Genomic DNA, 72,089 nt, shown 5'->3' with positions numbered 1-72,089 from the left:
AAAAATGAATGAAAATCATTTATTAATAAAAGTAATTTTCTTCTAAATGAATTGTGTAGATACTGAAACATACCTTGATAAAAAATGTTCTGCAATGATGTATACGGCGTTTAAAATAATTCGAAAGTAACTTCTATTTACTTATATTTACTGATATACTTATCAATTGATTATGGTAAGTTTATGTTGCCTCTTAAAAGGAAAGCTAACACTTCAATCAGATCGATTCCACACAATAAATATATGCTAGTCATATAAACTATGATATTCTGTTACATAATTATACATAAATCCATCAAATATTTTTTCATGATTGGAAATGATAAAGCACGTCCTAAATCTTACAATACAGCAGTCGCAGAGGAGAATTTGCCTTCGAATCACCCTGTACAAAGCTTAACTGCTCTAGTTGTTTCTCTATAGAACACCTGACGTTCATTTTACGTGAACCGTTCGGCTAAGGTAAGTAAGTACAGCTAGCAAAATCAAAGAAAGTATAGATCGAAAATGATTTAATATTAAGGTTAATTAAGATAAAAGATACCTTTCTAGTACCAATTATTTCTCGCTAGGTGGATTTTGATATATGTTTCAGATTACCATTACACATTTTCCTCCAATAATTAACATAGTTATATCTTCTCATTCATGAAAGGTTTCAAACTGAGAAAGTTTGCAATATTTATGTTAACAAAAAGTAATGATGCTTAGTGATGATGCTTGATGCTTATTTTCTTAGATTCTTTGTTCAATACATAAGTGGACAGTCAAAGTTGTTGAACAGTTTGTAGGTTTTCATTAAGCTGTTTTATTATTTATTGTATTATTGATAAATTATTTTACATGTTCTTTAACATATGTTTATGTTTGATTTATAGTCATGTCGTTTGAGTGTCTGTCAGTGAATAATTAAGTATGAATGCATTTATTAACAGAATGTTTAAATATGTAATTGTATCTTTCTAACATTGACAGGTGACTTAATTTCAAGGATAATACTTTTTTTTTAGTTCCTTTACTTTTAATTGAAAATAAGAATACATGTGTTACCTTCGGTAAATAAAGCTATTGCTATTATTATTATTATTATTATTATTATTATTATTATTATTATTATTATTATTATTGTTATTATTATTATTATTATTATTATTATTATTATTATTATTGAAGCAAGTTACCATACATTAAGTTTCAGCTTGAAAGGGGAAACATATATTCAGGTCGTATTCTGCAATACATACGGGTACAATTATTATTAATGGTAGTTCAACATTATTTAGATGCCATTGAAGTAAATAATCATACTTAGGAATGGGAAACATAAGTCTAGGTCTTATTTTGCAATACATACGGGTACAATGACGGTAGTTCGATATTCTTTAGATTCCATTGATGAAAATAATCATACTAAGGGTCCAGCTAGATTATTAAATAAACTCTGAACTACAGAAATGTTATGTAATACCATACTTCTTGATTTGTTTGTTAACCAGCTTCTGTACACAAACTAGCTTTAAGTTAACGATCCATACATGCAATTATCTGTTGTTAAAAATAATTTTATTGTGTTTTGAATAAAAGTAATGAAATATGTAAATGTGTTGAAAGAACAGAAACGTAACATAGTCCTATTGATATTATCTTTAAGTGACAAAGAATTACATTACCGAAATAATGCACGTTTTAGGATTTCGTTCAGTGACGTTTTAATCCTAACTTTATGCTTCTAAAGAGAACTTACATTTGGATTATTAGCTGCTATGCTTTTCTTGTTATAGAGAATAATAAACACTCACACGTTGTTGATATATTTTAAAGGCCAATTGTATAAGCGCAGGAATTTGAGAGAGGCTAAAGGAAAATGTGGTATGCTGGAATGCATATGTAGCATTTCAGCCAGATACAGTTGTTCATGAACAGTAGTATAACTATGTGCATTTCAAATAACCGTTTCAAGTTTTTCAACTTAAAGATGGTAGCTTGTGTGTTTTTTTCTTATAACTAAAAAGTGTGTTCATAGTATGAATGTCTTGGAAAAATAATAAAGTATAACCTGAAGTACAACCGTTAACACAGTTGAATTTTAAAGAGGATGAAAGCGAGTCTCCGTTTTATCTAAGTAAATTAACAATGAACTCAGCAGGGACATTTGGAAACTGTGATGCCGGCAATTTGCTTTCTTATCGCTCATTTTAAACCATACGAGAGAATGGCGTGACTGGCACATCATAAATCACTCGTGTGGCATCACCATACATTCGTAATTGGTTAATGTGACAGGTGCTAATTTTGCACGTGTAATTTATTGGTTAAACGAGAACGCTTTATTTACAGCGCGCCGGTAATCAAAGACTAGCAAATACCGTTTTGACTGTATCTACTGTTTGCAGGCAATGTGTAGCATCATGCAAACGCCGGCCTTTTGTTTGCTGTCATTGTAATTTGTTTGCCTGATTTAAGCGTAAAACTATTTGTTCCTATTATCCTCAAAGCATCAACTTAAATACGGTTTGCGTTAATTAACACATACTTTTTAAATGTACACACAATTTAAATTGATCGATAATGTTAAGTCCAGTACTCATACTATTTGTTATCAGAAAGGATATTTTTATTCCGTGTAAATTTTTATACTTTGGCATAAAATTTGTCATTTTGTGCATAAATGTTGCGTCAAAGCGCAAGACAATACCTGTCACAACGTTTAAAGGGATAAATTGCTTTGCATGTACTTTTGTTTGTATAAATGTTTAAAGTGACCGTATACTATTTTCACAACATTTGAACTTCCCTGCATTGTTCAATCAAATTAACAATGAAACAAACGGAAATTATTTTTGATAATTCCTTCAAATGAGTGCCATTAATGAATTATCTACACTTTTATCTGCATACATATTTATATGACTTGAAATCATTAAACGGCATTTTCAGATTATCTGGTATTATTTAATTCCTGTACATTGAAACATATGACACTCACGCATATCAATGTTTGTTTTCGGATAACATGAATAAAACGGCAAAATAATTATTTGAAGGTGTAGAATCAAACAAACATCTCGCTTTCAAAACTGTGTTGCGTAACATGAGCTTGAACACCTTTCCCTCTCAGACTGTGCAACATTGACACATAACACCAACTTTTAGATTGCAAATATAATCATGTGTGGATCAACTCATTTCCTTACTTTTTTATCAATTACATTATTATTGCACTCAGCAAGTCTTATAATATGCTTCACAAAAAATGCAAACCAAATCCTAATTAAACCAAGGTCTGTTTCTCATCTTATCAAAACAATATGGATTCTGTTCGGCTAAAACATATAGCGCCACCTGTCTTGACAGTGTTTATACTGGCACTTAATAACTTATTAATTGGCACGATGTGATAGTAAGATTCAATGAATAACAGGAATTTTAATGCATTAAGGTTTACTTACAGGGATTGTATCTAAAAGATACTAGAATGATGTCAATTAACTACACAAATTAATAAAATTATGATTAATGATAGTGGTGATAATAGCAAATATGACGTAGCACAATCACAAATACAACACATTGAATATATGTTTATTGACAGTCATCATTAAAAAATATCAACTCTCAAAATATAAGCTTGTTAAAAAGTAAATGTTCTGGCTTTCTGAGATGGCATCACTTATTATGTTCACAACTAAAGTGAGCTCGAGTACAATCAGAACAAATGGACCTTCCGGGATACTCATTATTGAAATGATTTACATTCTCAAATATTCTCAACAAGTGAAACAAGAGAGCAAGAACAGCTAATTTGATTTCAACAACATTAGTTTATTGTTTTTCCTTGGTCTGGAAAATCATGTTAACATCGTTCTACAATAAGCGGCACAATTATTACAGCACATTTCCTTAACATGTCGATGCTCTTTGAAAGCTGGTGATATTAAATCACTTAATGCAACGTGGTTGTTCGGCATAAATTGTGATGAAATTACATGATATGTCTTGATCTGTTTTCAGAATTTAAATACATTCAGACGTTAACAAAACAAATTAAACGCATGTGGGAAAATCAAGTGCATGTAAATGAAAGTTGCAATTATATGGTTATGGTTGTTTCAAATATATTTGGCAGTGCCTTGTATTAAGGTCGGCAGAGATTTCAATTTCCAACTGATTAATAATTAATTAATTATCGTCAGTGCTAACAGTCACGGTTTGAAGCAGTTTCTTCTGAAGTGGCAGTTTGACAGAAGTTGTAGGCATAGATGCAGAGCAAAGGGGTGTAGACACTGTACGAAGTGGTACAAAGACAAACATTATCTTCGTGGAAAGGGTAAAGTCATCTTCATGAGTGCTGTATATTTAAGAAAACGTTATATCATGGTCACAGCTGAATTTCAGCGAGTACATAAATCTAGAAAGAGTTTGACCTGACTCAGATTCAAAAGCTTAATCTTTTCTCGTAGCACTACAGCGGCGGTTGTCCTCATATGGAAATTAGCAACAAATCTCCTTATTCTATCAAGTAGACGGGATACAGCATTGACTTCAACTCCCTTTTGTACAGCCAACTTTAAAGTAAGGGCTTAACATCCTATGTGGGGTTCGCATCCTATTAGTTTGGCTGCAGCCGGCATTGTCTGTCACTAAGGGAGGATAAGCTAGTAGTCCCCAATCTTTGATAGTATATTTGTTAACTGTTGACACATTTTCGGCAGAGTGACTCAAAGGCATTGCTCTTGTCTGAAGCACAAAACTTTAAGGCACTAATCATCAGTAATATGGCAAGAAGGTATAGTTACATAAGCCTCAGTGACTCTACTGGTCCGAACATCTGTGGTTAAAGCCACTATGGTGTGAAGCTGACAGAATATCAAGAACTTAAGCATTTACTCTTTCATACATGTCCGGTATAACAGTTTGAGAAAAGTACGTCCCGGATGATAGTATATAATTTGGGTCTTATGTGTTCACAAGATCACAAATCTTCTTTGTTAACGACACTAAATGGACGAAGATCTTTAACCACGAATCTAGCACTTTTTTTTGTTACAGTCTTTGTCCTGTCAGAATTCGATTTGTATTATTTTTGCTTCTTTTAAAAAAAATTCAAAAAGTTTATACTGATCTGATCCCGTAACATTTTCAACTACAAAGCTTGTCTCTTGTTTTCTTATGAGGCTGAAAAGTCCCCAAACAGCGCTTATCCCTGTTGAATTAGGAATAAACTCATATTCTGCGTCGTCTGCCATCGCAACTAGACGCTTTACTTGCGTATTTTATCGATGTAATATTTAAAGAGACACCGGGTCACAATGTGTAGGTTACACCGGTCTTCTTTCTATTTCATTTTCGGAAACAAAATTGAGTCCACGGCGTTGATATATATATATATATATATATATATATATATATATATATATATATATATATATATATATATATATTTATATATATATATATATATATATTTGATAAACAGGAATTAGCTCTTGATGTTAATAAATTTATATACTAAAACTCCGGTAAGGGCTAACTTTCCTGCCGTACGATATTTGTTTTGTCTGTATTACAACATACCGATATAATGGTAAACACTAGCTCCGACTTACTTTGGACCATTTTTAATTTGATGAAATGAATGAAATTACCAGAAGGAGAAATTTTTACAATATTTATATCTTCTTGACAAGTTTGATAAACTTTGCAGATGCTTAGAATTCTTGTACAATTGTAAGATTTTTGAAAAACCTCAATGTTTGCTCTAGTTGTATAATACTCACCATATTTAAGAAATATACATACTTATGCTTTTGGCTTGTTTCTCTATTTGATGTCTAGGAAACCGTCTTAAATGGTGTTTGCAACAATTTGGAATATCACATTAAGAGGCAAAAAAATAAAAAAAAATATTCTATCTACGGAATGTATCATAAGACAAGATATCCTTATTGGAACATAAATGTTTACCTAATCCCTTGATAAGGGTTCGTCTTGTAAGTATATTTAAAAAGGCAATATAATTCCCATTTATATACAGACACTCACATTAAGTAGGAATATCGGATGAGACGTTTTGGTTAATCATTGTGATTTAATATGAATACAATACATTCTAAGCCGTTGCTAGGAGTGGGTTGCTAATGTATACTATTATCAAATTTAATCAACAGTGAAACTAATACTGTTATTCTAAATAATTATGAGGAGTTGTTCTATTTAGTAAGAGATATTTTTTTGATTACAGTTTTAACTATTTTTCAACCAGGACCTATGATAATTTCAAGGATTATGTTTCAGTAAATGAGGTAGGGTGTGTTCTGATGTAAGACAATATGGTTATACATATAAACTTGATTGTATGTTAATATTATTTAATGATTTTATTCAGAAGCAGATCTTGATGACGATGATGTGTCATGTTGCTCAATCTGTGGTCTGACTTTTCTGTTTTGAAAGGACGATATCAAACCCGAAGGCACCAGTACCGTTCTGGTACAGCAGACGACATTGCAACGAAATCACAAACTGTTTCTGTACGAGACAGCACAATGACGTAACAATATAGTTACTGCATTACTATGGAATTTTGTAAATGAGTGATTTTCACTGATCATTTCTCATTGTATAAAATAACACAAAGCTGGCCCAAATTTCTCGAAACTTCTTAAGCTTAACAGGCTTAAGTTGCTTATTTCAATTGGCCAAAATAAAAACTAAAAATAGATTTTGAAAAATGGTTTCTTCTAATAAGCATACAGATTTTTCTTATATAATTTATAAAAACTCTTAAAGACGTTAATGTAACGCATATTATAGAATAACAAAAGTAGTGAGTTTAGCTTAATCCTGTTATAAGGGACTTATAGTAAGAAGTTTCGAGAAATTAGGGCCAGGATATTAAATGAATCATACATATATATCCATTAATGTCAAAACATATCTTAATTTCCTTTTTCCAATTGTCATCTCTACAAAGGTAGTCCTTGCATTTGTGTACATCGAAGCAAGCAACCTCAATGAATATGCATGTGTGTGTGTTGGTGCAAATATGGGTTTCGGAACAGATGTAAGGGCCTATACAATCCCCAAACGCCATAGCAATGCTTAAGTTAGATACAAATGATAAGATCAAAATAAAGAAATTGCACGCACATTCCGACGTTATTTGCTGTGGACAGAACGAGTCACAGTAGTTATTCATTATCGCTACTGTCAATTTAATAGATGTCCAATTAAACAACAGAGATAATTAAAGCTCTCTTTTTTAAATAGATCAAAGAAGATTATTTACATGTCAACACAGTTATTTCCAAATTAAAAGTGAAATGTTTACCTAACAACATAGTATCTAGTGGTGACATGTTATTTATGAACGTACCAAAATAATGTTTCACATTCAGCATACCTCTATACATTGTCGTTAAGCAGTTGCAGCTTACTGAAATATATTGTAGGAATCTTTTCCGCATGAAAAAAAGAATCCAGCTCATGTATTGCGAAATAGAAAAGCAAAGCGCGCTCATAAACAAGTAATCGTGAGTTTTAAATTCATTTTGTAGCGTGTTAAAATATCACCAAAATTGTCATGCAATGTTCATGAGATTATAATGTCTTGAGAATTAGGATGTGTAAAAGCTTGCCAACAAGGAACGCTGTAAATTCCCAGTCAAATATTTATCAGAAAAAAAGCGTAGAAGATCAGTTATAATGAATATTTAGTCATTTGCTTATTGAACAATAATTTAAATTTCAGTCCTATTTGATTTTATATATTTCTTACTACAATAAAACTCTGTTTATGACAAAAACATTCGAAAATGAATTGTATTTGCAGAAGTTGTGGCACACCTTCAAGGTTTTGTTGTTAACTGACAAGTTCCTTTTGGAGTAAATTGGTCAATATCGCAACTAAATCCATGTTCAGATGATTGTGAAGGTTGTATCCGATTCGATGGTTGTGATTTCGTAAATGCATAAATATTACGTTATTTTGCATTCTGTAAGCACAGAGTTATTTTGAGAATTAAGTTACCGTCATGACTGGTACACTGACAATGTACCATTATTCATAAATGATGTACAAATACTATTGATTCTGTTACATAAACACTACATATGTTTAAATTCAGAAATATTTATAAACTTATATTGACAAAACAATTATGACTCATTGTTTGTACTAATAGATCACAAATACAATACTGCCTAATGTAAGTAACGAAAAAAGGGAATTGTTTGATTATTTGTTTTTGTGTTATGCATACGGGTACATATACAGTAGTTTAATATTTTTCAGATTGCAATTGAACTACATAATCATGCTAAGGTTACAGCGAGATTGTTTAATAAACTATTGACTACGCTAAAGTTATTGATGTTATTAAAACCAAGTTTCTTTATGTATGTAAGCCAGTTTCTGTTTACAAACTCACAATTTTGACGTGTTATTCTTTTGGTTAAATATTTTTGTCGTGTCTTTTTTACAGCGTGTCTGAAGGTGTTGAATGCGCAAAAAATAATAACTGTTTTTAACGTAAAATTGTACTAGTATTATTCTTGTAAGGTGGCGTTTTGTGTCTTTCAGTGACATTTAGGCTTTTACCCTGTGACTCTAAACAATATTATTCTTTGGATTCTGGACTACTGGAGTTTTATTGTATCATTGAATACTAACAATCAAGCGTTACGCAATAAGGAAAAGCACAATAAGCAAGCAAATATTTGAATACATTATATTACCTATACGTTCTATGAAACGATAAATGGAAAAGCGTTAGTGCACGAAGCGATTTTAAATATCTAAGATCAGATATCAACATACCCTTCTCTTAATAGCAAACGTCTTCTCCAGAGAGACCTGCCCAAAGAAACCGATAACGAAATATACAGCCCGTTTTTTCAATCATACTTGTCTGGTATTCAGTCGAGAGTTATATCTCGTGCGGAACGCTTTTTCTTTCAGAACATTTATAAACATACGAATATTATTCCCTTGCTTGTCTTGTGATTTATAAGTGAATTTACGTATTGTTCATTCGTTTTTCTTACCATGCTTTCTCGTTCGCTGTCAATTTGTATTGAAGAGAATGGCTACTTTGGGTAAGTTTTGAAGAAGCAGTAACAAACATTCAGCAGAAGTTTTAATGAAATAATTTTAAAGGCCATATGTATAAGCACATGAGTTGTAGAGAGGTTGATTGATGATATAAAGTGTTGAAATTCGTCTTGACATGATCAAGTCTCTTTACAGGTAACATTGTAGCCAAATACAGTCGTTCACGTATATGTATATGACTACAGGCATTTAAGGTGAACAATTTCTTCAACTGAAAGATGGAAGTGTATGTGCTTTTTTTTTCTACGAAATATAAACGGGCTTTATATTATAAACGGATTATCATGATAATAAAGTATGCACTGAAGTACACTGGTTTACACAGTTAAATGTGAAAGAGGCTGCATGTTATACTTCCTTTTTTTTAATCACTTTAAAGTGATTAACCATGAACTCAGCGGGACATTTAAAAGTGCGGTGCAGACCGCTTTTCTGGCGTTTACGTCACAGGAAGGTTTCGTTTAAAACAATTTCCTAGCATGGACTCCTATCCCCTTTTAGATAACTTTAAGTGTATTATTCAGAATGGTACAAAATGCTGATATCAGTTTGTTTTTATGTATTTGTCTTAACATTAGAGTACAGTGGTAAAGCTTTTTATCAATATCAGTTTTATTGGAGAAAATAAAACAGGATTATTTAATATCGTACCTTAACATGTATGTGTTATATATGGCTGAATAAATATAATCCAAATATTCAAGCAAAATGTTCCATAAATGTTTTTATTAAGGCAATGTCTGAGAACACTTAGAAGTCTTGTTCTTGTTCTAAAATGTCATCAACAGATCTGAACTGATTATTTATGTTGTTTTTTTTATAATAGGGAACAAATATACAGTCTTTTTTTAATTAATGTGCAGAAATACACACACACATATATATATATATATATATATATATATATATACATACATATATATATATATATATATATATATATATATATATATATAGTTTTAAAACCTCTAAAATATTGGGGCCCTGTTGATATTTACACCCGAATTATTGGGTCCACGGTGTATTTATTGGGGCATACCTCAATATTGGGTCAAAGACCCAACATATAAGGACCCAACATAATTGTTTGTTTTAAATGTATCTGCAGGGTCAAATACGTGATTGCAACCTGTATTCCTAAACACATTTATTGGGTCGCAATTTCACTGTTGGGTCGCCAAATATACACGCACCGTGTTTCGTGTATATTTGTATATTATATTATATATTTTGACCCAATATTGCAATATATTGGGACATCACAATAAAGTGGAAAAGCTATCGTTATTGGTATATGTTATACTTATTTTTTTCCATACACAGTAACAACAAACCTTAACGTAGCAATATAACACCTTAACCGTTTAGTTGATGTACTATTATATAGATGATGACATCATTTTCTATAAATAATTCAATTTTTTTTTTTTTGCTTGTGAATAGCTTTGAAAATATGATGTAAAATGGAGAATTTGCTCCTTAGGAGCAAAGTTTCCATGTTTCATCGTGTTTTTAAATATCACATTCTACATTCTCTAGATGCGTTAGAATGTGTCTCTATCAGTTATTGGGTAGATGTGAACATTAACATGTAACTCAAAATAATTTAATTCATAGAATAACTCCTATGTCAGCCAGTATAGATCCCAGGAAAACAAATCAGGCATTCTAGTGCAAGAAAACTTTCTAAATATTACTTTCTATGAAGTTTAATGCTCCTTCCCTAAAAATCTGTTTCTTAAATGCTAAATAATGGTTTATTTTTTTATTTCTTTCCTGTACATCATCGTATCACTTCATAAGCATACAACTTGAATCCAAATGAGACGCCGAGTAATTGGACGTCCCATTCGGATCCAAGCTGGTTGACATTCTGATATGAGTTAACAATCAACATACAATAGGGGAGTGGGTACACTGACGAGCAATGAAAATGCAACAAGTATTTTTGAGTGTAACTACAAAACGTGCATTTTCGTAGACAACAGACCAAGACATATTTCATATTAGTTACCTATGCTACTCCCTGAAATGGGTTTTGTTTTCTGAAATCAACCATGACTGACTACGGCCGGACTTCTGGCGTATTCAACGTCCGCGACGCGCACGCTTTCTTAGCGACGTTTTTAAAATTCGTTTTTACTTTTATTGCACGTGTGCGTTGATTTACTTTATGAAAATCACCTGAAATAGCAAATCTCTAAGAAATAGGCAATGACACGATAAAACAATCGAAAAGTCAGTCTTCAAATTGAACGGTATAACGTCACGGGCTCCGTTTCAGACTGTCCATGACAAGGTACACAGCGTGCAACGCCGTCAAGACAGAATGTCTACCAACGTTAACGTAATCGATTCCTTGCAGCCCAATCGACGACAGAAGACTTGGTCAGGACACGGTGGTAAACCAAAACATTGGAAACTGTGTCAAGAAGACTTAGGGACTACGGTGGAAGTTGTCATCGGCTTTGCAAATTGTCGTGTTGCGCCGTAGCCATCGTATTGAAGTTACAGTCAGCTTGACACAGGCGTGGTAACTGTGTTGCTCTGGGTACCACATCTTGCACACCCGTCTCTCAGGCAATGCCTTGTTTAAATTTTCTTTTTCTGCAGGCATTAAATCTTAACACTTTGCTAGATGAAATGACGACCTTAAGAGATGTGTATATGTTTGCATTCAAAAGATATTGAAGCATATATTCTTTGTTGCGTTTTCATTGCTCGTCAGTGTATAATCCGAAAGCAGACGAAGACAACCAAAAATAACACATAGGCAAAGCAAGTTTGTCGTCACTAAGTATTATCTAACAACTGTCAACAAGTGTGTATGTGTTTAAATTTTCCAAACACTGCTGTCTGGTTGTGAAAGATGTTTGTAAAGCACTGACAAATCCTGACGAGTCCTGACTAGCAATTGTGTATAATTAATCAGAGCTTAAGATAAGGTGTGTATTGCATGTTCTAAAATATCCATTTCTCAATCTATTCCTATGTTTGACCACTTATTAGAATCGCAACCGGATGGTTGGATTCCTAGAACAGGGGGAATGTCTAATATATGGGCATCGCAGATACGGCCACAGTACCACTTCCGGGTTTAATCAGCGTGTTTCCTGGTAGTATCGTGTCAGTGTTACGAAAGCTTTCCATTTTATTAAATCATATTTTAAAGTATTTCAAAACTGGATAAAAATATCTCGAGAACATTTCAAGGATACACCCACTCTTATCCAGAAGCAGTTTTAGCCACTTGTGCCTATTTTATAACAACATGCTGTCGCATTTATAATTCCACAAAGATGTAACGCCCTCGCATTTTTGAAGGAGTAACATTTTTGTGGACTTAAGGTGACGATGTGACATCATGTGAAAATTTCATTAGCACCTTTCTCAACCATTTACCTGTTTATCACGTGTTTTCACGCCCTTGCAAACAGAGTAGACCCAGATCAGGCAGCTCCTAAAGATCTGGGTCTGCTCTGCTTGTTTCACTCAGGGGTGACAAAATTCCAGAATTCCGGATTTTGGGCAAGTGTCCAAAAAAAATAAAAAAAATGTTTTGGACACTTGCCCACTCATTCTCAATATGTTTCTAAAACACATTAAGAATTAGTGGGCAAGTGTCAAAAACAAATTATGTTTTTTTCTCAGCTCAAATACAGTTTTCACATAAGCTTGAGTCGGAAATTGTTTATGAAATTTGGACCAGGTCTCTTATTCTTGCATGCTCAGACTTCACCCTTCCTCCACACAAGCACAGTGCACCTATTGAAACCTTTGAAACTTAAAGTGGTTGAAAATTTAAATGAAATTAGAGTATGTGCTCCTATAGAGCAAAATGCTCCATTTCCCATGATATTTTTAAAGGTATTCAGACCATCATTTTTTTCAAGTTCATTTTGTGCTCTTTTTTTTTAACTTCATTTTCTATAAATTTGTAAACAATACACATTTATAGAAAATGAAGTGATGATCTAAAATTAATGTATGAAGTAAATAGGACTGCAACGGTTCACCGAAGTTCGGTTATTTTCGATTCTTTTTTCTCGGTTCGATTTTCGGTTTGGCGCCGCAAAATTTCGGTTCGGTGCGTCAATTTACGGCCATGACGGCCCATTAGACTATACCGCTTATTTGGACCAATCAGCTTGCCGATAATATTCTGCCTACCGTTGTTAGGTAAAAATGTCTGAATTGTGCGATCCACTGGCTGCTTTAAAATCGGCACTTTGGAAGCATTTCGGCTTCTTCAAGAAGGCTTGCAGCATAACTTGATAGTTGATACAGTTGACAGATGTATATATTAGTCTTATTAGATGAATATTGGCAAGTAAATGAGTTGTTTTAAAGTGTTTCTATAATTATCTTGTGTTCCCTATTTCCGAACCGAATAATCGATAACCGAGAGGGTAATAATCGAAACTGAACCGAACCGAGAAGTACCTGTATTGTTGCAGGCCTAGGAGTAAAGTGTTAAGACTTTGGAATAGTCTTGTGTGAATGGAGAAAACGTTCGAACAGAAGCTGATAATCATTATCAGCTTCTACCAAAATGGTTATTTCATTCATTTGATTGAAAAGTCCCAACTGTGAACTGAATACATAACACTTGACAGTTCAAAAGGTAGCAGGAGATTGCATTTTGAGTCTTGATTTCCATTTAAACCCAGGAGCTTTCGGGGGCTTTGCCCCCTGGCACCCCTGTTCACTAAACAATGTAGTTTGAACTTCAGACCAAGGCTTGTAAGACAATTAACTCTCAAACCAGGACTGGTGGGACATTTTAATCTTAGACCTGGACTAATGAGGCAGCAGGCAGTGCAGTGCTGACCAGATGGAAACAGTTGACCCAACAATGTTATATATATTACTTGCAAAACCCTTAGAATTGTTGGGTCATAAATTTTCTCGCAAAACCTGCTGAAAGTGATGATATATAGTAGACAAAATTGGCTAGGGGCCCAAAAAGAGTCCCTTTAAGCCAAAACAAAAGTGACAGTTAATATGGTTCCGAATTAACCAACAATGTTGCCTAGATGCCCCTTAAGGTTACCTTTAGAGCTAAGAAAGCTACAAGCTGTAATGGAGATCAGTGATCCAACAACATATTATACATGAATACCTGTTGGGTCATAAATTGTTTTCATACAAGTCCTGTTCCCATAGAGACCATGACCATTGAGACAGTTTACTCACAGGCCAAGACTAGTGAGACAGTTTAATCTCAGACCAAGACTAGTGAAGTATCAGGCAGTGCTAACCAAATGGAATTGACACAACAATGTAATATATACTACTTACAAAACCCTAAGAACTGTTGGGTCATTAATTTTTTTGCAAAACCTGATGAAAATGATCATATATAGTAGACAAAATTGGATAGGAACTCTTTTGAATCCCTTTAAGCCAAAACAAAAGTGACAGTTTTGGTCAGACCTCGGGCCAAAAACTTGCTCAGGATGTTTTTCTTGATGATGTCTTGATCGAGTTCAGTCATGGATGGGGCAAGGTCAAAAAATAGGTCAGTAGGTCAAATCTTCGAAAAATCCTGTTTACCCTGTAGGAGCCCCATTTTTTGCCCAATCTTCCTGAAAATCAGTCAGAATATTTGTTTGATGATATCTCAATCGAGTTTGACCATGGGTTGGGCCAGGTCAAAAAGTAGGTCAGTAGGTCAAATCTTTGAAAAATCCTATTTAGGCTTTAAGGGCCACATTTTTTACCCAATCTTCCTGAAACTAGCTCAGGATTATTTCTTGATAATATCTTGATCAAGTTCAATCAAGGGTGGGGCCAGGTCATAAAGTAGGTCAGTAAGTTAAATCTTAAAAAATCACAAACCTTCACCTTTGACATTAGTGCGTAAATGGGCACTCCCAACCCCTATTGCATGCACAATTGTGAAAAAGTGCCTTCATGCTAGACCCAGTCCTTTTGGGGCATGTGTCATGTGACTGTGACAGCTCTTGTTAATCATTTCTTTTTATATGCCCAAAGAAACTTTGGTTGTATTTTGTTATGGCGCATCTTCCGCTTGTCCATCCCTCTGTCTGTTTGTCTGTCAGCCATTCTTGTCCGCTCAATAACTTTAATACTATTCAGCTTAGGGCAACCATGGATTAAAAATTTATGACCCAACAATTCTTAGGGTTTTGCAAGTTATATATATATATTACATTGTTGGGTTAATTTTTTTATGACCCAACAATTATTCAGAGTTCTCATGGAATATATAAAAAAATGTATAATACATTGTCTTTTTGTCTGTTAGCCATTCTTGTCCGCTCAATAACTTTAATACTATTCAGCTTAGGGCAACCATGGATTAAAAAATTATGACCCAACAATTCTTGGAGTTTTGCAAGTTATATATATATTACATTGTTGGGTCAATTGTTTTATGACCCAACAATTATTCAGAGTTCTCATGGAATATATAAAAAAATGTATAATACATTGTTGGGTCACCAATCTCAAATACTACCAGTAGCTATCTTTAATTTGAAGGTTATGTTATCGGGCACCAAGGCAACACTTAATTAGGGACCAAATCAATGTCAATGTCACAGTTATCTGATATATAGAATGCCTGTGCACTCAAACATTTCTGCTCAATACCGTAACTTGAATAACTCGATCAATAGGTCATCGCCACCGTGATCTTTAATCTAGTCAGTACCATTAATTGAAACGCATTCAGCTAAGGACTACCTTATGTGGTGTTATAGATGATCATGGTCTGTAGTTGATGCTTATTTTTATACCCCCAGAAACCAAGTTCGAGAAGGGGTATATAGGAGTTGGCATTGTCGTTGTTGTCGTCATTGTCATGGTTGGTGTAGGCATGAAAAACTTTAACCTTGGCTATAACTTCTTTGTTCTTGAAGCTACTGCAATGAAACTTCACACAGCTGTTTACAATCACAAGGGCTTTAATCTGACCAAGAGCCATAACTCTGTGATGCTTTGTTGTCAGAATTATGTTTATGGTCTTGGGAAATAATAGACGAGAGTTGACCTCCATGCACGGGACTTATAGTTTTGAATTGTCTCTTCAAGACGATTATTGAGTAATAGCCCATAATAACAAAACCTGGTTGTGTCAGGAGCTGGGGCAGAAGTACTGATGGTTCTAGGGTTTTTGTGTCACCTGCTGTAGGCAGAAGGTGACACTAAACGATCACTTCTCTGGCGTCTGTCTTAGTCCGTCTGTCCAGCCGTCTGTCCGTCCATCTGTCTGTCCGTCACACTTTTCATGTCACGCGTTTTAGCTCACCTGAGCAAAGCTCAGGATGAGCTACTGTGATCGCTCGAGGCATCCAATAAATCGACTATTATTCTTTTGATATAATTAGAAATAATATAAATGATAATATAAATATAAGAAATGAACGCCTACTCGCTACATTTCAACGGGTATATGAATACAACAGGTCGCATGCATAGTTAATGTAAACCCCTTCGGGGTTTACGAACTCTGCACGCGACCTGTTGTATTCATATACCCGAGAACAGACGCGAGAAGGCGTTCATTTCTTAATTGAAATTAAGTTTTAAATTTTATTCATAATTACACCTGTAATAGCCTATAGGACTTATTCTTTTTGGCTGAAATCTGTTAAGGTTTTGGGGTTAGTGTTGTAATGCACTGTTGCTCCATGAAATAATATTTGCCCTAGGAAGCTTATAAGTGACGTCGTTTGAAAAAATGGGACCAATTGCGGGACAAAAAATGCAAACTTAGATCAGACGCCGCTCATTCTGCGCGACGTCTGATCAAAGTCTGCACTTTTTGTCACCCATAGACGTGTAGAGAAAACATTTTCTCTCTCTGTGTGTGAAGATTAAACTAAAAAATAACGACACATGTGTGAAAACAGCTGATATATAATGTCACCATGTTTTCCGCAATTGGTCCCATTTTCTCAGACGACGTCACATATTTGAAAAAGAAGTGCCCTGTATGCTGAACATAGATTCTGCATAGATACTGTTTCAAACAATTGATAATTTTAGTCAAATTTCACAGGATTTGAACTGAGTCATTTTTAGTTTAAATCTGATTGATAGTTGAAATATTTGCTGTAGGGAGCTTATATTTGAAATGGAGATGCAATGGAAGGCTGAATATAGATACTTCATAATTAAAGATGATGAAAATATGTTTTATCCAAATTTTAACCCTTTACCTGTTTAATGTTCATGTAAAAAAAACTCTGCCTACTATGCATATATTATTAGATCATTTTCATAGTTTGTGAATTATACTTGTAATTTGTAGAACAATATCCAGACTACAATATTTTATGTTGCAAACAGAGCAGTGTAGTGGACATGATATTTATTATCATATGTTAATATAATAAACACCATGTCCACTACAGACCATAGTTATCTCCCCTTGATGTGTTAAAGTAGGCAAAATAAGCCCTGTCCGGGATTCTTCTTTGTTATTATTCAACAAATCTTTATCAAACTTTCAGAAATTAATGGCCATGTTGTAAACTTTCGCCTCTGTGAATTTGGTACGGGTCACATGACCCTGACCAGAGTTATCTCCCCTTGATGTGTTAAAGTAGGCAAAATTAGCTTTGTCCGGCCTAACTCCAGGGCAAAAAACCTAGACATGGAGGGGATGTACTTATTTCAAACAGTTAGCTCTAGGCGAGCTTTGCTCTTTGTTACTTTTTGTTGTATAAATGGTACAACATGTATTTTTATGCCCCCTCTCTTAAAAAAAGGGGGGGGGGCATATAGATTTGCCTTTGTCCGTCCGTCTGTCTGTCTGTCTGTCTGTCATTCCGTCTGTCTGTACGTTCCGAAAAGTTTGTGTCGCGTGTATCTCAAAAACCGATAGTAGTTCAGACTTGAAACTTCATGGATGTAATACTCTGGGTGGGAACTTGCGCACCTGGGTATTTTCATCCGGCCAAATTTGATATTTACGGAGTTATGGGCCTTGATTTTGTGAAAAAATGGCATTTTTAGTTTGTGTCATCTGTAACTCTAAAAGCCTTTGTAGTGCAGACTTGAACTTCATGGATGTATTACTCAGGGTGTGAACTTGTGCACCTGGGTATTTTCATCCGGCCAAAATTTATATTTACGGAGTTTTGGGCCTTGATTTAGTGAAAAAACGGCATTTTTAGTTTGTGTCATCCGTAACTCTAAAAGTATTTGTAGTACAGACTTGAAATTTCATGGATGTATTATTCAGGGTATGAACTTGTGCACCTGGGTATTTATCCGGCCAAAATTTATATTTACGGAGTTATGGGCCTTGATTTAGTGAAAAAGCGGCATTTTTAGTTTGTGTCGTCCATAACTCTAAAAGCGTTTGTAGTAGTGACTTAAAACTGCATGGATGTATTATTTAGGGTGTCAATTTGTGCACCTGAGTATTTTTAGCCAGCTAAAATGTATTTTTACGGAGTTATGGGCCTTGATTTAGTGAAAAATCTGCATTTTTGACAAAGCACTAGTGGGGGCATCTGTGTCCTATGGACACGTTTTCTAGTTCATAAAAGAGTTCTTTAAGAATAAAAGTTAAAATGAAATTTTAGCTTTGTCTGATTTATTCCCAAATCATTTGAATTTTATGTATTATTAACTTGGAGGTGTGTTTCTTGAGGCTAGGAAATCCAGTCCCTACCTAGGTTTACAGACCGCTTAAAACTAGCACCTAGGTTTGGAAAGGTTGGGGAATAATCTTTCGTAGGCAAGCAAGGTCATTTTGCTAAAAGCTAGATCGTTTCTTTTTAAGCAAGATTAAAATCTACCTCTGACTTCCTCTTACTTTCAGAGTCTAGCTGAAGGAAACGCACATCTGATGACTTTAAAAAGTAGGACCCATGCAAACATTTTTGGACTGATTTTTCAACGAAAAAAAATCGTCTATTAAAATAGTGATGTCCGGGCGGGCGGGCGTCCGCACAGGACCACCTTTTGGTAAAAGTGCTATAATTATTTTATCCTTCAATGGATTGCTTCCATATTTGGACAGTTGCTTCATTGGATAGTCCCTTTCATGTGACATTGACCTTGACCTACTTTTTGCCCCGGAAAATCCGTCCATAATGCGTTTCTCGATTTTATTTTTTTAGCTCACCTGAGCACAGCTCGGGGTGAGCTTTTGTGAACGAGCGTGGTCAACAATTTGCTAATAACCTAATAACCACTTTATAGGCCAGAATTTAGAACCTTGTGTCGCCAAACTTGCTCATAATGTTTTCTATTGATAATATCTCGACCGGAAGCTTTTTTTTCTTCACTATTAGATCTATTTAGACAAATAATTGATATTTTGTTCCATGTTTAGGTCAATTATTTCAGGGTGACATGGCTTACGAGCATGTGCAAATAAACAAACTAGCTATAGCTTAGGTGGCCGAACTTACGTACTTCAAGGGGCTAGCTCACGTAAGAAGACTTTAAAAATTCCAATCATAGTCACACGGCCTGTAAACGTGGGCGCCACCTCTTTTTATGCCCCCAGAATCTGTGAATCGGGGGCATATAGGTTTTGCCCTGTCTGTCTGTTTGTCTGTCTGTGTCACGAAAACTTAACCTTGGCTATAACTTTTCAACCATTGGTCATAGAGCTTTCATACTTGGCATGTGTCTTCCTTGTGACAAGAGCTTTCCAGCTGTGCAAGATTTGTAACTCTGTCTGCAATATTTAAGGAGTTATGCCCCTTTAACCGAAAACTTAACCTTGGCTATAACTTTTCAACCATTGATCATAGAGCTTTAATACTTGGCATGTGTCTTCCTTGTGACGAGCTTTCCAGCTGTGCAAGGTTTGTAACTCTGTTTGCAATTTTGATGGAGTTATGCTCCTTTGAAATTTTGAGTTTTTTTACAAAAGTGCCGCCTGGGGGGCATTCGTGTTTCACAAACACATTTTTCTTGTTTTTAGATGCATTGAAAATGCCCCTATGCAACTTCACAGATACCAAGACATATTTCCACAATTTCCTAGATTGAAGCAGTTTGGATTAAGCAGACGATAATTTTATCGGCGGGTTCAGGGTTAAACTATCGTAAGCAAAATTATGTGTGGCCGCAGCCTCTTAATATAGCGACAAAAACATTTGACGTCATCTGCGAAAAGGACCTTATTGCGGAACAAACCATGACGTACGTCATAAAGCAGCTGCTTTCACACGTTTATGTTGATATTTATAGTTTATACTGCACACAGAGTGATAAAATGTTTTTCTACTAGACTATACAGTCCTATGTGACAAAAAGTGCAGGCTTTGATCAGCCGCCGGGCAGAACGAGGCGTCTGGTCAAATCTTGCACATTGTGTCCTTCCATAAGGTCCTTTTCCCACACAACGTCATTTTTCAGCCGTTTTAGATCTGCAGTCCTGTGCTTTTCAGCTTATTGTAGAGCTAAGCCATTAAAATGTTTAGTGTCCTGAAAAAAAATGAAACTGCGTAGACGGTCAGTGTGACACGTGCTCGCTTAGCCCATTCAGCCCTAGCGACGAGTTTCAGCGTCCTTTGCAAAAACGTGTAAACCAGATCAGAGGGCTCCTGATGGAGCCCTCTGATCAGGGTTTCACTTTTTGTAAAAAAATTAGATTTATTCATATTTTTTTCTCAAAAAAATCCCCCAAAATCTCAGACTGAATTTGTCTTTATAGATCGCATGGAAAAGTCCATTTTAAGGCTAATGCTCAAGGAACTATCTGCACTTTTGTTTTAACGCACTTATGCCTAAAGTCGACAAAAGTAGACATAGGCAAATGGTGTAGACCCAGATAAGCGGACTATGTTTGCTCAACCTGAAATTTCCAAAAAAATCAAAAATCTTAACACTTTGGAAAGTTTGTCCTTATTGTATCAAAATAGACTGTTCCGTGGAATAAATTGGAAAATCCCACTATTAATTCAGGCATGAATAGTAGTGATGTACTGATTAATCAGAAAGTCAACGAATCGTTGACGAGTAGCCCTCTGACTTGACGATGACGGCCGCAAATATTCGTTGACGAAATTTGCCCAAACCCGAAAATGCTTCATTAGTACTGTAGAAGGCATGCGTCTTTGCCTTCGAAAAAATACTGCACTTTTATCACTAGTTTTTAATTGAAAGAAAGTATTTTTCTATAAGTTCTCTATATCCTCCTATATACCCCCAACTTTTGTGTCGGGGGATAACAATACTGTATCAAGCATCAAAGAGTATTATAGTAGTCATTTAACCTTTACAACATTAGTTCTAATGAAGTTTTGCAACTTTTCTCACAAACATTAATACTGTCCCTTTTAGTTGACTTTAATCGATTAATCGTCAACTTTGACCACTGATTAATCGACGAACTTTTTGGGGGCTGATTACAATCACTAATGAATAGGTTAAGTGATTACCGAATTATTTTTTTAAAATGGTTCTTTCATATTTTACCTCATTCTAACTGAAAGTTCACGATTATACTAGCAAATGTTACTACCGCTGTTATGATATATCACTATACCGGTATATCGAGGGGTTGCTGCCAGAAGCACATAGCTCCTTCTGGCAGTAATCCCTCGATATCATTCGATGTAATTTACACAGGTTCTTAAGACCTCCAAACTGTGTGCAAGAATAGCGGTCCATTCAAGACCTAGGGACTGTTACAGAGGGACTTCGAAATTTCCTTAACATTGAGTTAATGTTTCGTTAATGTTTGCTGGTAAATAATGGTTACAGTAGTGAACTTGATTAAATTGACAACTCTTCCGGTTCCGGTTTGGTATTACTGATTGAATTATGGGATGTGTCAATTCTTATGCAAAATAGTTTGGATGCTGGGACTCTCACAGCTGGCGGTGTCTCACAAAGTTTCCATCTGTAGGTATTTGCAACGCTCAAATACATGTATAATGGCCACAAAATGTTTGAAAACGCTGGATTTTCTTAGTTTGTTAAAGCTTTTAATGGCATCATTGATTAAAAGGTTAAATACTGTGGTACACGTATTAAGGTTAGGTGTTGATAATAATGACAAAAAAGTTATGTTTATTGTTTAGCGATTTATTAACACAACGAGCTTCATTAATACTAACCCTATCCAATACAGTAACAATTATTAACGTATAAAACATGATAAAAAGTATACATAATTCGAATTATCTGCACTGATTAACCCAATCATCCAAATTGGTAGAGCTGTTACGAGTATCCGAGTACTCGGATATCCGTGAATCAGGCCTAAAAATCGTGTACGGATATTCGTCATTGCCGAGATCGGTGGATCGCAATCTTTTGCACATTATATAAGTTATACAAAGTATAACGTTTTTGTTCATTATCTTGCCATTTTAAACTGTTCATTTCTGAACAGAAAGTAAAGAATCAATCTATAGGTAGCAACGAACCTTTGTCATTATATAAGATTCGATGATATTCTTGTATGAATTTTCAAAACACAAAAACATGTTTTGAAATTAAATCTTAAATCAGAATGACAATGAACAAGAAATTAATTATAATTTTATGGATATAAAATAATAAATAAATAAATCGGGCTTATTGGTTGACAGGACTGATACACACACGCTTTGTAAAATAAATAATTTGCCAGCATTAACGTTTGACTTAAATGATTCGTATGTGAGCTATTCACTAGGAGAAAGAAACTACTGAGTAAGAACAGTCATAAGGGTATTGCTAGTATTTGCTATCTTTCCATTGCTGTGTTGTTATTATTATGTCTCCCCTTCTCTGAAAGGGGGAGACATATTGTATTTGTAGTTATTCTTATTCTTATTCTTATTATTCTTAGTCTTCTGGGAATTTTTTTGTCCGAGGCAGAACTCGGAAACTACTTGAAGGAATTGATTGAAACTTGGAACATAGCTAGATGGCGATGTGAAGTTGTGCCCCTTGCAAGAGTTATAACTCTAGACCATTTTTGCAGAGTTATCTCCCCTTTTTCAATTTTTTAATGGTGTACTTTGTCCAGAGCAGAACTCAGAAGCTACTTGAAGGAATTGATGGAAACTTGGAATATAAATAGATGGCGATCTGCAGTTGTGCATCCTGCAAGAGTTATAACTCTAGGCCACTTTGTTGCAAAGTTATCTCCCCTTGTTCAATAGTTAAATAGTGTAAACTTTGTCCAGAGCATACTATGACAACTACTGGATGGAATTTTATAAAACTTCATACAATTGTAAAGCTCAATGAGAGGAAATGCATTATTCAGGGGCCATAACTCTTAATTACATAATCACAGAGTTATGTCCCTTTGTTACTTTTTCTTATCTAGTTCTTCTTCTTATTCTTCTGGGAATTTTTGGTCCGGAGCAGAACTCGGAAACTACTTGAAGGAATTGATTGAAACTTGGAACATAGATAGATGGCGATGTGAAGTTGTGCACCTTGCAAGAGTTATAACTCTAGGCCATTTTGTTGCAGAGTTATCTCCCCTTTTTCAATATTTTTATAGTGTACTTTGTCCAGAGCATAACTGAGAAACTACTTTAAGGAATTGATTGAAACTTGCAACATAGATGACGATGTAAAGTTGTGCATCCTGCAAGAGTTATAACTCTAAGCCAATTTGTTGCAGAGTTATCTCCCCTTGTTCAATAGTTAAATAGTGTAAACTTTGTCCAGAGCATACTATGACAATTACTGGATGGAATTTTATAAAACTTCATAGAATGGTAAAGCTCAATGAGAGGAAATGCATCATGCAGGGGCCATAACTCTACTTTACCTAATTACACAGTTATTTCCCTTTGCTACTTTTTCTTATTTGGAGCATACCATGAAAAGTATTGGATGTAATTTGATAAAACTTCATAGAATGATAAAGTTCAATGAGAGGGATTGCTTTGTACAGGAACCATTACTCTAATTTACTTCATGACAAAGTTGTCTCCCATTCTTTAGGTCAAACATATGCTAGGGGAGACATCTGTTTTCGACGCTATGCTCGAAAACAACACCCATCTAGTTTTCAAACTGAATTTCGATGAACAGATGATGAAAGCTATAACACAAATATCAAAATAGATATTATTTTACAACACAAATTTAAAGAAAATGATTTTCGTAAGGTGTTTATGTGGTCGTTAATTAATGCTGATGATTCGTGGTTCGATCTGTGAATCGTCATCTCTGACTCGTGGATCGAATCGGATCGCCACTTGACCGGCGATCCACAGCCCTACAAATTGGACAATCATTATGTAATAATTAAAATTGATAATAGAACTATCACTAAAATATTTTGATGCTCTTTTCTGACAATATTGTCAATATTGTCAAACATTCTATTTTATCTAGAAGTCGGAGGCAAAATTACCTATTTATATTTCAAAGTGATATAAACCTTCAAAGCAAATAAATAGGATCCTGATGAAACAACTACAGATGCTGTCTCGACGGGGTCCAAACTATTTACATATCAAATTGGTTACAGGGTTGATTGTTCATACTTCTTTATATCCAGAAGTTCTTTTTACAATATTCAGTTAAAAAAAACTAATGTCTTGCTGTCAGTTTTTGATTGCCTCCAACTGTCCCCACTTTCAGGAAACGACTTAAGCCTCTTGGTGGGCCAATTTGGAAATTGGTTCCTGATCCAATTTTGTTAACAGATCTGATCATCATGTCTACTAGAAGTAAGACATGTTATATCTAAATCCATACATTTTGAAATTTTAAATTCATTCAGCCCTAGTGTCAAAGATAAGCGTGGAATCATACCGATTCGACCCAATAGCTTAATGCATTTTATATATTATATATAACATATTGGGTCTAAAGCCCCAGTAAAATGATGGGTCTGACCCAAGAAGTTGGTGACACTAAAAAGGTACCTATGTCTCAAGATTTTCTGATGTATATTGATATACATAGCATTCCAACAGTCAATCTATACTGTATATAGGACAGTGACGCCTGTATCACTATTATATCTAGTAGGTCCCAATAAATATGGATAGGATTATAGTCCCAATAAGTTGGCGAGTTTAAGTATATATATATATATATATATATATATATATATATATATATATATATTTCATCATAAGATTAACATATACTATTAGCATGCTTACCGTTTGTTTATGGAGATCTATCAGTGAACAAATAAGATTGGTTTTCCACTGTTTAAACAGTGTAAAAAAATGTTTTCAAAAGTCCTTCCTTGAATATCGTAAATGACAATTTGCTTTCTTATCGCTCATTATAAAACATATAAGAGAACTGTGTGACTGGCACATCATAAATCACTCAAGTGGCATCAACACACATTTGTAATTGGTAAATATGACAGGTGCTAATTATGCATGTGTAGTTTATTGTTTAAACCAGAATGATTTATTGACAACGCACCGGCAATCAAAGACTAGCAAATACTATTTTGACTTTATCTACGGTTCGTAGGCAATGTGTAGCACCAAGCAAACGTCCGCCTTTGATTTCCTGCCATTGTAATTTTTTTGCCTGATTTAATCGTGAAACTTATTGGTTTCCTATACCTGAAAATCATCCACCAAAATACATATTTTGTTAACAGCTATTTTATACGAACAAACAAATTAAACTGATCGAGGACTTTTAGTCAAGTACACATTCTAATAGTAATCAGATATAAAATGTTTTTTTCTGTGTAAACGTCAATTTTGTGGCATAAAATTGGTATGTACGAATTTTGTATAAACATTTACTCCAAGAACAATACAATACCTCTAAATCGCCCAAAACGTAAAACTATTAAAAAAAGGAAAACATTGCTCGGCATGATTTTCTGTTTAAGTTGTGTTAAATGACTGTGTGCCATTTTCACAAAGTTTGAATTCTCCGGCAAAGTTAATGAGATTAACAATAAACGTTTTTTTTTTTTGGTTTGGAGTTACAACAATGTATACCTACCAATTTTTCAGCGCACATGCTCTATGCTTTTGCTCCTATACAGATAAGACAAATGAACTGCATCAGTTCAATTTGTATTAATTACTTCCAGTGCATTCAATCAGGTGAAAAACACAGATGTCAACGTATGGTTTAGGATAACATGGATCAAAATATCACAAACATATAGTGTTCGATTTAAAAACGTTATTAAGGAAATGTATAAGTAAAACACACATCTCGCCTTCAAAACTGTGTTACGTAACATTCTATCGAACCTTCTTGGCTCTAAACTTGGCAACCTTGACAGACATGAAACAGGAACATGTGTTGTTTTTCTCCTTGTTAATGGATAGAAAAAATAAACAATTGCTACTCTCAAAATGTAAGCTTGTTGAAAAAATGGCAAGGCTTTCACACAAATTGCATCGCATAATACATGAAATGAAATCGCGTGTACGGAAAAGAAATGAACATACCGAGGGACTTCATTTTACAAATGATTTACATAACCCAATTTTTATCACAAGTGAAAAGAAATTGCATGAATAAGTAATTTATTTTAGCCCGCATTAATTTTAATTTTCTCCTTAGGCTATTAAAACATGTTCAACTTAGTTCTACAATTAGCAGCTCTGTATTGAAATAATTAATTGCCTTACAGTTTTGATGGTCTTTGATCGATTATTCCGTAATTACGGTAATTCACTGATGTCAACATTTTTCAGCACTAAATTGGTCCTTTGCCTTAGTTAAATATAAAAATAACGTTAAATAGGCATTGGATTTTTAATGTGTTGGCGTTATACGTCTTGCAAACAGTGTAGAAGAACACGACTTGTCTATTTGAAGAATATTTATGGTCGGTCAATGATCATTGGCTCTGTAATTCATATTAAGACACATGTGTATAAACATGCGAATAAGAAGTATTTGACAGTGTCTGACTGGGAAGATATACATTTTTTACTTGAAGAATAAACAAACAAAAAACTAGCAGAATCAAGAAAATTGTTTAACTATTCATATTCTCTTGACATGTTTGATTAACCTTTTTAACGCTTAGACAACCTGTTTTTTATAGGATGGATGAGAAACTCCATACCAACATAAAAAATACTAGTAATACTAATATACTTCATCCTGAACGTTTACCTTAATCGTTTAATACTCTCCATATTCAAGAAATATAATTTTCTTGGCTTGTTGCTCTATTTAATATGTGGGTTTTCATTTCAAATGGTGTTCGCAACAAATTGGTAGACTACATTATAATGCATAATACAAAAACCAATAGCATATTCCATCTACGGAATGGAAAATCAGACGAGATATCATTATTGGAACATAAGTGTTTACTTAATTCCTCTGTAAAGGTTCGTTCTATAATTATATTTAAAGAAGCAATATGATGTCCATTTATATACAGACACACACATTAGGTAGGAATATCAGATGAGATGTTTTATATTTGTTTGAGCAATTTGGTAAATAAGTGAGATTTAATATGAATATAACATCGTAGAAGCCGTTCCTTGAGAGTGTTGCTAATGCATACTATTATCTATTTCAATAAACAGTGAAATCAATACTGCTATTTCAATTTATCATGAATATTGTTTACTCTATATAGCTATAGTTAATTTCTCAATTACAATTTTACATATTTTACAACAATGATCTTAGATAATTTCCAAGATTATTTTTCATTTAATGAGGCAGGATGTGTTCTTCAAGAAAAAAATGTATATAAATATAAACTTATTTGTATGCTAATATGGTCTAATGATGGTATTCATGTACTGATTTTGATCACGAAAAAGTGTTGTATTGCTTAATTGGTGGTATGAAATTTCCAGATGTGTTATGTTAGGACGACAACAAGCACGAATGCACCAATACATTGTTGTTACAGCCAGACATTTTGTAACAAATGCAAAATCATGTTTCGACAGCAAAATGACGTTACAGTAAAGTTATTGCTATAATTTGAATTGTTGTTAATAAGTTTTTATCACTGACCAATTCTCATTTAATATGTCTGAATAGCAAGGATATAAAATGAATACATCATATAAAAATTATTTCATAAATGTCAGAAAAACAATATATAAGTAATAATATAGTTCTGCAACTAGCTTCTTGACACCGTTCCTTTAGTATTTTTGTAACTGTTTATTTAGCCTTTTAAAACCATATTATCCGTACATTGACTTAATAAAAAATGAAAGATTCTAAGTATTTTAATAAATAGAGGTCAATAAAAAACAAGGGATATCAATGAGCTTGAGGTAGACCAAATACAGGAATCAGAGTTTGGGGACAAATATTACTACCGATGCAATTCCTGTACCAAGTTTTAAGGTACGTTCCAATAAAATTGCACAAACATTTTCGGAACCATGTACGTGTTACGTTTTGTCATGAAATACTCTTTCGTCACAGACAAGAAGAGGTTAAAGCCATGTCGTGTTAAATATAAGCTCTGATATAACAGCATTCGCTCGAAACACTCGACACAAACGTATAAAATTAATTAACTTAGTTTTGCGCGAAACAGAATACTTTGTGGTTAGTTCTGCTTCGCCAAACATGATGATGCATCATTGTACTGAACTCTACCTTATGTAGAGATAAAATTGATATATCTAATTGTGTAAAACTCGTTTAGGTTATTGTACACACCTTCCGTCATTTAATTCTGTGGACAGAACGATTCACAGCAGTTTAAAATCATTGCTGCTGTCAATTTGATAGATGTCCAATTAATCAACAGAGATAATTACAGCTCCCTATCAGGCGAAATTATTCACATGCCAAGAAAACAACTTTTAAATAAATATAGTATATGGTTTGCCTAATGAAATGGTAACTGGTTTGAACATGGTATTGTAGACCATATCAAAGTTATGTTGCACATTAAGATAGCATGGATGTCAAAAGTTTACCAGGCGAACATAATGTTCCGTTAGTCAGTTGCAACTTACCAAATATTGATTTAAGAAATCGTTTCCGATTAATAGAAGGCAAAGCTGATATATTGCGATCAAGAAAAGCTCAGCGCTGTCAAGGACACCTATTTGTGAGTTTTTAATTAATTAGGCAGCTCTTTAGAAGTGTAATCTAGCATTATTTGGGCTTAATGTTAGCTCGCAGAAAATAAACAGCCATATATATAAAAGTATACACTACACAAACATGTTTAACTAATAATCATTTTTTAAGGTTATTTCATATAACCGTTCCTTTATGCTTGTGTGTACTGCATCTGATAGCATTAGTATGTTAATGACAAAAACAACCAGAATTGATTGTTTTTCTTTCTGTATATTAACTGCAAATAAATCTTCATTCAATATCAATTTCGTTATTCAATTTTAAACCAATTGCTGTATTCAAACTAGCTTTAAATTTCAAAACACACGTGTTAAAATTCCTTATTAAAGATTATTTGTCGTGTCTCTTAAGTACAAGTAATGGCATGCGTTCAGGTGTTAAAAGCGCAAAAAACTTGCATGTTGTTCGACGGAGAACAATACTTGAAAAAATAGTAAGAAATTGTGTTAAACGTAGAACTGGTACTAGTGTCCTTCTCTGGTGACATAGAATTACTTAAGAAATACACTTAGTCATTTCATTGTGCTTCTAAACAGGATTTACATTTGGATTCATGACTACTTGGCTTCTATTGCATTATGGAATATTAATCAACACGTCACACAATAAAGTAAAACACTGTATTCAAACGAATATTCGAATAGAAAGCATAACGTATAGGTACAATGGAAAAATTAAAGGACACTTGTAAATTGCACGAAACGCCTTGAAATATACTTACTCAGATATCAAAATACCCTTCTCATATCAGCAAAACGTCTTCTCCAGAAAGGTTTGGTTTAGAAACCGATAACAAAATATAACGCCCGTTTTTCCAATCATACTTATATGGTAATCAGCCGATACGTTTTTCTCGTTCGGAACGCTTATTCATTCAGAACATTTATAGGGAATAAGAATATGTTCGGCTTGCTTTTGTTGTGGTTGATAAGTAAAATTAAAAGTTTTCATTATCGTGTTTTCTTGTAAACTTTCGATTTGATTTAAGATAATCGCCGTTTTGCAAAACCAGTAACAAGCATATAACTAAAGTGTAAATACCAAATTATAAGCACAAGAGTTCGATAGAGGCTGCTGATTGTTGATATTGTGTGTTGTAATTCAAGTTGTTTACATGATGCTTTACTGATGGTCTGTTAATTAGCAAGTTACATTTGTTTACGTAAAGGCATATAACTATCGGTATAAAAAGGTTTCCATATACATTTCTCGATCTGAAGGCTGGTATAGTTTTCTATTAAAACTGAAAATACTGTTTACGAAATAGATAGATTATTATAATAACCAAAACAAATTATGAACTGAAATTCAATCGCTACCATCAATTGAATTTGAAAGAGTCTGCATGCGATATTTCATATTATGTAATCACTTTAGAGTGATTAAACCTTTATCTCAGAGGGACATTTTGAATTTCTGATGCTGGGCGTCCCTTTGGCCTTTTACTTTTAAGATATTTTTGTGTAAAGAGTCCAAATTCCTTTTAAACAATTTTTAACTGTAATTGTTCGGAATTGTAAACCAAAATGCTGATCGCAGTTTTTTTTTATAAATATCTGTATATATATATATATATATATATATATATATATATATATATATATATATATATATATATATATATAAATATATATATATGCGGAACAGTTTTAAAGCTGCACTCTCACAAATTGAACGTTTTGACAACTTTTATTTTTGTATTGGAACGAACCAATTTTGGGGAAACTCCATGGAAACCAGCGATATAAGACAGCTGACAAGAAATTAGATCGCAGATGTTATATTTCAAAACATTTTTTTATGTATTTTTTTAAACCGATAGTAACGTTGAAAAACAGCACATCTGTCTGAGTGGAGCTTAAAAGATTCTGGACGATATCAGTTTTATCAGTTTTATAACATGGCTGATTACACATATTCCATTATTATTCCCCATAATGTTTTAATACACTTAGTAGTATTCACTTGTTCAGAAGTGCCATCAACAATGAGGAAGTGTGTTTATATATAGATATTTGCTCTCAAGCAGCTGTGGACTGATTATTTATTTTGGTTTTCAATCGGAAATTTTCACCATATGAAAAACATCTATTATTATCATATATGTCACGCTTACCATTGAATTATGAAGATTTTTTTCAGAAAAATAACGTTGATATTTCACCGTTTCAAAAAGTGTAAATATATTCTATATAATTGCCATTTGTATCTTAATGTAAATGATTTTTAGACGATTTGATACATACTAGTATGTTTATATCAATTAAGTTGTTTGCAAACGTCATGATAATATTCATTTATGTTAAAAAAACACATATTTCCGCGAATCAAAAATAGAAGGAATGCCAATTTGCTTTCGTATCGTTCATTATACACCATACGAGGGAACGGCTCAAATGGAATATCATAAACCACTCGCGTGACATCAACACACATTCGTAATTGGTTAATAAGACAGGTGCTAATTTCGCACGTAAGATTTATGCTTTAAACGAGAACGCTTTATTGACTGCGCAATGGTAATCAAAGAGTAGCAAATACCGTTTTGACTTTATCTTCGATTTGCAGGCAATGTTTAGCTTCAAACAAACACCCGCCTTTGGTATGCTTCAAATTATGTTTTTGCCTGTTTTTATTGTGCAACTTCTGGGTTTTAATATTTGCAAAACATTCACACGGATACGGTATGTGTAATTTAACATCTGTTTTTAAGTGTACACAGACTTTGAATTGATGGATGATCTTAAGTCCAGTACATGCACGAATCATATGCTTTTGCTTGTCATCAATTTTAAAAAAGACTACATTTTCAGTTCAAACGGTATTTATTTAGTTATTCATGTACATTGAAACAGATGCAACAAACACATGCCAACGTAAGTTTAAAGAAAACATGACTAAAAAGATCACATAAATGTCCTGATCGAAAAAAAGAACTAAAGTAATGAAAAGTATAGAATACACCAAACATCTTGCCATCAAAATTGTGTTGCGTAACATCGGAATGAATCTTTTTCCCTCTACAATATAGCAACCTTGACACGTTACAACTATTTTCAGATTACAAATGTTAACATCTGTGTATCAATTCAATTCCTTATTTTTTTATTCTCACGTAAACTATTCTTGCACTCACTAATATGTTTCAATATTCTTTATGGATAATGCAAACACTATAATAGTCAAAACAAGATATTTTCAGGTAGTTCCGCCTTTAATTAAGTCAGTATAGTTTCTGGTTCAGCTAAACCACATACCTTGACAGCGTTCACCATAGCACTTATCAACTTATTAATTGGCGCGTGCAAGTACTGTGGAAGGCCATTCAAGCCATACATGTACCCTGAATATAATTATATGGCAGAAGACAATCAGATCGAAAACTTAGTTAAAGGGAAAGTTGCGTTTTCCCTTTTCATTTTGCGGTTTGTTAATTCCTTTAATCTAGTTATGTCTGTATAAGATCAAATCGTTCATCACCACTGTATCATGCCAGAAATGGTAACATTCTACATAAACAAACTTAGTATTTTTTTTAAGACGAATTCCTCTTTACAAAGATTGCACTTAACGACTTTTGTCTCTAACAAACATTCTTACACTAGTATCGAAGCGTTTATGATTGTTCGTATTTAAGATAACAGAAGTACTTTTAGAAACAAACGTACGATGACCGTTCAATACCATAGCTTATCTATGTCAAGTGAAAGTACCAATTCCCATAATAACACACTACGTGAACTGCAGTACAATCGTTAACCCAGTTGAATTTGAAAGAAGCTGTAATTGGTATCTTTGGTATAAAATTGATTTAACCATGAACACGGCGGAACATTCTAACGCTTATTTAGAGGCAGCTTGTACAAATTTTTGAAATTGGGATTTTTTTTCAAAGTTTAGATTTTAACCTTCAATATTAGTAAACAATGCAAACGAAGGGAACGTTGATCGATTGTTGGTGAAAACAGCTTTAAAGCTTCAGTTTTTTTTAGATCTTAAGCTGGATTAAAAAGCCTTACTGCGACCATTAAAAAGTCCATATACTGATCCCATTAAGCGATGTATTACAACAATGTTCCTAAATGCTATCGATAATGTCGATATGTATTAGTTTTACGGACAACTTATTTGTTCTTAAGTCGCGCCAACCTTGTTATATATGTTGAGTGTTGTATGTCACGAAGGATAGACACAACACTGTCTACAATTCGTGTTTGGAAGACAGTGTTGTTTGCCAGTCGTGTTCAAGCTGTTTTGTCGTCAAATTATAGTTTCCAAGTTAATTATCGCTTTTATAAACTCTTCGAGTAGGATTTATGTATTAAAAGAGCAGAGTTTGTTTATTGACCAATGGACATATATATTGCTGTTCAAACAAGTTCTGCTGTAAATTAATTTATTATTGGTAACACTGTTCTGTTCATTGTGTTATTGATATCTCAATCACCGTATTGTTATACAATACAAATGAAATTTACATGAATATTTTATGTATGAGCGTGTAAATGTTTTAGTAAACAACGCGATGTATATGCAATATGCCCATGAGTTTGTAAAGAACGATTATAGCCCAACACACATTCATCAAATAAATGTGAATAGGCGATTAGTCCATTCGGAATGTCTGTAAGAAATGACAATACATTTCCCCAAGGTGTCAGTTTCAAGAAACATGATTAAAAACTTGAACTTTTAAAGCCTAATCTTTTTTTAAAATAGCGAATTCACAACACCAACAAGTAACAGATTGGAAATTAGAATGCGATTCCTCAGTTTAATAATACAGCAGTCGTTGAGGAGATATTGCTTTAGAATAACCTTTTTGAATAATTAGATTACAAGCAGAACTCAAAAATCTAAGGTTAGTAGGTGCAGATGGCAAAATCAATAAAGGTGTAGATAGAAAGTGGTTTGATATTATGAGAAATGAAAATAATATCCTTCTTGTTCCTGTCAAGTGGATTTTGCTATGTTTTGCTGATAACCATTACACATTTTTTACAATAATAAACATGGAAACACTTTCTCATTCATTATTATCTTCAAACTGTGAATGTTTTCAATATTTCTGCTTATATAAAGTAATGATTTTTTAAATATTCATTATTTTGTATAAATGAAGATGGTACATCTTTGAAGGTAATGTAATTTGTTTCCACTTTTTTTAGATTAAAAGTGTTACATTTACGATCATTTCTTTGCAGTTTAAGCAATTGACCCTTTTCGACCGGAAAATTACTGTTACACAATATTAAGATAAAACTTGTCTGTATATATAAGCATGGCAATGTATAATACAAATATAAGAGTAATTGTTTTATTTATATCTTATATAAGACTATAACAATTTAGGAATTGATACACTTTACTATTCCAATTATGTACTTACTGATTTCTAAATTTAACAGTGATGACCTAGAGTCGTAATACTTATTACACCAGATATAACTTGACGAGACACAGTCGTCAAAACCTAGTTTAACGGTTTACAACTAGTGATATAAGATACCATTTATAATCGAATAATTAAAACATATATCATATACAATATAGTTTATTGGTTATATTACACGTTAATTTGTACGAAACACCTAAAATTAGTTTGCAATCAAAATTTAAAAATAAAAACAAATAAAGATCACCATGAAGCATTACATGTCGAGTAGTTTCTTTTCCATCAAAGCATGTTTCATGAAGACATTATTTTTTTATACAAATCTCAGATGACCAGATGACTTTATTTCAGTATTTCACAGGCATATGATAGTATTGCAACAACAGAATTTCAACAAAGTTTAAGCTAATAATAGGGTAACCAATAATAATTTCTTACTTTAAAATGCGGACCTAATAAATCTTTCCTTGTGCTTTTTCTATGACATGTTTTTTCGGCATTAAGCGAATATCTGTGCTTAAGTGTGAACCATAAAACATTTCAAAGTATCAATAATGTCGAGAATAGTTTCCTAGAGATGTTTTGTGCATAACGGATATGCGTATAAAGGCAGTTGACCGTTCTAATTATTCATTTTCAGCACACTATGGTGACTACTGGAGTGTTTTGCCGGAGCTATGGCCTTTGCATATATGAATTAAGTAATAGTGTCCTGCAATTTACCAGGCTTCATTCCATGAATATCACGGAACATGACCGGATAAATGTATGCATTTATTCAGAGAAGAGATAATAAAAGTATAGCCACATCTTAAGCAAAAGCCTTTTATTTAGTTTCCGACATATCACTCTGTAATACAACACCACGAAGGATTTAGTAGCCCAACATCTTTAAAGCATACATATTAAATGTCATAGGACAACTAACACCCAGAATACACATACACATTCAATGAGGTCTATTTAAAACGTCCATGGACATTCCTATAATGCAAATAAAATTGCTTCCATATAATTAAAAATAATTATATTCTGAACTAAAATATAGAGATGGGTTGAGCACACGAATTGTCGGTGTATGTTAAATAGTTTATCAATAATGAAACTAAGCCTATGCGCGTTCAGCTAGGACTTCATCAGCAATAAATAGCTGCGGTAATTATAACATTTGGGTGGTAACAATAGTACCTTCCAGAATTAAACATCGCGTGCCCAAGACTTTGCATATATACCTTGAATTCATTGTTTTAACAAACATGTTCAGTCTCAGATCGAATTAGTTAACTGACACTTGCTAATTCAACTATAGCGAATTGCTATGTTTCATACTCATGCCGTGTAAGTTGCCATCTCAGCAACAACCGCGTGGTACGATGGCTTTTAAAATGATATTTCTGAGAAGTAATGAACTTAACTTTGAACGTTAAACTCATCTTTCTCGGTTCAGACAAAGAACAAAGTGTACTTCAAGGTAAATGCTTTTTACACACTATTGACAATATGTAACCTTCAACGTTTCGTTATGCACCCATTCAAAAGATGACCGCATATTGTTGTTCTACTTCAACGTTTTAAATGAAGAAAAACAAAAATCTGTTGCATTTATTTACACATTAAACATGTTTACCATACCATAACTATACTAACACATGGGAAAAAGGAAGGATAGTATTTTTTTCAAATTGAATATGACAAGACATAGTGCAAAAAACATACTAAATTAAACTGCTTTTCAGTACTGTTTTGACTTAGCATTATATATATATATCATACAAAAGAGTACAAAAACATCAATAGATATTTTAATAATCAGCATCAAAATGTACAATACCATTTCAATGTTTATTTTATGGTTTGGAAACAGAATGCATATGTTGAAAATAACTTTACAGCAGTGGTTCCGGATGTATTGCTTTCAAATATCCTTTACACCTGTATAAACACCCGTATGACCTATGGGATTTAATATATACTCAATATTCAATGTTAACGGAACCGTATATGTAATTGTTAAGTAATTAAAAATTGAATGCGGTGTTTGAAATTAATATGTTTTAACATTATTGCAGGTTGGCGAAACTAACACCCGAGCGTTGACATTATATGGTGGAGTTTGACATAGAGGAATATTAAAAAGTGCATATTAAGTCTTTATATTATGCACTTTGTCTATGTCGCCGTTGATCTTGTGCAACTTGCACTACTGATCTTCGTGATTATATTTAAATGCGTTGAGGTTTGAACAGACTGATGGAGATATTTTTTGCATTAGATTACAAATCGTAAATTAAAAGTATAGTATGTTATAAGTTACATATTTAAGTCTGTCTTAGGAATATACATTGTGACAGTGCTGTTCTTAGTTTTGACGGAGAGAAAATGCTCATTACTTTAAGACATAAATAAGACTGTCACAGTAAAAATGGTACTTGTTATTTACTATGATTACTGTAATTGTTTGATTATTTGATTTATTTGAAATCAATTTTGCATTGTCGTGCGAAGTGTGCTATCTTCCCTACAGGCGTGATTTATAAATTTAGCCACACACACAAGTTATCGCTTACTTATTGCTTTTTAATATATGCTGTTATCCCTATCAACTTAATTGCTTTGGATGTGTATATAGGAACGACTGATTCACCAACACAGTTCTTTAAACCTTAGTCCTGTAATATCTTTCTTTGTCTAAACGTGTCTATACTTAAATAGTTTTCTAGCCAATAAAACAAGGAGTGCTTTACGAGCTTCATATTTCCCCAAATATTCTTCATTGTTTGTTTTTGAATTTCCTATTAATGATTTTGAATGGATGTTTTACAGAACAGAAAGGAAACATGAAGATGAGAAATACTATTCACACATAATCTTAACAACAGCTATCGAGTAGGTGTATCAAACTTAATTGTTTAACTTTAATGTTTGAATCTAATTTCTTGAGAAAAACTCCGATTGAGTGGTTGATGAATATATCAAATTCAAACAATGATAACTGGTTTATTTTATGTTAAAGCTAACTAATAAAGGCAATAGATACTATTTTTTGTGTTTGCAATAAGTTCTGCTAAGTCATTAAGCATACAGAAAACGTTTTAATGAGATAATCTTTAACAGCCAAAGATGTCAGCATAATTATGGGAGGCTCATAGAAGAAATGATGTGTTGAAATTTGTGTTAACATGGTGCTTTACTTAGGTTCTGTAAATTTAAATTTACCACTGTAGAGGCTTAAATACTAACTGTTGCCATAAAAGGTCGCAAATTATATTTTCTAAACTTATGAATGGTAGTTTATGAGCTCTGTTTTATCAAAAAGTAGAAAGGGTGTTTATATTGTAAATAAATAAATTTATTATAATTATAACACACTGCGATTTGAAATACAATTGTAAACACAGTTGAATTTGAAAGAGGCTGAAAGCAATACTTGATTTTCTCTTATCACTCTAGAGTGGTTTAACAATGAACTCATCGGGTAATTTGACAATTGTTATGCCGGCCGCCCGTCTGCCATTTTACTTCATAGGCAGGATTCGTTGAAAATGTATTTCATTGTATAGAGTCAAGTCTTCTTTTAGATAACTTTTATTGAATTCAGAAATGTGAAAAATGCTGGTCCTAGTTTTTATTATTCGTTAACAGATCTATTCCAGGTAATCATTAATATTTACATTAAGTTATTCGTTAAAGCAATGTTTTAGTTCACTATGTAGTCTTCACTAATTCCTTAATACCATCATCAATGAGGATTTGAGTAAAATTATTAAAAACGATATATTTGCTTTCAAGCGATTATTCATGTTGCATTTGTTTCCAAAGTTGTGTTAACACCAAGGTTGCCATTTATGGTAAAATTTCTTTTACATGTATTTCCGTAAATATCGGAAAGAGAAGGAATTTCGATTTGCTTTCTTATCGCTCATTATACACCATACGAGGGAACGGCGTGACTGGCACACCATAAACCATTCGTGTGGCATCAACGCACATTCGTAATTGGTTAATGCGAAAGGTGCTAATTTCGCACGTGTAATGTATTGTTTAAACGAGAACGCTTTATTGACAGCGCGCCGGAAATCACAGACAACCGAATACCGTTTGGACTTGATTTGGTTTGCAGGCAATGTGTTACATTAATCAAACGCCCGCCTTTGGTTTTCTGCCATTGTAATGTCGTTCTGATTTAGCGTGAAACTATTGGTCTCTAATACCGTTTGGACTTGATCTACTGTTTGCAGGCAATGTGTTGCATTAATCAAACGCCCGCTTTTGATTTTCTGCCATTGTTATGTCTTTGCCTGATATAGCGTGAAACTATTGGTCTCTTATATCAGAAAATTATCGGGATAAACACGGTATGTATTTTAACACATTCTATGTTATTGTACACACAATTTAAATTGTTAAATGTTGTTAAGACCAGTGCACGTTCCAATAATTATCAGAAGGAAATCGTTTAATTCTATGTATACCTTCATATTGTGGCGTCAATATTTGTATAATATTTGTATGAACTTGAAGACCAAGCGCAAGACATTATTTGCAAAGCTCTCAGAACGTAAAACGATCAGAAGAAGCTTGGCATATAATGTTTATTTACTAGAATAAGGTGACCGCGTGCTATTTTCACAACTCGTTATGTTAATGCATAACAATCCGAAAAAGCGTACTTTTATTTTTGTAAATCCCTAAATGAGCTCCTTTAAAATGTCATCTAGATGCACACATATACATATGATGTTACTTATTATAAACTAAAACAATATGCTGTTTTTGTCAGTTAAACAGGTATTAATTTCTTCCTGTACATCTAAGCAGTCGGCAAACACACATGTCGACGTACAATTTAGGACAACGTGAATAAACGTATAACATCAATATCCTTTTCGATTGAAGTGTGGAATGAAGGAAAGGTTTAGAATCTAACAAACATATCGCATTCGAAACTGTGTTGCAAAACCTTTTGGCTTCTAAAACTAACAACCTTGAAACGAAATATCTATTTTCTGATTGCTAATGTTAACTTTTGTGTACCAACTCATTTTCTTACTTTTCATTCTTACGAACAATATTCTTGCAACATTAAATATGTTTTTAACCTACATCACGGATAACGCAAACACAATGATGATTACACTAGTGTTATTCTCCGGTGGTTTCGCCTCTTAGACGTATTAAATCAGTTGCTTTTTGTCAGCTAAAACACACAGCGCCCATGTCTTGGTAGTGTTCATATCGCCACTACTTTACTTTTTAATTAGCACGAAGTGATAACTTTAATAAACAACAGAATTTTAATACATTACAGTTAACTAACGAAGAAGCTGTTTGAAAGACACTGGATGTCAATCAAGTACAACTATTGAGTTCTTAAAATGTTCCTGTTTTCTGCATTTTCGGTCTGTTATTTCAATCTATTATACTCATGTAAGTATTGTGGAGAAAAATCCACGCCTAAATGTACTCTAATTATTTGAGCAGAAGACAACCAGAACGAATACTGAAGCTGCTAATTATATTACGCCATTCAAATGGAGTTTGCAGGTCATTGTTTATTTGGAATAAATTGTCAGTATAATTTTGCAAGACTGGATTAAGCGTTTAAAAGGAGAAGTAGACAAAGAGGAGTTTGATAATATTTCATTCTTGACACGACTTGATATGGTTGCATTGCACAACCTTCCATAAGATTAAATAGGTCTATTTAAAGCAGCACTGTAATTCTGATTATTGACTTACCGGAACTGCTCAACTGAAGCTTAGTATATATTGATTACGCTCCCTGAGAGCTACAAAACTTAATATATTTTATTAATAAGGAAGGCATAGCCTTGTATATATGTGTACATAGAGGATAACTTTTATCGTCGCGGAAATCAAATCAAACATATATAGCCTAAATTATGGGAGAGCGTAGTTTTCAGCCATTTGTAAGAAAATTAAATATCACTGTATAGCATTACATGTCCAGTAGTCTCCTTTACATTCAAAGCATGTTGCATAAAGTCACTATGAATTTTTATACAAGAATCAGAAAACTCCATTTCAATATTTCCCAGGCATATGATATAAATGCAACAACAGTACTATAACAAAGTTTAAGCTTGTAGTAGGTTAACCTATAATGATTTCTTAGTTCTAAAATGCGGACTTAATGAAGCTTTCGTTATGCCTTTTCTATGACATGCTTCTCCACATTAAGTGATATCTGAGCTATAAAACTCTAAATAGACTCGAAAATCAAGAAACTTTATCGATGTTTGATTCAAGTTTCAAAGTATTGCAAGAGTTCATCAGTGTTATTATCCGTGATAATAGTTCTTCTTCGCTCTTTGCGAAAATAGGCAGAGTTGTCATGTTATTTAAAATTGCACTTTGTTTCCGAACGCTGGAACGGCGTGTCTGACACACCATAAACCGACCTTGTGGTATCAACATAGAAGCCTTATTGGTTTATATGACAGGTGCTATTTCCGCAAGTGGAATTTATTGTTTATACGAGAACAGACTATTGACAGTGCACCGGTAAACAAAGATTAACAAATGCCTGCTTGGATTAACATTCCCTTTTCATGTATTGTATAGCATGAGAACAACATCCGGCGTTGCTTAACTGCATATGCAACTGGACTGCTATATATTATACTCAAGTAAAAGTGAAAACTATTGGTCTCTTAAATATTTAAAGCAGCAAAACAGCGCTTTCATTCTTTTGGAAAAATAGAGCCAATTAGAAAACAACACACAAAACAACAACTTTGATTGTGCACGGATGGCAATGACTTATCAGGACTGCATTGTTATCAAGTGAGTTATACAGCGTGCTTTTGAACAAGCATGATTTTGAAACCTCAAATCAGGAATTTGTTTTTTTGTTATTTTATGAGTGTCTAGCGATATACAACTAAAGCGCAAAGTAGACTCATAAAACGAATGCTTTCACTGGAAGGTGTTGAGGTGTTAGTGAAAATCATGAGAAAAGTAACACATTGTTTACAACAAATATGATCTACGTAAATCCAGTGTAATCCATGTAATTATAGTAACTTAAGTGTAAGAGCTTTCCATTGATGGGCAGATTACGTGCCGTATATCGTCAAAAATTATGTGTAAGATCAAATAACTGAAGTCATACATTCGTAACAGCAATTACTGACAATACAAATCCTAATTTAGTTTTATTACTGACCATTTAACACAGATTATATTATAGTTTATAGCTTCATATCATGAATAGGCTTACAATAAAAATAACTTGTCAACAAATCATTATTTAAGGAAACGATTTTTTTTGCGTAGTTTCTTTATGTAACAACAGTATCGTGGGCCGCCATATTTTGTGTTATGTCGCACAGGTGGATAACATTCTTAAGAACATATTTTATTGCTGCAATTATGTAAGTTTCAGGATCTAATCTCAACAAATATGAATGTATTTTGCAAAAAAGTATATCATTGCCGTGGCATCGATTCATATCAAGGAGATATTGTTCATCAAACATGCAATTAAGCAGATTCCTGTTTATCAGGACTTTATCAGCATTAAACAGCTGCGTTAATTAGGTAATTATATTAGGTAGATGATATCAGTGGTATCTTTCAGAATTAAAGACCAGGTGCCCAAGGTTGTGCATGTATACCCTGATATCATTGTTTTAACATTCCTGTTTGTCTCAAATGGAATTAGTTTACTGACGCTTGTTACTTATACTAAAGCAAATAGTTAATTTTAATACCATGCCGTGTAAGTGGCCATCTCAGAAATAATCGCATGATATGATCGCTTTCAAAATGATATTTCTGTGAGGTAATTAGCTATATTTCGAACGTTCAACTCATTTTTCCCGGTTCAGACAAAATGCAAGTTGTATTTACAAGATAAATGTTTAATTTTAATACTACATTTATTGACAGTATTTATCGTTAACATCTAGTCAAGCACACATTGATAAGATGCACGCAAATGGTTAGTCTACAACTATATCATAAATGAAGTAAACACAAGTTAAGGCTAGTACTTTTTTCGAATAGTATATGATTTAACATAACACTAAACAAGTACATAATACAACTGCTTTGTAGTCAGGTTTAAAAAGTACTGTTTATACTGAACATTATATCTATACTTAAAAGAGTACAAATTATGAAAAGGTAATCAATAATCAGCATCATAATACCCAAACCATTTCAATGTTTTTTTAATGATTTGGAAATAGAATGCATATGTAAGAATAAACTTCACAGCAGTGGTTCATGATATATTGCTTTAAAATTACTCAAGTATTATTTATACAATTAACAGAAAAAAAATCCATAACGTTCTTGATCTTATTATATAGCTATATGATTGTCCTTACAAATGAGTTAAACTTTCGGGTTATGGATCTATAATACACCAGAATGGACCACTTGAAAATAGTATTGATGTATCATATATCTTAAGGGATGTGCTATGTTTTATTCAGACTGAATAAAAACGTATATATTTAATGGTTAGATAATAAAAGTTGAATGCGATCATCTAAATAAAGTAATATATATATTCACATAAGTGCCAGGTTGGCGATATTGACACCCGGTGCGCAGACATGACATGATCTGGTGGCTTTTTATAGATTAATATCTTGCATACATTGAAAGGTGCATATTAAACCTTGATACTCATTACAATAAGAAATAAATAAGACTGCCAGAGTAAAACAGAAATACTATGATTACTGTAATTGTTTGATTGTTTTATTTATCTTAAATAAGTTTAGCATTGTTGTGTGAAGTTTGCCATCTTCGCTGCAGGATTGGTTTATGAATTTAACCATCCACACAAGTTTTGGGTTTTTTATCGCTTACTTATTACTTTTTAATTTATTTTGTTATCTGAAACAATGTTAACGGTAATACCTAATTGTTTTTTATGTTTATGTAGAACAACTCATTCCACAACGCAGTTCTTTAAACCTAAATCCATTTATATCTGCCTTCTTCTGAACAGATTAATAATTATGTGTTTGAACTGAAACAGTTAACGAGCTATTAACAACAGGGAGTGAATATGAGCTTTATATTTTCCAAAATTATTCTTGATTGTTTCTTTCTGACTCTCCAATAAGATATTTGGAAAGGAAATTTACAGAAAAGAAAACGGAAGAAACGCAAAGATGAGAAATACCAATCTTAATTGTTTACTTTTAAAATATTAATAAATATCAACACCTTGAGAACATTTCTGACCTTGTGGATTAAAAATGCATCAAAGCAAATAAGGACAACTAGTTTATTTATTTTAGCTAAGGCATTTCACATAAGTTTTGTTTCAATCAGTTTGATTTAGACGTTATGTTATTTTAAATAAATAATTAGTCTTGCCCGTGCGCCGATTACTTTAAAAAACAGGGTCAAAGGCAAACTATTTTTATGTTAACAATGATTATGATTTGCAATATTTGCTACTTCTAATCCCCAATGAAAACAACAAGCCCAGTGGTCGTAATTTCAATAAAATATTTAAATCTACAGAATTTTGAATTTTGATTTTTAGTTTATGCTTGTATGTTGATAAATGATTGGAGATAGAGATATGACCTAATTAGTTTGTGAAATTTGATTAAAAGTGATCCACTTACGTCTAGTTTTTATGCATTAAATGCCTTTAGGGATATCTTCAGTATTTTCTATATCTAAATTAGTTTGAATCATTTCCTTTATATTTAAGTAATTTAAAGTTTAACGAGTGTTACCTTTTCCTCACGTATCTATTAATGCAATGTGGAAAAGTCTAGCACCTGGTCATTTGACATGGTACCGTGGTCATTTTCAGTTTGACAATTTGGTAAAACGTTATATTTTGCTCATATATATTCATTATCGGGCATTGTTGTATGTTTTTCAAATTTAACTAAAAAGACTGTGGCCGCCTTGATAAAGTTTGCACAAGCATATAGATAACGTTTAAATGAATTATTTCTAAAGGCCAAAGTAGCAAGCACATGCGTTCGAGAGAAGCTCATAAATGATATTATATGGTGTGCCGAAATTGGTCATTAAATGGTACCTTACATATAAAACTTTAATCAGGTGCAGTTGTTCACTTACAGGCATATCACTATTAGCACAAAAGGTCACCCTTTCAATTTATTTAAGCTATTCTATTTAAACTATGTATAGTTCTATTAATAGCAGTTTTAATATTTGTTATTTTGTTTTTAATATGACGGTTCAGTGTTAAAGAGTTCAGATAGCTATCGTTGAAAATAACTGTATTAAATATCGTACTTGTACATGATGTTAATTTTTTACATGGCTTAATAAATATAAATTGTCATTTATTGTATAATTCCGTCAATATCAGAAATAAAGGGAATGGCAATTCGCTTTCTCATCTCTCATTACAAACCATACGAGGGAACGGCGTGACTGGCACATCATAAACTACTCAAGTGGCATCAACACACTTTCGTAATTGGATAAATGTGACAGGTGCTCATTTCGCACATGGAATTTATTGGTTAAATTAGAACGCTTAATTGACAAGGCGCCGGTAATCAAAGACTAGCAAATACCGTTTTGACTTTAACTACGATTTGCAGGCTATGTTTGCATTCAATCGAATGTTCGCCTTTAGTTTTCTGCAATTGTCACGTATTTGCGAAACTTTTGGTGTCTTATATTTGCCAAACATCAACACGAAAACGGTATATGTTTTTAAAACCTGTCTTTTATATTAACACACAATTTAACTTCTTCTATGATGTTTAGTCCAGTACACATTCCAGAAGTTTTTAGACAGAAAACGTTTTATTCCGTTTATATTTTTATATTGTTAAAATCCGTGAGTATTTGTTTAAACCTGGAGAACAATTTTAAGACATCACCTCAAAGCCTTCACCGGGTGCAATGATCAGGAAAAGGGAACACTTGCTCGGCATTTACTTCTGTTTATATAATAGTATGAAGTGACCGCGTGCTATTGTCGCAACTCTTAAAATTTCCTGTATATTTATGGCCGAAACGTTGTTAAATAAATAAATAATTTGTGTTGAAGTTGGACTTCTTTAATTATCACCATATCTGTATATTTAATGAAATTAATAATCAGAGAAAGCGCAATGATGCTTGTTTGTGAGTCGCACAATTGTGTTCCCAAATTTTTCATACATGCGTTTCTGCACACATATTTATTTGATTTTACTTCCCATTAATTAAACAGTTAAACTGCATTTTCAATTTAACTAGTATTTATGATATCCTGTACATCATAGCATACCAATTGCAAACATGTCGTCAAACGTATAGTTTCGCCTCTGATTGAATCGGCATGTTTTTTTGTACATTTCAAACACACAGCGCCACATTTCTTGACAGTTTTCATACTGGCACTAATTAAATTATTAAAAATGGCTATTGGGTGCTTTAAACGTTTTTGGGTTCTTTGTTTGCGGTATCAGTTCCGGATTTGCTGTTATGTCAAGGTTATATGTTCATGTAAGTATCGTGAAAGGCCATACAAGCCTAGATGTACTAGTGATATTACTGTAGTAAGGTTAACACAATTTTGTAAGACTTCATGAAGAACATGGAGAGAAAGGGGTCACAAAGAGTAATTCGAGTAGGTCTAATTTAAACAATACGTTCTTCGAAGTTTTAATCTGTGTTGTTGACTTTCATCATTGATACTGCTTAATTATAGCCTAAATCTACTGTTAATGCTGCGGGAGCACAAAACGTGAAAACCTGATATGTATTTGTACGTTCAGGATCATTTTGATTCATACAGGAAATAAAACCAATCATATATATATGATATATATATAACTTACAAATTCGGATAACGTGTTGTGACCACTTCTTATATATATAAGAAGTGGTCACAACACGTTATCCGAATTTGTAAGTGGTCAGAGAGCGTAGTAGTCAGTCATTTGGAAGAATTATAACTGTCAACGTAAACTCCAAATGTAGCAAAATTGCTTTAAACACATGGGAAATACACAAAACAACCGGCCTTATATATTGTCATGACTCAAAGGATGTCATCACGACTGTATCATGCCAGAAATGGTAACATTCTACATAAACCCACTTGGTATTTCCTTTCAGTCAAACGAATCCTTCTTTACAAATATTGCACTAAACGACTTTTATTTTTTACAATTTTAAACATTCTTACACTGATATTGAACTGTTTATGATGGATCGTATTTTCGATAACAAAAGAATTTTCAGAAACAAATGTATGAGAACTGTTTCTACAACATTGCTTACCTAGGTAATGTTTTAGTACCAATTTCCATAATAACACTGGAGTTCAATGGTTAATTCAGTTAGATTTGAAGAATGCTGACGGATATATTTTATTTTATCTATGAATAAGATTGTGTTTGCCATTAACACGGCGGGACATTCCAACGTTTAGATAAAGGCCGCCTCGTACATATTGTTTAAATTTCGATTTTTTCTTTTAAAATTTCAGATTTTAACTTTCAATATTAGTATATAATAAGTATTATTGGTGAAAACGGCTAAAACAAATTCGATTTATTGAATCTTTTTCCGGATAAAACAGCTATTCTCCGGCCCATTCAAAACTCAATTAACTTATCCTTTTAATCGACATATAACTATAGAGTGTCTGAAAGCCATCGACCATGTCATTCTGTGTTAATTTAACGGAGAAATTATATGCTCATAAGTAGCTCATAATTGATTGTATGCTGTATGTTGTATGTCACGAAGTAGAGAGCATTGTCAATATTCTGGGTTAAAAAGACAGGACTGTTTTGCAAGACGTTTGTCAAAACTTATATGTCACGAAATTTATAGTTCTAAAGGCGTTCATGAGCTAGTCGAGCAGGGTTTATATATTGAAACATGAACTGGTCCATTGCTGTTCAAAACAGTTTGAACATTGGTTAGGTAAGTTTTTGTGACCTTGTTCTGTTGTTTGTTATATCTGTATCATTAATCATTTGGATGTGTTGTTATACAATACAATGCAGTTTATAATGATCATTGTAAGTATAGATATGTTATCATTTGACCAAATTGGTAAACAACGCGATATATAAGTCTGACAAATAAGGCTATCACATCAGCTTTGGTAAGACGTTCTAAAGGCACATGGTTGTGATAAACGCTTATAGACTAGCACACATTCATCGTAATCTACATATAGGGACTGTCAATTCAAACTATTGTATTAAAGACGATACATTCGACTAAGGTCGTGGATTACAATATCCCAATAGTTTTAAGATTACGATTTCAGAGTGGATATTTTAAGTACAAAGTTCTTACAAATTATAGTGTCTAAGTATTTATAGTCATTTCTTCACTTATGACATTTGTCAAAATTGTTGCTTAAGAAATAGTTGAAAAAACACATTGTTTTTTTCGTTATCAGAACTGAATACACTGCAGAAAGAGGCTGTACAGCAATTATTGCTCTTTCAAGTTCATCTTGAAGGCACATTTGCATGAGATATGCGCAGTAGTATTTTTTTTTATTAAATTATGTTTACTGTTTGTTTCATTTTAATTCAGTTCATCGTTATTCTAATGTAATTGTTTTATGCATTTAACTTTTCACACATAAGTAAGTCCTATAACGGCATGTTGCCTGCGAACATATAAAGTAGACACGCCACGAAAAAAGGCCGTAAGCATTTTTTAATCCTTTTTATATCTATCAGAGAAGAAGCAATGCTTCTTTACCGACTATCTAATACTTTATCAACAATAAACAACTGCGTTAATCGGGTAATAGTAACCACTGTAAAATATTGCTAGCTCTGGATTTTCAAGCATCGGGAATAAAAACGAGTATAACTAGACTTAATCAACCTATTTGAGCTCGCATTGAAAAATGAAAACAACATGTGAAAAAGTGTAACATAAACTTATCAATATCACACAATTCATCTATATTCAGTAACTTTAATTTGATATTCTGCCTTATAGGTTTAAACAAAACCAAGAAATAAATTTTAATTATTGGAAATTAGATTGCACGTTCTTAATTTAACAATACAGCAGTCGCAGAGGAGATATTGCTTTGAAATCAGTAGAGCTTTTTAAAAAAATAAGGATACAAACAGACCTCTACAAATCTTAACTGCTCTATTAGTTTCTATATATAACACCTGACGTTCATTTTACATGCACCGTTCGGCTAAGGTTAGTAAGTACAGCTAGCAAAATCAAAGAAAGTGTGGATCGAAAATGGTTTAATATTAAGGTCAATTAAAATAAAAAAAAACCTTTCTAGTACAAATTATTTCCATCCAGGTGGGTTTTGCTATATGTTTTAGATTACCATTAAACATTTTCTTCCAATAATTAACATAATTATATCTTCTCATTCATGGAAGGTTTGAAACTAAGAAAGTTTGCAATATTTATGTTAACATAAAGTAATGATGTTTTTTACTGTATAAGTGAAGTTGCCAATGGTACATATTTGAAGGTAATGTAATTTGTTTTCAATTTTGTTTAGATTGTGTTGCATTTACGATCAATTCTTGACAGCACAAGCAATTGGCTCTTTTCGACCGGAGAAGTATTGTTACTATATCTCACGATAACCCTTGGCTGTACATATTAATATGGCATTGTATAAAACAATCTTAATCGTATATGTTTTTTTTTTTTTTTTTTTTTTGGGGGGGGGGGGTTCTTTGAAAACTATAATAATTTAGTGATTGATATACTTTACTATTCCGAGTTTGTACTTACTGATATCTAAATTTGAAACTTATGTCCTAGAGTCGTAATTCCTATCAGACCAAATATAGCCACAGTCGTCAAAACTAAGTTTAACAGTTTACAACTAGTGGTACCTAACTTGTTATCGAATAAAAAGCACAAACAGCATATACAATATAGTTTATTACGCGTTAATTTGTACGAAGTACCTAAAATTACTTTGCAATCAAAGTAAAAGGTAGTTTCCTTTACATTCAAAGCATGTTGCAAGAAGTCTCAGACTCAGATAACCTTTTTCGCAGGCATGTGCTATAATGGCACTGACGGTATTATAACAAAGTTTAAGCTTATATTAGAGTAACCTATAATGATGAGAAGAGTAACACATCGTTCACAACAAATTGTATCTACGTTAATCCAGTGTAGCCAATTGTAATTATAGTAACTTAAGTGTTACGACATTAAGAGCTTTTATTTGATGGGCAGATTGCGTGCTGTATATCGCCATATGTTTAAGGTCAAATTAATGAAGTGAGACATTCGCACCAGCAACTACTGACAAAACAAACCCTAACTTAGTTTTATTATTAACCATCAAACAAATACTATTATAGCATAATATCATGAATAGGCTAACAAGAACAATAACTTGTCAACAAAACATTATTTAAAGAAACGGGCTTTTTGCGCATTTTCTTAGTGTAACAACATTAACGTACGCCATATTTTGTGTTATGTCGCATAGGTGGATAACATTATTAAGAAAAACATTTTATTGCTGCAGTAATGCAAGTTTATGATCAAATCTCAACAAAAATGAATGTATTTTGCAAAAAAGTATATCACTGCCGTTTTGATCACGGTATGGATTCATATCAAAGAGAAATTGGAGAAACATTGAAAAACGCCAAATATGAATGGTCAACACGAACTTCCGTCCCTAATAATCGTCTAAATAAGTGAGACGTTATAGAAAAGTCAAACAATTGTTTATCTAAGAAAGTTTGTTAGCGGACATTTTCGTTTATTCAAACAGTACGTTCAAAACATATACAAACCAAGAATTGTAGCGATTGTACTTGCATATAGGATATAAATGGTATTTCTACTTTGTTAACAAGAACTAATTAGGTCGAATTTATAAATTTTAAAACTAAACATATATGGTCTTATACTTAAGTGGGGACCAAAAGCGCAAGATATTGTATAAAAAACGAGTAAAGAATTTGGTAGATGAATTCTTGAATTGATGTAGTTATCCCGCATATTGAGAAATATTAACATTAATGCAATAAAACACTATAATATATCAAAAACGACAACATGCTATCTAATTGAACCATTCTTAGCTTATTTCTACTTGCATTTATATTGCTTTGATCTTATGTTCAATGAAATAATAACCTCATTTGATCATAAATCGTTTTATTCAGTATGCTTTAAACAAAAATCGCGTATCCATGCTATTAAAGAAAAGAAGAAAAAAAGAAATATACAAACAATATAACACAAGCATTGAACTTTGAATCATATTTCAGAAAACAAAAGTATTTTCAGAAACGGATGTACGATTACTCTATCAACAACATATCCTACTTATGTCAAGTATCTGTATCAATCTTGATACATATCTATAGACACTAGCACGAGTACTGATTGATATAGACAATAACATGAATAGTGATTGATATTTACAGAGACAGGCGCAGTATATCAATATTCATCTTGATATGTGAAATACGAGCGGTAGAGCTGTTCGTTTACAGACAACAATATATCAGTACACATTGAATTATTTCTAAACATATTTATATTCATTATTGAATAAAAAAGTGCTTTTGGTCCGATATTGTGTTGCGTTAAAACGCAAAAACCCGGGCGTTACCGGTAGTAATCGTGCATTTTTCAGTGATTTCACGTGCCGTTCATGACCGGCTTTTTGTTTTACACAAGTGCTTTAATGGCTCGTATCAAATCAATGACCGCTGAGCGACCTGGTTTCTGACCGAAAGTGGTTCAACGATGCCAACTATTGCACAAAAACAAATTTCAGCATATTAAGCTGTATACAAATATCAACAAATGAAATAAAGCTCATTTAACTTACATATTATCGTCTTAGTTGTCTTTTCCTGGCTTGCTGATGTGTATTGACTGGATAGTATTTTCTGCACTAAATTAAGTCCAAAACGTTTCACTCCTCCAACTTGAGTTATTTCTGTCGATTTTATTCAGAACAAACGTCGTTTATGGACATGGTTACAATACGTCGTATGCATTGAACAAAGATTTTTTTTCTCTGATGCTGAAGATGCTGTACATTTTATCAAGAACATGTTAACAATTTTTCAGGCTTAAATTAGTTGTCAAAACAAATAAATGTTAAAGTAGGAATAAATCGGTATCGACTATTCCAATAATTATTGTGTGTATATAATCCAAGTAATAGAGTCAATTTCCAAAAAAAACAAAAAAAAACTTTCCAAACGAATAAACACTGCAAAAATGGCGTCAACACAAAATGCAACTGACGAGTTATGTTGTGGCCCTAATCAAGCTTAATGTAAAACTTTTTCAATGACAACACTCGTGACGATACACAAGTTCCTGTTATTGAGGCCATTTTGAAGTAACTGTGATTTTATTTTCGTGACATATAACAGGGTTTATAAACACACAAATTTATCATGATGTGTATTTTATGCAATAATTGCGATAATACACCATTTGTCGGTCGTTACCATCTGCAAAGGCCCTTAAAATAGTTAACAACACTCGTGCTACGCACTCGGGCTGTAAACCATTTTGCGGGCCATTACAGTAGTAACGGCATTTTAGATCGAATAGTACTGTTTAAGGGACTGTGTCACAGATTGGCACCAAAAAAAGTTTCTGCAACGAATCTCCGGACAATTATCTAATAGTATGTGTAACGCTTTGATATCATAATTGTAAAAAAGTACCAAAATGTAAAAAAAAATGTGTCGGAGACCGGGTTCGAACCTGTGTCGCCAAAATTGCAGTCCAGCGTCTGACTCACTAAGCTACACAGGCTTATACTAATCGGGTGACATAATTAAGCTATACACCTACTTCGGTAATATCACGTAATAACACCGACAAGCCAATCACGCATAAGGAATGAATTCTACCTGGTTGACATACTCAGTAATCTTTGTTAATGGAAACATACGAAATAACTACTAAACTTAAATAAAATGTAAACTATGTGGTACTTCATTTAGTAAGTTTCAATGCATTGTACACTTCGATGCCAAGTTTATGTCAGTTTTCGACAATTTTCTTTTTTCCCCCACTATTTTATCATACATGAGACAGCCCCTTTAAGATTGATTGAATTATCCTTCTGCACATTTCTTCAAACCACTCAAATACGTAAGTGCCTTGAAAATCAAGATATATTAACAACTACGAACGACGTAATAAAGAAGTAATATTTTGTTTCTTTGTACCGTAAATACTGATGCAGTTGCAGTAGTTCAGCATAAGGCTAGATAACCTATATAGCTGGACGTCATTTGCGATCAACTAGGTTGTTCTGATAACCTCTTGACTAAACTGTAATTTAATTTGTGATAAATACATAATTTCATTTTCTACTTTGTCAATATTAAGTTTATAAATATAAAATAGCAATTGAATAACACCACGCACATTCTCAAATTGTTTGCTAAAAATGATTGTCGTGGTTTTGAAATATACGGAATAAATGAATAAGCAGTAAAGTAAGTGCGATAAATCAGTATTATTCATTTTATGCAGAAACTTAATTAACCAGATAAAGAATGAACTAACATAAACGGTACTTTTGTTCTTATATCAAGATGACTTACAGAGAAATATTGTTTAGGGTATCATGAAATACAATGTAAAACCGAAGGACTTATCGGCGAATCGTAAGATATATGACATGAAACTACAGCACTAAACAATTTCAAATATTTAAACAAAAATGACTTCCCCATCTCATATCATCAAATATATTTTCTCCAGAAGTGCATGAGCGTAATAAACGATACCGGAAGATAGCGCCTGGTTTTCGTTTCAAACTGATCTGGCTTTAATTCGATTTTTGTTTCTCGTGCGAAACGTTTTTCATTCAAATACGTTGTAAGGATAAAAGAATGACTTTGGATTGTCTTAATTCTGTTGGTTTTTCTGGGTAATACATTTATGATCATCATTAGTCCTTGGCTGCCTGTAGTACACTTTTGCAGATACAATATATATATATATATATATATATATATATATATATATATATATATATATATATATATGTAGCTGGTAGTGTTTGCATGCAATACAATACAGTTTTGTAGTCTTAGAATAATTCGTTTAAATGCAGAACGTCAGGAATGAGAACACACTCTACCATGTGGTCAAGTTTTATGGTGAATATTTAAGGATTTTAACTATTCTTCACTTCAATACAAACTTAAGTCACATTAAGAAAGGGTTATCATGTGTACAGATTTATACACGTATAGAATGTTAATTACTAACGAGCTACGAGAGTCGTTAATCTTGACATTTTATCGCAAAAACATTTTCAGTGATGCTTCTATTGGTTCTCTTTTGTTATTGGTTAAACTATTGAAACACTATATTTAGTTAAGTTCGGATTATATGCACAGAACGGTTAATACGACAAATGAATTCATTACGATGTGTTCGGGAAACTAATCTCCTGATATCAGAAGTACATGGTTTATGTTGTTGGTTTAATAAAACACCCTTCAAGGTGTGTCCCAAACAATATATGTAATGCAAAAAATGCCAATTAGTGTATTCATTCGCACGATTAATTGATTTGTCAGATTCTGACTTAGAAATACTTTTCACCCATGATATGTAACATTTAAAGTTCGCTTTTCAGTTCAATGAAATGTTGAAATAATAAAGACACCTTTAACATGGGTTATCTTCCTAATCGAAAATATAAGGAAAGACACTGTTGCTAAAAGCTTTTTTCTTCGCAAAGTTCTACCATAATGTACATAAGTACCTCCTAAGGAACACGATAAAACATTTACTTTGCTAATTGGATATGTTTTAAATCAGTGCAGCGATATTGTAAGATGTTATCTGTTTTCCCGGATGATGTGCTTTATGAACCTAGCTTCCCACATCAAATCTCGAATGGGTTTGGGGTCAACTTTGGGCCCCTTTGGCACCACCCATCTGCACAGGCGATCTGTTGTACTTTCACAGTCTGGCAACTCCCAATGACCTCTAGCCAAAAAGGCCTCCATTCCAAACAATAGACCGCAGGTGCGAGAGCCCCCAATGGGTTTGCCAATGTCACTGAGGACAATAGTTGCCATGTACTGTGTGCCACTTGTGTCCCCGGAATGATTCGCTAGGCATGTTAAGGCATAGTGATCGTCCATGTCACTATAGGGAATAAATTGATATCCAATTATATGGCCGGACTCCCACAGATCATAGACACGCAGGGCTTTGTAGGCTCGTAGACTGGCATCTGTATATGCCTCAAAGCACCCATCACGTCCTTCTTAAGCAATGTCATGGACTGCATTCAAGTAACATTTAATTTATTCCATGATGTGATGTTTGGAACTTGTCTTCAGTCTTTCGTCCATCAATCTCTTAAACTACGGATGTCACTCAGTGTTTGGAGGAATGGGTCGCAAACATTTGAATGATCTGTCTTAAGGTTGAGATGTCTTGCCAGAACAGTGTATCTATGTACCCGTTTGCCTTTTGTTGGGAGTGCAGCTGGCGCAGTATACCGTTCAGTTCCACATTGGTCAAGTTGGTGATGTCACGGAAGGTCTGTGGAAGGCTGACCTGAAATAATAAACCACAAGAATGTGTTATAATTATTATACCTTTAACATTGACAACGTAGGTTTAAAAAATGCTGTTCCCGTCAAAACTGGACCGATATGCAAATGCAGACCCTTGTTCAGAATATTTAATTCAGTGAATAATAATAAAAGGGCTGCTAAAAAAGGCTGGGGATAAAAATATATCAATATATCTATCGCCTACCTGGACTAAATATGAAAGGTCAGTGAGGTCATTACCCCCACCCATTTCCCCCCCCCCCCACACGCAAACACACTACTTATGTTGCACATTAATATTTTTCTGTGGTAAGCTCTGGGCATGCAATAAATATAAAAATAAACCCGTTTTTAAATACACCCAACAATCGACTGAATGACTTAACATTCAATGTTCAGGGGGATCCGTGTTTGACCTTTTAATTTGGCGCTAAAATGATAAAAACACAAACAAAAATCAATAGACTTGTGGTGAAATACTCACTGAGTCGTTAATTGGTTCATCTGATCCTTTTTGTTTCTTTCCCATCATTATATTTCGTAGAAAAGTAAAGCTGATTTTTGTCACTTTTCTCTTGATTTTATAGCGAAAATTATCATTAGGTGAATTATCAATATTATCTAGATAGAAAAGCTCATACTTCGTAATTGCGCATATTGCACTCTTGAAAATTGTCTGTCATTGCCATATTTTAAAAATTGGACATGTAAAATGTAAATGCATTACAGACAGCCTTTTCCCTATGGAAGACAAATTTAATTAATATGAATACAGATGCTGAATAAATTAAGCCAACAATCCTTGCTCTTAATTGCTCTTTGTATGAAGGCAGTTGACCGTTCTAATTATTCATTTTCACCACAATGTGGTGACAACTGGAGTGTATTGCTATGGCTATGGCCCTTTGAATATACGAATTCAGTAATATCGTCCTACAATTCACCAGGTTTAATTCAATGAATAGCACGGAACATGCCAATTGACCGAATAAACATATGCATTTATTCAAATAAGTGATAGATGAAGTACAGCCGCATCTTAGGCAAAAATATTTTATTTAGATCCCGACATATTAATGTGACATACAACGGCATCAAGGGCTTAGTAGCCGATCTTCTCTATAACATATTTATTAAAAGCCGACTTACATCAAGACCACACACACATTCTTCCAGGCTTAAAAACGCTCATAGACTTTCCTTCAAAATAGTTTATTAAACGTAATATGAACAATTTTCATTCATATATTTAAAAACACATATGATACTCTGCCTAACTATATATAGAGAGGTAATTATTTGTTGTTGTTTTTTTTGTTTTTTTAGCTTGATCTAAGACTAGGTAAATCACACGAAATGACGGTATCTGCTTAATAGTTTATCAGATATGCAACTTAGCCGATTCCGGTTTATCTTGGACTATCAGCAATAAACAGCTGTATCAATAGTATCTTCCAGAATTAAACATCGGGTGCCTAATACTTTGCATGTATACCTTGATTTTATTATTTTAACATACCTTTTGTCTCAAATTGAATAAAGTAAATTGCTCTGTTTTTGTCAACTATAGTAAATTGTTTGTTTGTTCATACTTATGCCCTTAAAGTGGGCATCTCAGCAACAATCGCATAATATGGTTGCGTTTAAAACGATATTTCTGAGAAGTAAACTGTATTTCGAACTTAAGACTCATATGTCTCGGTTCAGCCAAAATGTATGTGATACTTTCAAGGTAAATGTTTACTTTTTATTGAACAATATTGACATACTACATTGTATTAAGCTGATATCTTTTATTGATTGATATTTTGGTCCTACCTATGTTGATAAGATGATCCCATAGTTTTGCTATGCAATTATATTCTAAATGAACTAAGTATAAACAAGTTGCTCTTTTTTTACACAGTGATAACATAATTTACCAAACATCATCTATAAATACACATGAGAAAAATCAAAGTTAGCTTGTTATCAAATATAATATGATTAAACCTAAAACAAAAAACGTACACAGTGCAACTGCTTTTAAGTCAGATTTATAAAGCACTGTTTGAATAGAATTATGTTAATACCATCAACAGTACAAAAACATAAAAAAATAGTTTTAAAATAAGCATCATAATACACAAAACAATTTCATTGTCTTTTTTAAATGATTTCAAAATAGAATGCATCTGTTGAAATTAACTTCACAGCTGTGTTTTAAGATTGATTGCTTTTAAATTATCTAAGTAAAATTTATACAATGAACAACACTAAGCTCCAAAACGATCTTGATCTTCTCATATATCTATCCAAATGTCCTCACAAATGAGTAAAGAAATAATTCGGATTGAGGATCTTAAAAAAAACAAACAGAATGAGCCACTTTATGTATGTAACATGTATTTTAGGATATCGACTAACTGTTCAAAATTCAAGTTGAATGAAAATGCATATTAAATGGTTAAGAAATAACAGTTGATTTAACACCAGGCGAGATGATACGTTATGGAGGATATTTAAAGTTTGACATTTTGGATATATTAATAGGTTTATTTCAACTCCGTATTGTATGTACTTTGTCGATGTTAAGAGCAACTAGCATTATTGATCTCCGTACATGTATTCAAATGCGTTGAGTTTGACCAGTTTGATTGATATTTTTTTTTTTGCATGAGAACACAAATCGTAGGTCTAAATAAAATTATAGTTATTTCAAAGTCATATATATATTAAATCTCTCTTAGCAATATGCTTTGTTACGATGTTGTTTTAGTTTAAAAAAACAAAGGATTCTTATTACTGTTGCACATCAATTAAGCTGTCACTGTAAAAATGGTACTAAGTATTTACTATAATTACTGTAATTACTTGAGTTTTTGATGCATTTGAAATCAGTAAAGCATTAGTGTATTAAGTTTGCTCTCTTCGCTGCAAGCATGATTTATGAATTTGTTGGTGTCTATATCGCTTACTTATTGCGTTTTAATATCTGTTGTTATCCATATAAATGTTAAAGGTAATATTTAATTGCTTTGGATGTTTATATTGGAAAAACTGATTCACCACCGTATTTCTTTAAATCGTATTCCAATAATATCTGCCGTCGTCTCAACGGTTAATGACAGTTTAATACTATGTGTCTATACTGAAATAGTTTACTAGCCATTAAAAACTGGGAGTGCATACGAGCTTTATATTTCTCCAAATATTCTTTATTGTTTGTTTTTGATTTTCCTTTAAACTATTTGGTATGGAAATTTACAGAACGGAAAGCAAATATGAAGATGAGAAATACTTTTACGCACACTTTTAACAGCCATCGAATGGCTGTATCAAACTTAATTATTTTATTTTAATGTTACATGTTAATATCTCGAAAAAGGTCCAACTGTGTGGTTCATAAATATATCAAATACAAACAATGGTATCTGGGTTATTTAATGTTTAGGCTATGGCAATACATTAACGTTCTTGTTTGCAATCAGTTCGGTTAAGAAAACCAAAGTTTTCAGCAAAGGAGAAAGGCTTATAGAACAAATGGTGTGTTGATATTGGTGTTAACATGGTGCTTCACTAAGAGTCAGTTAATTCACATGTACCACTGTAGACAGTTACAGTTATTCACATGAATAACTGAAATTGAAATTGATTATAATGGAAACAAACTGCACTCTGAAACAATTGTTACCACAGTTGAATTTGATAGAGGCTGAAAACAGCGGGACATTATAAATTTGTGATGCAGGCCGCATTTCTGGCATTTAACTTCAAAAGAGTTTTTTTTTGAAAATTTATTTTATTACATAGAGTCAAATCATCATGCAATTCGTATTGTTCATGGCTTAAAGACGGTTTGTTTCATTTCATTTTGTCTTTATACATCCATTTGTTTCTACAAAAGATGTTATTTGTGGTACAATTTATTTCACATATATTTCCGTGAATATCGGAAAGAAAATGAATGGCAATTTGCTTTCTTATCGCTCATTATAAACAATGCGAGAGAACTGGCACATCATAAACCACTCGTGTGGCATCAACACACAACCGTAATTGATTAATGTGACAGGTGATGATTTCGCTCGTGTAATTTATTGTTTAAAAGAGAACGCATTATTGACAACGTGCCAGTAATGAAATACTAGCAAATATGAGTTTGCTTGATTTAGCGTGAAACTATTGATTTCTTATATCTGCCAAACATTGACACCAATACGGTACGTGTTTTTCAAAACCTTATTAGTATATGTACACCCAATTAAAATTATTCCATGATGTTAAGTGCAGTACACATTTCAGTATTTTTCAGACAGAAACAATTCTGTCCGAGTATATTTTCTTATTGTAGCCTTATATTTGTCGGTATTTTTATAAACATGGATACCAATCGCAAGACATAACCGCTAAAGCTCTCACAACGTGCATCGTTCAGGAAAAGGGAACAATAACTGCGCATGTACTTCTGTTTTAATAATAGGATGAAGTGACAAAGTGTTATTTCAACAACTCTTAAACTTTATGTATAGTTAATGAAATTAACAATCAGAGAAAGCTTAATGATGTTTTTGTGATCGCACAATTGTGCTCAAAAAGTAATTCATGCATGTTTTTCTGCACACATATTCATTTGTTTTTACTTCTCATCATTTTAATAGGTAAACTGCATTTTCAATTCCACCATTATTAGTGATTTCCTGTACATAATTAAATACAAAACACACACATGTCGTCGAACGTATTAGATATTAGAATATCATGAATACAAATATCACATAAATATACTGTTAGATTTAAGTACGAATTTAACGGAAAATATAGAAACAAACAAACATCTCGCCTTCGAAACATTAGCTTGAACCATTTTGCCTTTACGACTGTGAAACCCTGACACGAAACACCTACTTTCTGATTGTTAATGTAAAAATTTGTGTTATTTGTATTTATTCCTTACTCTTCATTCTCACATATATTATTCTAGCATCCACCAAAATTGTATAATATCCTTAATGGATAACGCAAAACAAAATCATAATTAAACCAAGTTTTTCTACGAAAGTTTCGCCTCTGATTTAATCAGCATGGTTTTCTGTTCAGCTAAAATACACAGCGCCATAAAATCTAGACGGTGTTCATACTGGCACTAATTAACTTATTAATTGGCAAGAGGAGATAGTAAGGTTCAATAAACAATGGGAATTTCAAAGCATTTAAGTTTACTTACGGAGATGCTGTTTGAAATATACTGGATGTCTATCAACTATAAAATAAAACAAGATTATGATTGGTGAAAAAGATGGAAATAGCTGTTGGGTGCTTATAATGTTTCGGGTTTCTTTGATTGCGGTAGAAGTTATTTCGTGCTTATTATTTTTCGGGTTTTCGGTCTGTTATGTCAAAGTAATATGTTCATGTAAGTATTGTGGAAGGCCATACAAGCCTAAATGTACTCCGACTAGTTATATTAATGTATTGAAGTTAACACAATATTGCAAGACTACATGAAGCATATGAAGAGAAAGAGGTGACAAAGAGTGTTGAATGGCACAACGTTAAGTAAAATTGAACTAATTTATAAAAAACACGTTTTCCGAATTTGTAATTTTAATTGTTTACTTACATCATTTAAGCTGCTTTATTATAATCTAAATATACTGTTTATGTTGAGAGAGCACAAAACGTACTTCAGGAAGCATAGCCTGGCATATATTTGTACGTACAAGGACATTTGTTTTGTAGAGGAAATAAAACCAAACAACTTAAACGTTATCGGTAGTGCTTTTTACACATAGCAAATACACAAAACAACCGGCCGCATATCTTGTCACATGCCAAAAAAAAGATCAGTTATTTTATCCTCTTCTGTCCCTGGCAAGAACAGTTTAAAACACTTTTGAATTAAATTTGATCGTTTTATGTTTGTACAAGTTCAAAACATGGAAAGAAGATGTCATGCCCGAAATGGTAACATTCTACATACACACGCTTGCTATTTTAAGTCAAACGAATCCTTCTTTACAAATATTGCACTAAACGTCATTTGTTTCGTACAATCGTAGACATTATTACACTGTTATTGAACTGTTTATGATTGATCGTATTTAAGATTACAAAAGTATTTTTAGAAACTAATGTATGAGAACTGATTCAACAACATTGCTTATCTATGCTAGGTGTAAGTAAAAAAATCCAAATAACACATTACGTGAACTGGAGTTGAGTCTTTAACTCAGTTGGATTTGACAGATATATCTCATTTTATCTTTTGATAAAAGTGATTTAACCATGAGCTCGGCGGGAAGTTCAATCTTTATATACAGGCCACCTCATGCAGATTGTTGACATTTCAAATTTCAATATTAATTATCAATGTAAATGATGTAAATGATGTACATGATGTTCGGAGTATATTAAAAGCTTCATTTACTGATTCGTAAAAGCGCTTTATAACAGCATTGTTTTAAATGCCATCGACAATATCAATCTGTGCTTATTTAACGGTCAAAATATTTGTTCGTAAATGGCTTAATACGAATTGTATATTCTGAATGGTGTTTGACAAGAAGTAAATATACAGGATTGTCCGTATTCCGTGTTTGGAAGATAGGGTCGTTTAGTCAGACTTGCATTTAAACTATTATGTCATGAAATATATAGTTTCAAGTGTAAGCCCATTCATTAACTATTCGAGCAGGATTTATATATTGAAATAAAAATGATTTGCGTTTGTGCAAACAAGTTTAGAAATTATTTAAGTTACTATTGGTAAGTATTAGGTCACATGTTAACCTTTTAGTAAACAACGCGAGTAGCCATGCAAATAAGGCCTGAATACGATTATCTGCTATAACAAACATATTAGATGCAAAGGAGTATATGGCGAACGTCCATAGACTATCACACATTTATCACAATCTAAGTGGACAATTTTCCAATCCAGAATAGCTGTAGGAAATGTTTATACATTTGACCTCGGTGTCATATTTTAAGGAACATTGTAACGAATTTGTAGTACAATAGCCCAATAAATAGTGATTTAAGAGTTGTTGTTTTAAAAACTATTTCTAACAAAATATGATGTCTAACTAACTGTTAATTTAGTGTTAGTTCGTCACTCATGAGATATGTCTTTTCAAAGTGTTTTTTTTAATTATAGATACAAATAAAAGCACATTGCGTGATTTTGTAATCAGAAACGAATACACTCTCAAGAATTATACTGTATCACACAACAGTTCTTTAAATTATCATGAGATAAGCAAAGGAATCAAGTAAGTTTGTGTTTTTCCCATTAAATTCTGTTAATTGATTGTTTCATTTTCAGTTCATTGTTTTAAAAAAAAAAAACTATTTTGTTTTTCACGCTGTTGATGTAATTAATTTATGTATCAAGCATTCTACACATATATGTGTCCCTATGGGGGCATGCTGCCAGTAAATATATCAAGGAAACCGTCTACGAAGAAAGACCGTATGCAGTTTTTCATCATTTTTATATCTAGCAGACAAGCAGCTATGCTTCTTTTCCGACTATCGAATACAATATCAACAATAAGCGACTGCTTTAATAGGGTAATCGTAACAGCTGTTAAATATCGTAAGCAATTTTCAAACATCGGGAATCAAAAATAGTAAATTAAACCTCAATAAACCAATTTAAATCCGCATTGAATAATGGAAACAACAGCTAAAAATTGTATCATAAATTTGACTGAACATTTTAAATAGTTAATTTCGTCTAAATTTGTAGATACTGGAATTGGTTATTGCTATACTGAAACATATTTTGATCAAAATGTTCTACAATGTATACGGCATTTAAAATAATTCGAAGGTAACTTCTACTTCCTTCTATTTACTGATATACATACCATTGGACTATCTTTGCTTTTTAAAAGAAAAACTCTTAAATCGGATTAATATCACACAATACATCTATGTCAGTCATTTAAATGACAACATTCTGCTTTATAAGTAAACATAAATTAACTTTTAATGATTCGAAATTAGAATACACGTCTTAAATCGTGCAATGCAGCAGTCGCAGAGGAGATAATCCTTTAGAATAAACCTTTTTTTAAATAATTTGGGTGCAAACAGAAACCTACACATTTTAACTGCTCTGGTAGTTTCTATAGAGAACACGTGGCGTTTATTTTACATGAATCATTCGGCGTAGGTAAGTAAAGTACAGGTAGCCAAATCAAAGTAAGTATATATTGAATACGGTTTAATGTTGAGGTAAATGAAAATAAAATTACCCTTCTAGTACCAATAATTTCCTTCCAAGTGGACTTTGCCATGTTTTTCAGATTACCATTACACATTTTCTTACAAAATCAACATATTTATATCTTTTCATTCATTAATGGTTTGAAACTGAGAATGTTTGCAATATTTATGTTAACATGAAGTAATGATGCTTTATTTATGTTTATAATGAAGTTGGTACATATTTGAGGGTAATGTAATATGTTTCCAATTTTGTTTCGATTTAAACTGTTGCATTTACGATCAATTATTTGCAGTCCAAGCAATTGACCCTTTTCGACCGGAGAAGTATTATTACTCCATTCCAAGATACCCCTGGGCTGTGTATATGAACATGGCAATGTATAATACAATTTTAAGAGTATATGTTTTGGTTTGTGTTCTGTGAAAATTATAATACTTTAGGGTTATATATGCTTTACTATTCCTGTTTTATACTTACCGATTTCTAAAGTTAACAGTGACGACCTAGAATCTTTATACTTATAATACCAGATATAACTTGAGGAGACACGGTGGTCAAATTTTTAACTTAGTTTAACGGTTTAGAAATAGTGATGTTAAATACCATTTGTTATCGAAGGATTAAAACAAACGCTATATATAATATAGTTTATAGAGTATAATACGCGTTCATTTGAACAAAACAGCTAAAATTAGTTTGCAATCAAAATTTATAACTTAGAAAATCAAAGATTGTATAGCATTACATGTCGAGTAGTTTCATTTACATTCAAAGCATGTTGCACGAAATCATTATGTATTTTTATATAATACTCAGATAACTTTATTTCAATATTTCGCAGGTATATGATACAATTGTAACAACAGTAACAAAGTTTAAGCTTATAATAGAGTTACTTACAATGATTTCTGATTGGTCTCTTAGATATTTAAAGCGACAAAACAGCTTATCTGTTCGTCAATTTCTGATTGCAAATTGTAATTATAATTTATATTATATTATAATTGTAACAACAGTAACAAAGTTTAAGCTTATAATAGAGTTACTTACAATGATTTCTGATTGGTCTCTTAGATATTTAAAGCGACAAAACAGCTTATCTGTTCTTCAATTTCTGATTGCAAATTGAAATTATAATTTATATTCTTCAACGATATTTTTTGAAACAAAATCATAATTACATAAAACTCTTTCCTCTAATGTAAATATCCGTATGATTAACTGTCCACAGCGCCATTCGTCTTCAAATTGTTTATTCTTGGACTTATTAACCTAATAAATGCCCGAGGCAAAAGTTACCCTTTATAAAGAATAGGAAGTTTACAAGTTTGATTACGGGGGTGCTGTTTGACGCACACTGAAGAGTTTGGTCAATCAAATAAACAAAAATCTTCTTCTTCATTCCACAAGGCTTTCATTTTTTTGGAAAAATAGACCCAATTAGAAAATAACACAAAAAACAACAATTTTGATTCCATCGATAAAGATGTTATCAAGTGAGTTATATATCGTGCTTCTGAACGAGTATAATTTCGGAACCTATAGCAAATCAGGAATTTGTTTTTTTTTTGTTATTTTATGATTGTCTATCGACTAATCTAATATAACTAAACTGCAATGATGAGAAGAGTAACACATCGATTGCAACAAATATTATCTACTTTAATCCAGTGAAACCCAAGTAATTATTGTCACTTAATTCTTACGCCATTTAGAGCTTTCATTTGGTAGGGCAGATTGCGTGCCGTATCTCGCCATATGTAAAAGGTCAAATTAATGAAGTCAGACATTCGCTACAGCAATTACTGACAAAACAAACCCTAATTTAGTTTTATAACTGACCATCCAAGACAGACTTTTATAGCTTCATGTCATGAAAAAGCTAACAAGAAAAATAACTTGTCAACAAAACATTATTTTGCGTATTTCCTTTATGTAACAACAGTATCGTACGCCGACATATTTTGTGTTATGTCGCACAGGTGGATAACATTCTTAAGAAAATATTTTATTGCTGCAATTATGTAAGTTTTAGGATCCAATCTCAACAAAAATGAATGTATTTTGCAAACAAGTATATCACTGCCGTTTTCATCATGGTATGGATTCATATCAAGGAGAAATTGGAGAAACATTGAAAAACGCCAAATTTAAATGGTCAATACGAACATTTGTCCATAATCATCGTCTAAATAAGTGAGACGTTCTAGAACGTTCAAACAATTGTTTATCTAAGAAGGTTTGTTAATGGACATTTTTTTTTGTTTATTCAAACAGTGAGATCAAAACATACACAAATCAAGCATTGCAGCGATTGTACTTGCATATAGGATATAAATGGTACTTCTACTTTGTTAACAAGAAATAATTGGGTCGAATATATAAGTTTTAAAACTAAACATGTATGGTCTTATACTTTGGTGGGGGCCCAAAGCCCATGATCTTGTATCAATAAACCGTTTCTAATTTAATCATTCTTAGCTTATTTTACTTGCATGTATATTGTTTTGATCTTATGTTCAATGAAATAATAACCTCATTCGGTCATAAAACGTTTTATTCAGTATGATTTAAACAAACACGTATCCATGCTTTCAAAGAAAAGAAGAAAAAAAGAAATAGACATATAATACAACACAAGCATTGAACTTTGAATGATTAATCATATTTCAGATAACAAAAGTATTTTCAAAAACGGATGTACGATTACTCTATCAACAACATATCCTACTTATGTCAAGTATCTGTATCAATCTTGATACATATCTATAGACAATAGCACGAGAACTGATTGATCTAGACAAAAACATGAATATTGATTGATATTTACAGAGACAGGCGCAGTCCATCAATATTCATCTTGATATGTGAATTACGAGCGGGAACGCTGTTCGTTTATAGACAACAATATTTCAATACAAAATAAAAGTAGCGATCAAAATACGAGATACGCATTGAATTATTTCTAAACATATTTTATTCATTATTGCATAAAAAGAAAAAAAAAAGTGTTTTCGGTCCGTTATCGTGGTGCGTTAAAACGCAAAAACCCGTAGTAAACGTGCATTATTCAGTAAAGTCACGTGCCGTTCATGAAAAGCCTTTTTTACATAAGCGCTGTCAGGGCTCGCATCAAAACAATGTCCGCTGAGCGACTTGGTTTCTGACCGAAAGTGGTTAAAGGATGCCAACTTTTGCACAAAAGCAAATTTCAGCATATGTAGCTTCATACAAATATCAACAAATGAAATAAAGCTCATTTAACTTACATATTTTCTTCTGAGTTGTCTTTTCCTGGTTTGCTAATGTGTGTTTACTGGATGGATGGATGGATGGATGAATGGATAGATATCTTTTATTCCTCCATTTTGAAGAGCAAATCATATACACATATACAGAAGGTTAATTACACCAGTGTGTATATGTATTATTACAAAATACATGTACAAATGACAGAATACAAAAGTGATGATAGTAATGTCAACATACAATGATATTAATAGCTTGTATATATATATATATATATATATATATATATAGTTTGAAAAGAAATTTTAGAAACGGTACCAATTCAAATTCAAACTAACATATTTTTCCGCAATATCGTAATAAGCCACAGCTCTATATTATATCCAGTGGCAAGGTTGTCTTAACGAAAATCGAAAATTAAGACATTTATGCCCAGGCTAATAAGTATGATATCGGCACAGCGTTAACGTAGTAATCTGCACAATGAAGTTGCCAGGTTCCAATGGCGAAGACTTCTACCGTTGTAGTCAGTAGAAATATTCAAAATGAACTGACACTGTTCGTTGCTTGTGATATTTAATATTTGTAAGAACAACGTTTGACTTAATTCACATAACGCATCCCAAACTATCTTTCTTTTAGCCTCATTAGCAGGGCAAAAGCAAAGTGCATGTTATGTAGCATTCTCCGTAAGTAAACCGCATCGGCTGCAGCACATAACAAAGTGTTTTAAAATTAACTGTTGCAGCTTTAAGAAGTGAATGTACATTATTGTTCTTTTATTTTCGTTCCTCGCAACAGTCCAGAGTTTTGAACAGTGGCCATCAACAATAAAATTTGGATACAGCCATTCATTATCGGACACCAGAGTGTTCAACAATGATGTTTTCACATATACAGTGGCTGGATGTGGTACACTTTTGCAAAAATTGTAAATTTACCTGTACAGGAAGTTAAAAAGTCAGAACATTTAAAATGCAGACATTCTGAGTAATTGCATACAAATTTGGATAAGAACATAAGAAGAAAAAATGTTTAAAGATAAGAAGTAACAGGGTGGCTCCTTTTACTTAACGTTTTTTTTTTACCGACTATCAAACACAAACGTTAAATTTGAAATACGCTTTCTTTGCAGATTTGTAAAAATAAGACATCTTGTATAACATGTATTACATTTAACTTGACAATGATAGTTGTGCTAATAACTAAACTCAAGGATGCTTATAGTATATTCAATGGATAAAGTCAATAACGCATTATATGTTATCATTTCACAAATGGATTAAGAGGAATGTGATAGTGAATCTAACTAATTTTACAGAGTGATTTGACGATGAACCAAGCAGTATATTGTAAAATTGTGGTCCAGGGCTACTCTCCTGACAATTTGGTAGGTGTTGAAGGAACTGAATTGTAAGTGTGTTAAATACATACACAGTGAGATAATGAACGAAATTTTGATAACGTATGTTTGGGCATAAAAGAGGCAAAGATAGTTAAAAAGTATTGGAACCTGTGTAACCAACTTCACAACGACAGAGAGTTTTGAATCTAGCATATTAGTCAATAGTAAGTGGAAATGTTTCTGATAGGATTCTAAGCAGCTTTTACTGGCCGGGGATCACAGGCACTATTTCATTTCTCGTGATGTATGTCAGAAAACAACACGGACGAGCTTGGAAGGCTATTTAGTTCGAAATAGCATTTGCATTTAAATCAGTTCGAAAACTGTTTAGCATAATGAGATTTAGAAATTAAAATCATTGTTTTTTTTATATTAATACACATTTGTAAATCACCCTAAAAACTATAAATAAGAAACTAATCCCTTCCAAAATGTACTGGATGCAAAGAAGCTTGTGATCAATATATATTGACGAAATACATTCATCGTGATATAAATTTGCAACCAGTCAGTTAAAAATGTCAGAATGAGGATACACTCTACCTTAGGCGACCTGTCAATTAAAAGTTATAGCAATGAGGATACTCTCCACCAAGTGATCAGGTTTTATGGTTAATATTTAATGACTTTAACATTTCCTTACTTAAAACAACCTTAATACTACAGAAACAAACTCAGTAGCCAAAAGTTTAAACATAAATCTGCAAGTGTGCAAGTCACATGAAAAAATACAGTCAAGTGTATAATATATACGCATAGAGTATGTTAATCATAAACAAACTATGAGAGTCTTTCTTCTCAGCTTTTTATCGCAAAAACATTTTCAATGAAGCTTTCATTGGTTCTCCTTTGTTATTGGTTAAACTATTGAAAATCTGTATTTACTTTTATTAGTTCGGATTTTATACACTAAACGGTAAATACGACAAATGCATTCATTTGGATGTGTTTTTGGAAACACTTAATGTCCTGATATTAGAAGTACATGTTGTTGTTTTTAAAAAAATAAACACACCCTTCAAGGAGTATCCCAAACAATTCATTTCATGCAAGAATGCCGATTAGTTTTTAAATCCGTATGTAGTATTGTTTTTCCAGTTTCTGATTAAGACATACTTTCAACCCTGATACATAACATTTAAAGTTCGGTGTTTAGTTCAATGAAATCTTGAAATAATAAAGACATCTTTAACATCGGTTATTTACCTGGTCGCAACGGAATAAAAGATTACGGAAGACATTGTTTCTCGTAAAAGCAATAACGCTTATCGCAGTTCTACCATAATTTACATCGAACTAACACCTCCTCAAGGAATACGATAAAATCGTTATTATAGTAACATGTACTTTGGTTATTTGATATACATGTATTTGAAATCATTGCAGCGATGATGTAAGATGTATTCCGTCTTTGCTGGTGATGGGCTTTATGAATCTTACTTAACACACCAAGAGCAGGTTCTTTCAACTCATTGTTGTTAATATATTTGGTTCTTTGCGTCAATTTAAAGGTTTTTATTAACTTGCACCCGATGGGCTCCTACGCAGTTTTTTAAAACTTAATTCAGTAGTATCTGCCTTTGTCCAAATGGCTTAGAAAGTTCAATACTAATTTGTTTATACTAAAAATAGTTTCCTGTTCAATAACAACAGGAAGTATGACCTTCATAATTTCCAAGATTTTTTTCATTATTAGTTTTTTACCTTCCACAAGCTATTTAGAATAGACAAACACAGAAAAGTCGGGATAATGTATAAAGATAAGTACTAATTTTTAACCTTGTTTTTCATTTACAGATTTTGACGCATTTCACATAATATTTCAGTTGTTCGTTCAATTGTTATATCTTGCGAAAAAGGCAGATATTGTGGGTAATTAATATCAGTATCAGAAAAGGATTACTGATTCATTTCTTTTCAGGTAAAGCACAACACATTTTATATGCTAAAAGTTTGATAAAGTTGTTGCGTTATTTGATAAAAAACAACACTCTTGCATCATTCATGTTGAAGGCCAGGGCCAAATAAAAACAATATGCACTTTTTGCAATGTCTGCTTACACACATTTTAAGAACATCCAACGTCCATATGCCTTGTTGTCCTTCGCCAGGTTAAACGATGTTAACATATTGTAACCTTGAGGAGTTACAAGTGTTCATCAATGATTCCCCAGCTTTACTATAATTATCATTATTGTCTCAAGATAGAAAAACTTATACTTCGTAATTGCGCATATTGCACTTTTGAAAATTGTCAGTCATTGCCATATTTTGATTATCGGACATGAAAAATGTTACCGCATTGCATTTAGTCTTTTCCATATGGAAGACAAATTAAATTCACTACAGATGCTGAATAATTTTCATCCAACGACACATGCTCTTAATTGCAATTGGTATGAAGGCAGTGGACCGTTCTACTTATTCATTTTCACCACTAAATGGGACTACTGGAGTGTTTTATCGTAGCTATGGCCCTTTGAATATACGAATTCAGTTATATTGTCCTGCGATTGACCAGGTTTCATTCAATGAATAGCACGAAACATACCAATTGACCGGATAAATATATACATTTATTCAAAGAAGTGATAAATGAAGTATAGCCGCATCTTAAGCAAAAACCTTTTAATAAGATTCCTACATAACACTGTGAAATATATCACAATGAATGGCTTAGTAGGCCAACAGCTTTATAAGATATATAGTAAAAACCATAGGACAATTTACCCCCAGACCAAATATACACATTCAAAACGTTTTTGGACTTCCCTACACAATAGTTGATCTAACTTAATATGAATATTTGTCTTACATATATTTTACAAAACATGCAATACTGTGTCATACATATAGGGAGGTTCTTTTTTAAGTTTCTTTTTGAAGCATAATCTAAAATTAGTCTGAGCACACGAAATGGCGGTGTATGCTTAATAGTTTATCAAACATGCAAATTAGCCGATTCCTGTTTATCTAGGACTTCATCAGCAATAGATAGCTGCGTTATTTGAGTTATTGTAACAGGTGGGTGATATCAGTAGTACCTTCCAGAATTAAACACCAGATAACAAAGACTTTGCATGTATATATTTCATTATTTTAACAAACATTTTTTGTTCTCAAATTGAATAAATTAAGCTGCACAGGTTATTTCAACATTAATAAATAGTGTTTTCTTTTCAAACGAATGTCCTTGAAATGGAAATCGACAATCACATGATATAGTCGCTTATAAAACACACTGTTTGAACTGAGAATTATGTTAATATTATCAATAGTACAAACACATAAAAAGGTATTTTAATAACCAGAAAATAAATACATAAAACAATTTAATTGTCTTCTTTGAATGATTTAGAAATAGAATGCATAAGTTCTGAATTAACTTCACAGCAGTTGTTCAAGAGTTATTGCATTTAAATTACCTAGGTATTATTTATACAATTAAGATCCAAAACCTTCTTTATATCATCGTATGTTTTTACATTTCAACTCTCATCACAAATTATTTAAGTAACTTTCGGGTTAAGGATATTCAAATAGCCAGACTGATACACTTTACTCCAGTATTTATGTCTAATGTTTAATATTATATTAATATATATCTTAAGGGATATACTGTATGTTTAATATTCAAAGTGAACAGAAACGTTTATTTAATTGTGAAGTAATAAGTAAAAGTTTTTATTTAAATTAATATGTGTTAACATTAGTACCAGGCTGGCGAAACTGATACCCGGTGCATTTACATGATATGGTGGACTTCTAATGTTTGTCATTTTGGATACATTGAATAGAGCATATTTAGTCCTTCTTGTGTCTACTTTGTGTATTTAGCCACTGTTCATGTGCAGCTTGCATTACTGATAATCGTCATTATATTTAAATGCTTGAGGTTAAAAGAGTTTGATCGAGATATATTTTTCCATGAGATCACAAATCTTAGTTTTAAATCTATTGTTTTTTTGATATCACATATTTAGGCCCCTTTTAGCCATATACTTTTCAAAGGTGTTAATTTGTAACTGTAAAAATAGTACTTTGTGTTAACTATGTTTACTGTACTTGTTTCATTGCTTGATTCATTTGAAATCAGTTTAGCATTGTTTATGAAGTGTTGTTTTTTTGCTGCAGGCGGGATTTATGAATTTACCTTCCCACACAAGTGTTGGTTCCTATATCGCTTATTTATTGCG

This window comes from Mya arenaria, chromosome 10 (genome assembly GCF_026914265.1).
Source record: "Mya arenaria isolate MELC-2E11 chromosome 10, ASM2691426v1".
In the NCBI taxonomy this organism is placed as follows: Eukaryota; Metazoa; Mollusca; class Bivalvia; order Myida; family Myidae; genus Mya; species Mya arenaria.
The sequence above is the reverse complement of the archived record's forward strand: the minus strand, read 5'-3'. Positions refer to the sequence as shown.